Source organism: Pristiophorus japonicus, unplaced genomic scaffold (genome assembly GCF_044704955.1).
Source record: "Pristiophorus japonicus isolate sPriJap1 unplaced genomic scaffold, sPriJap1.hap1 HAP1_SCAFFOLD_81, whole genome shotgun sequence".
Classification (NCBI taxonomy): Eukaryota; Metazoa; Chordata; class Chondrichthyes; family Pristiophoridae; genus Pristiophorus; species Pristiophorus japonicus.
The window spans coordinates 2,177,389-2,249,477 of record NW_027254729.1 but is presented as its reverse complement, the minus strand read 5'-3'; positions in this window follow the sequence as shown (position 1 = coordinate 2,249,477).

The following is a 72,089-nucleotide window of genomic DNA, read 5'->3' as shown; positions in this document are numbered from 1 at the left end:
CACCCCTCACTCTAACACCGATATACCCCACACTCCTCAATGTAACACTGACATACCCCACACCCCTCACTGTAACACTGAAATACTCCACACCCCGCACTGTAACACTGAAATACCCCCACACCCCTCACTGTAACACTGATACACTCCACACACCTCACTGTAACACTGTTATACCCCACACCCCTCTCTGTAACACTGATATACCCACCACCCCTCACTGTAACACTGATATACACCACACCCCTCACTGCAACACTGATATACCCCACACCCCACAATATAACACTGATATACCTCACACGCTTCACTGTAACATTGATATACCTCACACCCCTCACTCTAACACCAATATACCCCATACCCCTCACTGTAACACCAATATAACCCACACCCCTCACTGTAACACTGAAATGCTCCACACCGCGCACTGTAACGCTGACATACCCCACATCCCTCACTGTAACACTGATATACCCCACACCCCTCACTGTAACACTGATATACACCACACCGCTCAAAGTAACACTGATATACCACACATCACTCACTATTACACTGATATACCCCACACCCCTCACTGTAACACTGATATACCCCGCACCACTCACTATAACACACTGATATAGCCCGCATGCCTCCCTGTAACAGTGATATCCCATTCACCCCACAGTGAACCACTCAGCTAAGACCCACACGCTGCACTCTTACACACTGATGTATCGTACACCGCTCACTGTAACACAGATATACCCCACACCCCTCACTGTAACACTGAAATACTCCACACCCCGCACAGTAACACTGAAATACCGCCACACCCCTCACTGTAACACTGATATACTCCACACCCCTCAATGTAACACTGACATAACCCACACCCCGCACTGTAACACTGAAATACCCCCACACCCCTCACTGTAACACTGATACACTCCACACCTCTCACTGTAACACTGTTAAACCCCACTCCCCTCACTGTAACACTGATATACCCACCACCCCTCAATGTAACACTGATATACACCACACCCGTCACTGCAACAAAGATATACCCCACACCCCTCACTGTAACACTGATATATCCCACACACTTCACTGTAACACTTATATACCCCACACCCCTCACTCTAACACCGATATACCCCACACCCCTCACTGTAACACTGAAATACTCCACACCGCGCACTGTAACACTGACATACCCCACATCCCTCACTGTAACACTGATATACCCCACACCCCTCACTGTAACACTGATATACCCCACACCGCTCAAAGTAACACTGATATACCACACATCACTCACTATTACACTGATATACGCCAAACCCCTCACTGTAACACTGATATACCCCACACCCCTCACTGTAACACTGATATCTCCCACACCGCTCAATGTAACACTTATATAACCCACACCCCTCACTCTAAAACCGATATATCCCACACCCCTCACTGTAAGACTAACATACCACATACCCCTCACTATAACACTGATATATCCCACACCCCTCACTATAACACTGATATATCCCACACCCCTCACTGTAACACTGATATACATCACACCCATCATTGTAATCCTGGTATACACCGCACCCCGCACTGTAACACACTGATATAACCCACACCTCTCAATTTAACATTGATATACACCACATCACTCACTGTAACACACTGATATACCCCACATCCCTCACTGTAAGACTGATATACCCCACACCCCTCACTGTAACACTGATATACCCCACATTCCTCACTTTAACACTGATATACCCCACACCCCTCACTGTAACACTGTTATACCCCACAGCCCTCGCTGTAACACTGATATACCCACCACTCCTCACTGTAACACTGATATACCACACACCCCTCACTGTAACGCTGATACACCCCACATCCCTCAATGTAACACTGATATACCCCACACCCCTCACTGTAACACTGATATACCCCATACGCCTCAATGTAACAATGATATACCACACATCACTCACTATAACAGTGATAAACCGCAAACCCCTCACAGTAACACTGATATACCGCGCACCACTCACTGTAACACGCTGATATACACCCCCACGCCTCCCTGTAACACTGATATCCCACTCACTCCACAGTGAACCACTCAGCTAAGTCCCACACGCTACACTCTAACACACTGATGTACCCGACACCGCTCGCTGTAACACTGACATAGCACACACCCCTCACTGTAACACTGATATACCACACACCCCTCACTGTATGACTAATATACCCCACCACCCCTCACTGTAACGCTGATATCCCACTCACCCCGCAGTGTAACACTCAAATAAAACCCACACCCCTCACTGTAAAACTGATATATCCCACACCCCTCACTGTAGCACTGACATACCCCACACCCCTCACTGTAACACTGAAATACTCCATACCTCGCACTGTAACACTGAAATACTCCCACACTCCGCACTGTAACACTGAAATACCCCCACATCCCTCACTGTAACACTGATATACTCCACACCCCTCACTGTAACACTGTTATACCCCACACCCCTCACTGTAACACTGCTATTCCCACCACCGCTCACTGTAACACTGATATACCCCACACATCTCACTGTAGCACTGATACACCCCACATCCCTCACTGTAACACTGATATAGCCCACACCCCTCACTGTAACACTGATATACCCAAACCCCTCAATGTAACACTGATATACCACACATCACTCACAATAAAACTGATATACCCCAAACCCCTCACTGTAACACTGATATACCCCACACCCCTCACTGTAACACTGATATACATCACACCCATCACTGTAATACTGGTATACACCGCATCCCGCACATTAACACACTGATATACCCCACACCTCTCAATGTAAAACTGATATACCCCACATCACTCACTGTAACACACTGATATACCCCACATCCCTAACTGTAAGACTGATATACGCCACACCCCTCACTGTAAAACTGAAACACCCCACATTCCTCACTTTAACACTGATATACCCCACACCCTTCTCTGTAACATTGATATACCTCACACCACTCACTGTAACACTGAAATACTCATCACCCCGCACTTTAACACTGATATACATCACACCCATCACTGTAATACTGGTATAACTCGCACCCCGCACTGTAACACACTGATATACCGCACACCTCTCAATGTAACACTGATATACCCCACATCACTCACTGTAACACACTGATATACCCCACATCCGTCACTGTAAGACTGATATACCCCACAACTCTCAATGAAAAACTGATATACACCACATCACTCACTGTAACACACTGATATACCCCACATTCCTTACTGTAAGGCTGATATACGCCAGACCCCTCACTGTAACATTGATATACCCCACACCCCTCAGTGAAACACCGATATACCCCATAACCCTCACGGGAACACCGATATACCCCACACCCCTCACTATAACACTGCCAAACCCAACACCCCTTACTTTAACACTGATATACCCCACACCCCTCACTGTAACACTGATATGCCCCACACGCCTCACTGTAACACTGATATACCCCACACCCCTCAATGTAACACTGATATACTACACATCACTCACTATAACACTGATATACACCAAACTCCTCACTGGAACACTGATATACCCCGCACCACTCACTGTAACACACTGATATACTCCCGAACGCCTCCCTCCAACACTGATATCCCACTCACCCCACAGTGAACCACACAGCTAAGACCCACACGCTACACTCTAACACACTGATGTACCCTACACCGCTCACTCTAACACTGATATACTCCACACCCTTCACTGTAACACTGATATCTCCCACACCGCTCACTGTAACACTTATATACCCCACACCACTCCCACTAACACCGATATACACCACACCCCTCACTGTAACACTGACATAGCCCATACCCCACACTGTAACACTGATATATCCCACACCCCTCACTATAACACTGATATACCCCACACCCCTCACTGTAATACTGATATACATCACACCCATCACTGTAATACTGGTATACACCGCACCCCGCACTGTAACACAATGATATACCCCACAGCTCTCAATGTAACACTGATATAACCCACATCACTCAATGTAACACACTGATATACCCCACATCCCTCACTGTAAGACTGATATACCCCACACCCCTCACTGTAACACTGATATACCCCACATTCCTCACTTTAACACTGATATACACCACACCTCTCAGTGTAACGCTGATATACCCCACACACCTCACTGTAACAGATGTACCCCACACCCCACACTCTAACAGTGATATACCTCACACCCTTCACTGCAACATTGATATACCCCACACCCCTCACTGTAACACCGATATACGCCATACCCCTAACTGTAGCACTGAAATACTCATCACCCCGCACTGTAACACTGATATACCCCACACCACTCACAGTAACACTGATACACCCCACACCCCTCACTGTAACACTGTTATACCCCACACCCCTCACTGTAACACTGATGTACCTCAAACCCCTCACTGTAACACTGATATACCCCACACCCCTCACTGTAACACTGATATACCCCACACCCCTCACTGTAACACTGATATACCCCACACCCCTCACTGTAACACTGATATACCCCACACCCCTCACTGTAACACTGATATACCCCACATTCCTCACGGTAACACTGATAAACATCATACCCTCACTGTAACACTGATATACCCCACACCCCTCACTCTAACCCTGATATTCCCCACATTCCTCACTTTAACACTGATATATCTCACACCCCTCAATGTAACACTGATATACCCCACACCCCTCACTGTAACACTGATATCCCATTCACCCCACAGTGAACAACTCAGCTAAGACCCACACGCTGCACTCTTACACACTGATGTACCTACACCGCTCACTATAACACTGATATACCCCACACCCCTCACTGTAACACTGATATCTCCCACACCGCTCAATGTAACACTTATATAACCCACACCCCTCACTCTAACACCGATATACCCCACACCCCTCACTGTAAGACTAACATACCACATACCCCTCACTATAACACTGATATATCCCACACCCCTCACTATAACACTGATATATCCCACACCCCTCACTGTAACACTGATATACATCACACCCATCATTGTAATCCTGGTATACACCGCACCCCGCACTGTAACACACTGATATACATCATACCTCTCAATTTAACATTGATATACCCCACATCACTCACTGTAACACACTGATATACCCCACATCCCTCACTGTAAGACTGATATACCCCACACCCCTCACTGTAACACTTATATACCCCACACCCCTCACTCTAACACCGATATATCCCACACCCCTCAATGTCGCACTGACATACCCCACACCCCTCCCTCTAACACTGAAATACTCCATACCCCGCACTGTAACACTGAAATACTCCCACACCCCGCACTGTAACACAGAAATACCCCCACACCCCTCACTGTAATACTGATATACTCCACACACCTCACTGTAACACTGTTATACCCCACACCCTTCACTGTAACACTGCTATTCCCACCACCCCACACTGTAACACTGATATACCCCACACATCTCACTGTAACACTGATACACCCCACATCCCTCACTGTAACACTGATATAGCCCACACCCCTCACTGTAACACTGATATACCCAAACCCCTCAATGTAACACTGATATACCACACATCACTCACAATAACACTGATATACCCTTCACCCCTCACTGTAACACTGATATACCCCACACCCCTCACTGTAACAATGATATACATCACACCCATCACTGTAATACTGGTATACACCGCATCTCGCACATTAACACACTGATATACCCCACACCTCTCAATGTAAAACTGATATACCTCACATCACTCACTGTAACACACTGATATACCCCACATCCCTAACTGTAAGACTGATATACGCCACACCCCTCACTGTAAAACTGATATACCCCACATTCCTCACTTTAACACTGATATACCCCACACCCTTCTCTGTAACATTGATATACCTCACACCCTCACTCTAACACCAATATACCCCATACCCCTCACTGTAACACCAATATAACCCACACCCCTCACTGTAACACTGAAATACCCCACACCCCTCAATGTAACGCTGATATACCACACATCACTCACTATAACACTGATATACCCCAAACCCCTCACTGTAACACTGATATACCCCGCACCACTCACTGTAACACACTGATATACCCCCCACGCCTCCATCTAACACTGATATCCCACTCACCCCACAGTGAACCACTCAGCTAAGACCCACACGCTGCACTCTAACACACTGATATAACCTACCGCACACCCCTCAATGTAACACTGTCATACCCCATACCACTCTGTGTAACAGCGATATACCCCACACCCCTAACTGTAACACCGATATACCCCACGCCACTCACTGTAACACTGATATACCCCACATTCCTCACTTTAAAACTGATACACACCACACCCCTCAGTGTAACGCTGATATACCCCACACACCTCACTGTAACAGATGTACCCCACACCCCACAATCTAACAGTGATATACCACACACCTTTCACTGTAACATTGATATACCCCACACCCCTCACTGTAACACCGATATACCCCATACCCCTAACTGTAACACCGATATACCCCACACCCTTCACTGTAGCACTGAAATACTCATCAACCCGCACTGTAACACTGATATACCCCACACCACTCACTGTAACACTGATACACCCCACACCCCTCACCGTAACACTGTTATACCCCACACCCCTCACTGTAACACTCATATACACCACACCCCTCACTGTAACACTGATATACCCCACATTCCTCACTGTAACACTGATATACGACACACCCCTTACTGTAACACTGATATACACCACATTCCTAACTTTAACATTGATATACCCCACACCCCTCTCTGTAACACTGATATACCCCACACCCCTCACTGTAACACTGATATACCCCACATTCCTCACTGTAACACTGATATACCTCACACCCATCACTGTAACACTGATATACCCCACACACCTCACTGTAACACTGATATACCCCACACCCCTTACTCTAACCCTGATATTCCCCACATTCCTCACTTTAACACAGATATATCTCACACCCCTCAATGTAACACTGATATACCCCACACTCCTCACTGTAACACTGATATACCCCACACCCCTCACTGTAACACTGATATACTCCACATTCCTCACGGTAACACTGATATACATCATAACCCTCACTGTAACACTGATATACCCCACACCTCTCACTGTAAAATTGATATACCCCACAGACCTCACTGTAACACTGATATACCCCTAATTCCTCACTGTAACACTGATATACCACACACCCCTTACTGTAACAGTGTTATACCACACGTACCTCACTTTAACACTGATATATCCCACACCCCTCACTGTAACACTGATATACCCCACACACCTCACTTTTACAATGATATAACCACCAACCCTCACTGTAACACTGATATACTCCACACCCCTCACTGTAGCACTGATACACCCCACATCCCTTACTGTAACACTGATATACCCCACACCCCTCACTGTAACACTGATATACCTCACACCCTTCAATGTAACACTGATATACCACACATCACTCACTATAACACTGATATACCCCAAACCCCTCACTGTAACACTGATATACACCGCACCACTCACTGTAACACACTGATATCACACCCACGCCTCCCTGCAACACTGATATCCCACTCACCCCAAAGTGAACCACTCAGCTAAGACCCACACGCTACACTCTAACACACTGATGCTCCCCACACCGCTCACTGTAACACTGATATACCCCACAGCCCTCACTGTAACACTGACATAGCCCACACCCCTCACTGTAACACTGATATACCACACACCCCTCACTGTAACACTAATATACCCCACCACCCCTCACTGTAACGCTGATATCCCACTCACCCCGCAGTGTAACACTCAGATAAAGCTCACACCCCTCACTGTAAAATTGATATACCCCTCACCCTTCACTGTAACATTGATATACCCCACACCCCTCACTGTAAAACTGATATCTCCCACACCGCTCACTTTAACACTTATATACCCCACACCCCTCACTCTAACACCGATATACCCCACACCCCTCACTGAAACACTGACATACCATACACCCCTCACTGTACAATTGATATACCTCACACACCTCACTGTAACACTGATATACCCCACACCTCTCACTGTAACAAACCCCTCACTGTAACACTGATATACCCCACATACCTCAGGCTAAAGCGCTCATATACCACTCATTGTAACACTGATATACCCCTCCACTGTAGATCTGATATTCCCCACACCGATCACTGTAACACTGATAAACGCCACGTTCCTCACTTTAACACATATAACCCACACACATCACTGTACCACTCAAATACGCCACACCACTCTCTGTAACACTGATATCCCACATTCCTCACTGTAACACTGATGTACCTCACACCTCTCACTGTAACACTGATATACCCCACTTTCCTAACTTTAACAATGATATACGCCACACCCCTCTCTGTAACACTGACATACCCCACACCCCTCACTGTAACACTGATATACCACACATTCCTCACTGTAACACTAATATAACTCACACCCCTCACTGTAACACTGATATACCCCACACCCCTCACTGTAACACTGATATACCCCACTTTCCTCATTTTAACACTGATATACCTCACACCCCTCAATGTAACACTGATACACCCCACACTCCTCACTGTAACACTGATATACGCCACGCCCCTCACTGTAACACTGATATACCCCACATTCCTCACGGTAATACTGATATACCCCACACCCCTCACTGTAACATTGAAATACCCCACATACCTCACTTTAACACTGATATACCCCACTCCCCTCATTTAACACAGATATACCCCACACCCCTCACTGTAACACTGATATACCCCACACCCCTCACTGTAACACTGATATACCCCACACCCCTCACTTTAACACTGATATACCCCAAACCCCTCACTGTAATACTGATATATCCCACACCCCTCACTGTATTACTGATATACCTCACACCCCGCAACTTAACACTGATATACCGCACACCCCTCACTTTAACACTGATATACCAGACACCTCTCACTGAAAGACTGATATACCCGAAATACCTCACAGTAACACTGATATACCCCACATCCCTCACTGTAACACTGATATATCCCGGACCCCTCACTTTAATAATGATATACTCCATACCCCTCATTGTAACACTTATATACCACTCACCCCTCACTGTAACACTGATATACTCCACACCCCTCACTGTAACACTGATATACCCCACACCTCTCACTGTAACACTGATATACGCCACACCCCTCACTGTAACACTGATGCACGCCACACCCCTCACTTTAACACTGATGCAGACCACACCCCTCATTGTAACACTGATATACCACACACCCATCAATGTAACACTGATATACCTCACACCCCTCACTGTAACATTGATATACCCCACACACCTCACAGTAACACTGATATACCACACACCCCTCACTGTAACACTGATACACCTCACACCCCTCACTGTAACATTGATATACACCACACACCTCACAGTAACACTGATATACCTCACACGCTTCACTGTAACACCGATATACCCCACACCCCTCACTGTAACACTGTTATACCCTACACCCCTCACTGTAACACTGATATACACCACACTCCTCATTGTAATTCTGATATACCCAATACCCCTCAATGTAATACTGATATACCTCACACCCCTCACTGCAACACCGATACACCTCCCACCCTCTCATAGTAACACTGATTTTCCCCACACACCTCACAATAACACTGATATAACTCACACCCTTCACTGCAACACTGATATATTCCACACCCTTCACTGCAACACTGATACACCCAACACCCCTCACTGTAACACTAATATACCCTACACCCCTCATTGCAACACTGGTATATCCCACACCCCTCACTGTAATACTGATATACCTCACACCCCTCACTGAAATACGGATATACCCCACACCCCTCTCTGTAAAACTAATATACACCACAGCCATCACTGTAACATAGATATACCCCACACCCCTCACTGTAACACTGATATACCCCACACGCCGCACTGTAACACACTGATATACACCACACCCCTCACTGTACAACTGATATACCTCACACACCTCACTGTAACACTAATATACCCCAGCATTTGTTGGCCATCGCCTAATTACCCTGGTGAAGGTGGTGGTGAACCGCCTTCTTGAACTGCTGCTGTCCTTGTGGTCAATGTACTGTTGGGGAGGGAGTTCCAGAATTTTGACTCCATGACGATGGAGGAACAGCAAAATATTACCATGGAACGATGCTGTGGAGCTCGGAAGAGGACTTTCAAGGGATGATGTTCCGATGCGCCTGCTGCCCTTGTCCTTCTAGATGGTAGAGGCTGCTGGTTTGGGAGTTGCTTTCATCGAAGCTTTGGCGAGTTGCTGCAGTGCATCTTGTGGATGGCACACAATGCTGCCACGGTGCACTAGTGTTGGACGGAGTGAATCTTTAAGTTGGTGGATGCTTTGCCAATCAAGCGGACTGCTTTTTCTTGAATAGTGTCGAGCTTCTTGAGTGTTTTGTAGCTGCACTCATCCTGGCAAATGGAGAGTATACCATTACACTTCTGTCATGTGCCTTGCAGATGGTAGAACATCTGAGTGACGAGGTGTGATACTCGCCAAGAATACCAAGCCTCCTACGTGCACTTGCTGCCACATTATTTATGTAGCTGGCCAAGTTAAGTTTCTCATCAATGGTAACGCCCAGGATTTGATAGTCAGGGAATCGGCGATGTTAATGCTGTTGAATTTCAAGGGAAGGTGGTTCGACTCTCGATTGTTGGAGGTTGAAATTGCCAACCACTTATGTGTTGTGAAAGGCCAATCTGGCAGCAATGATCTTCAAGACTCTTCCATCACTATCAATAGTGGTGCTACTGAGCCACTCTTGATGATGGTCATTGAAGTCCCGCACCCAAATTATATTCTGTACACATGCTATGTTCAGTGCTTCTTCCAAATGGTGTTCAACATGAACAAAAATGATTCGTCAGCTGAGGCAGGGCGGTAATTGGAAATCAGCAGAAGGTTTTCTTGCCATTATTTGATGTGATGTAGCTGATTTTGTATCTATGGACATTGCGTACGTATTTGACAAAGTGACACACCAGAAATCATTAAAATTTGGAAGCCAATGGTATTAAATGGAAAGTGGCGGTATGCATGCAAAATGGGCTCATTATCACCACCAAGGTATGGTGGTGCGTGGATGTTTTTCAGACTGTGAGGTGGTTTACGTGGTGCTCCCCAGATGCCAATTTTGCAACCATTACTTTTCAATTTTTAAAATTACCTCGAATTGGGTGTAGGGAGCGGAATGCTAAACTTTACAGGTAATACAAAACTTGGCGTAGTCGGTAGTGATGTGGCTAGTTATAGGCTTTAGGATGATTGAAACAGGATGTTGAAATCGTCAGATGCATGGCAGATAGAGTTGAACATAGAGAAGTATGAAGTGATACCCTTTGCGAGCACTAATATGGAAAGTCAGTATAGTATAAATGGCACGGCTTTGAAAATTCTAGATGAGCAGAGAAACCTTGGTGTTCATATTCACAAATCCTTAAAGATTGAAGTGAAAGTTGAGAAGTTGCTTAAAATGTACATCGGTTACTTGGGTTTATAAATAGACGAATAGACTATAAAGGCAAACAGATCATGTTTTCAAGTATATATCCAATATCCTTTTGAAAGTTACTATTTGAATATGTTTCCTTACCTTCTCAGGTATTGTGTTCCAGATCAGCACAAGTCGATGCATAAAAGCAATCCTCCTCATATCCTTCCTGGATTTATTGGGGAATTGTTATCTGCTGTACCATCTTGCTGCCGACCGTCCTTCTAGTGGAAGCAGTTTCTCCCTATCTAATCTATCAACACCCTTCATGATAGTGACCGTCTTTTATAATTCACTGCTTAAACTTCTCTGCTGAGAGAGAGCATTCCCAGTTCCACTAAGCTCTCCACATAACTGACGTCCCTGGTAACAATTCAGTGTTTATGTCTGATGAGGATCCCCGGTAATGTGTGTTTTTTTACTCTGTCGCTGGAAGTCGGAACATAACTGCAACATACTCCTGGGAGTGAGTTCTTTGTAGTGGTTCTGTGGAACAGTTTGTATTTACGGATGGGTTCTCAGGAATTGTGCATTAAATCCATTAAGTCTACTGAAATTGTAAATCTTTATTCAGTTTACAATGATTACATCACCATTTACAGGGATGGGGCTCTTGGACACTTGTCGGACAGGCTCCTGGATGTGCACCAACATTGGTGGGGAGCTCTCAGGGATGTTTCAATATTTAGAAGAGATACTTGATCATATCTGACATTGTATCGGGTCAATGGTTGTACATTTCTGGGAACGATTCATCGGCATGACTACACTTTCGTTGTCGTCTCTCGGAGGGTGTCAGCATTTTAAGGGCTGTGGAAAGGATATAAATATATTACCGGGGGTTCATCCACTTAATTTGGTTTCAGTGGCTGAATTTAAAGTGCATACTGAGAATTGGAGAGAAACCTTCTGAAATAACGGAACCAGAGAATTAATCATAAACCTGAACCAAACCTGTTCTCGATCACGCAGTGCTGTCGGGCTGAAGATTTTACATCGTCTGTTCTTCCCTGACCTTTGCGGAGATTCACTTTCTATCTGTTCAATATCTGACTTATGTAAATGTGATATTGCAAAATGTTATTTAAAAAGTGATGAAAGGAATCTGTTTGTTTATCGCTGTAACTAATATCATTCTCCGTACTCCCTAATTATATCAGTGGAGATTTCTCCCACCTTACTTAAGGGCATTCGCTCAATGTGTTAACGCAAATTGTCTCTCGGAGTTTGGTCTGCTGAACAAACCGAAGCAGCGTTCTGCAGATGTAGAACGAATGGATCGGAGTCAGTCAGTTGAATATACGGTATGGAGGATAATTAAACGTACACAGAAAATGTATTTTTCTGCCCTCGCTTTTACTGGTGTTCCTGGTAAGTCTACATTTCCAAATATTAATCTTGTAACCATTTCATTTGTATTGCGGATTCTAACGTTTACATCCCAGTTTCTGTCACTGTTCCTTGTAAATGACCGTATCCCTATTTTATTATGTAAACGATATTTAACTGTAAACATTGTGCTCATTACACAGCAATCGATTATATTCAGTTTATTCCTCTTGTTATGTAAATGAAAGAAGATTGTTTCCTCGACATTGTCACTGGGAGATTTATTTAATGAATAGTTTATAGTCAGCTGTCTGCTCTGAGCCCCGGAAGCAAATTTGAATCGTTATCATCTTGGCGTTAAACAATAACTAATGAGGCCAGTGGAATCATAAGTGAGTGGAGAATGATGAATATAACCAGCCATAGTCCTTGCATTGAATTTAAGGGAAGGTGAATGGACGCGTTCTATTACATAGAAACATAGAAAATAGGTACAGGAGTAGGCCATTTGGCCCTTCTAGCCTGCACCGCCATTCAATGAGTTCATGGCTGAACATGAAACTTCAGTACCCCATTCCTGATTTCTCGCCATTCCCCTTGATCCCCCTAGTAGTAAGGACCTCATCTAACTCCTTTTTGCATATATTTAGTGAATTGGCCTCAACAACTTTCTGTGGTAGAGAATTCCACAGGTTCACCACTCTCTGGGTGAAGAAGTTCCTCCGCATCTCGGTCCTAAATGGCTTACCCCTTATCCTTAGACTGTGACCTCTGGTTCTGGACTTCCCCAACATTGGGAACATTCTTCCTGCATCTAACCTGTCTAACCCCGTCAGAATTTTAAATGTTTCTATGAGGTCCCCTCTCATTCTTCTGAACTCCAGTGAATACAAGCCCAGTTGATCCAGTCTTTCTTGATCGGTCAGTCCCACCATCCCGGGAATCAGTCTGGTGAACCTTCGCTGCACTCCCTCAATAGCAAGAATGTCCTTCCTCAGGTTAGGAGACCAAAACTGTACACAATACTCCAGGTGTTGCCTCACCAATGCCCTGTACAACTGTACCAACACCTCCCTGCACCTGTACTCAAATCCCCTTGCTATGAAGGCCAACATGCCATTTGCTTTCTTAACCGCCTGCTGCACCTGCATGCCAACCTTCAATGACTGATGTTCCATGACACCCAGGTCTCTTTGCACCTCCCCTTTTCCTAATCTGTCACCATTCAGATAATAGTCTGTCTCTCTGTTTTTACCACCAAAGTTGATAACCTCACATTTATCCACATTATACTTCATCTGCCATGCATTTGCCCACTCACCTAACCTAACCAAGTCGCTCTGCAGCCGCACAGCATCCTCCTCGCAGCTCACACTGCCACCCAACTTAGTGTCATTCGCAAATTTGGAGATAATACATTTAATCCCCTCATCTAAATCATTAATGTACAGTGTAAACAGCTGGGGCCCCAGCACAGCCCAGCTGAGCAGTCTGTTCCACGCCCGATTATCATTGTGTGTTCCGGACAGTGGGTGTTAATTGTTAGACAGTGAAAACCATATCACATCAAGTCAGACAGATATTCTTTGCTTTAAGGATATTATTTTTAGATATACTGGGTAAACTGAATGATAGAGATCTGCAATTGTCCAAAAATCATTCCAATTGATTTTACTTCCAATTGATTGTAAATGGAATAATGTTTAGAGTAATTTCCAATATGGTTTAATCGCTTTATATTCCCTCGATCAAATTGTAAGCTACTTAGTTCTCAATCACAAGTGGAAAACAACAGAATAGCAGTGATCGGCTTCCATTCAGATACCGACTCAATTTCAAGGTGGAAGATCACATTGTTAGTTAGACTACCAGCCCATTCATAGTGGCGAGCGTGAATAGCTTTGCGATAGAAGTGGACATTCTCACATTTCAGGCGTTACTAGAGAGAGATGTATCGAGATAAAGGGATGGATAAAGAGACAGATAAACAGACAGAGAGACAGATAGTCAGACAGATATAGTTATATGGACAGATTGACAGAGAGACAGACAGTGAGATAAAGAGGGAGAGGCAGAGATAGATATAGATGGATACATATATATAGAAATATATATATATATATATATTTATGGATAGACAGATATATATTTTTAGAGAGATAGTGACATGGAGAGATAGAGACAGATGGATAGATAGACAAACATTTAGACATACAGACAGACAGATTGTGCACAGCTCAGTAATTTCCTTTTCATTGATTTAAATGATAAAACCGAGTAGCATTTTAGAAACATCAGCCCATGCGACAGCATTCGGTTTACCTCTTCACTGAAAGTTGAAAGGTTGCCCAGTGATCAATGACTGAAATGGGGAGAGTTGAAAACCCTAAGTCAATACGTTGCTGCCTTTACATATCCGGGAGCAAAAGGGAAAAATCCGATATTATTGCCAATACACATTTTTTTAAATGTCTCCCTCTTCCTGCCCCAAAGGAGTTGAGTCATTTTTGAGTTTTCACAATCGAGGTAGCTCATGTGCGACAAGTGATTTCATAATATTCTCCTTTGGTGCATTTTGCTGCTGTTGTTTCACACCCCAGATGTTTCTTGCTCAGATCGGGACGATTCAGCCTTACTCCGTCTCTGCTGTTTGCTGGCGTTTGACCAGTCAAACAGACCACTCTCTCCTCATGGCCAAGTGCCCTCCTCTACTTCTTCTGCTGATCTCTTTAATTTGAAGTATATCCTCTGAGAGTGATTATCGCTCTCCCCTGTTCCGACACATCTCATGGCTGATGTTTATTTTCAACTGTCGAATTTATGCTTTTAATTCATCATGTTCTCTGTCCCTGCTTCTAATCTCAGGTAAAACTTGAACCACATTTGCCAGGCGGAAACGAGGCGAATTCTGGATGGACAAGTTTTAGAGGCCGGCCGGTTTAATCCACATTGAATTCAATGTTGCGTGCAATTGGACGAGGAATAAAGCCAAAGTCAGACTTGAACCCGCCCCTTACCCCTGGCCGGGTAAATTTACATTGTGATTTAAACAGGTCCTTGCATAGTTTCGGTTCCAAGGCCCACTCTGAAATTATCATTCTTAAAGTTTGAGGCGAGGCACTCGCTTTAACAGGTCCTTCTGCCACTGCACTTAACCTGGCAGACCAAACATTTATCACCTCGAACGTTCAAAAACTTTCCAGCAGAATACTTTGCACACTGATCAGCATCAGCCCTCAGGTGATTATCGCAAAATATCACAGCATCTCTGATAAGGACCAGGACACAGGAGATTAGTCGCAACATATCCTCGTATAACTGTTCTTGGCAGGGCCCAGGGGATTGTCCCAATATCTACCAGCACCTATGATCAGGAGCAGGACAAAGGAGATTGCCCCAATATCTACCAGCGTCACTTAACAGAAGCAGGACCCAGTGGATTGCCCCAATATATCCCAGCATCATTGATCAGGAGCAGGACACAGGGGGTTGCCCCGATATATCCCAGCATCACTGATCTGGAGCAGGACACAGGGGGTTGCCCCAATATATCCCAGCATCATTGATCAGGAGCAGGACACAGTGGGTTGCCCCGATATATCCCAGCACCATTGATGCGGAGCAGGAGACAAGGGGTTGTCCCGATATATCCCAGCATCATTGATCAGGAGCAGGACCCAAGGGGTTGCCCCAATATATCCCAGCATCACTGATCAGGAGCAGGACACAGGGGCTTGCCACAATATATCCCAGCATCATTGATCAGGAACAGGACACAGGGGGTTGCCCCAATATATCCCAGCATCATTGATCAGGAGCAGGACACAGGGGGTTGCCCCAATATATCCCAGCATCATTGATCAGGAGCAGGACAAAGGGGGTTGCCCCGATATATCCCAGCATCATTGATCAGGAGCAGGACACAAGGGTTTGCCCCAATATATCCCAGCATCACTGATCAGGAGCAGGACACAGGGTGTTGCCTCAATATATCCCAGCATCATTGATCAGGAGCAGGACACAGGGGGTTGCCCCGATATATCCCAGGATCATTGATCAGAAGCAGGACCCAGTGGATTGCCCCAATATATCCCAGCATCACTGATCAGGAGCAGGACACAGGGGGTTGCCCTGATATATCCCAGCATCATTGATCAGGAGCAGGACACAAGGGGTTGCCCCAATATATCCCAGCATCACTGATCAGGAGCAAGAGACAAGGGTTTGCCCAAATATATACCACTTTCACTGGTGTAGAGCAGTACCCAGGGGGTTACCCCAATATATCCCAGCGTCACTGATCAGGAGCAGGACCCAGGAGATTGCCCCAATATATAGCACTTTCACTGGTGTAGAGCAGTACCCAGGGGGTTATCCCAATATATTCGAGTATCACTGATCAGGAGCAGGTCACAAGGGATTGCCCCAATATATTCCAGCATCACTGATCAGGAGCAGGACCCAGGGGATTGCCCCAATATATACCAGCATCATTGATCAGAAGCAGGACACAGGGGGTTGATGCGATATATACCAACATCACTGATCAGGAGCAGGACCCATTGGATGGCCCCAATTTAAGCCAGCAACGCTGATCAGGACCAGGACCCAGGGGATCGTCTAGTTTGATGACAAACACCCTGCTCCCTTCTTTAGCTATCACCGTGCCCGCGATCCACTTGGGACCATGTCCATAGTTTACCACATACACAGGGTCATTCAGATCAATTTCCCGTGACACAGTGGCGCGACCATCATTTACATTTTGTTGCTGACGCCTGCTCTCTACCTGATCATGCAGGTTGGGGTGGACCAGCGAAAGTCTGCTTTTAAGTGTCCTTTTCATGAGTAGCTCAGCCGGGGGCACCCCTGTGAGCGGGTGGGATCTCGTGCTATAGCTGAGCAGTACTCGGGACAGGCAGGTAAGGAGTGAGCCTTCTGTGACTCGTTTGAGGCTCTGTTTGATTGTTTGTGCTGCACGCTCTGCCTGCCCATTGGAGGCTGGTTTAAACCGGGTCGAGGTGGTATGTTTCATCCCATTGCGGGTCATGAAATCTTTAAATTTGGCACTGGTGAAACAAGGCCCGTTGTCACTGACCAGTATGTCAGGCAGGCCGTGGGTGGCAAACATGGCCGTCAGGCTTTCAATGGTGGCGGTGGCGGTGCTTCCCGACATTACTTCACATTCAATCCATTTTGAAAAAGGATCCACCATCACCAGGAACATTTTACCAAGAAATGGGCCTGCATAGTTGACATGGATCCTCGACCATGGTCTGGAGGGCCAGGACCACAAACGTAGTGGTGCCTCTCTGGGCGCGTTGGTCAACTGAGCACATACACTGCATTGCCATGCACAGGATCGAAGTCAGAGTCGATACCGGGCCAGCACATGTGGTATCTGGCTATCGCTTTCATCATTACTATACCTGGGCGTGTGCTGTGGAGATCCGAGATGAACGTCTACCTGCCCTTTTTTGGGTAGCACTACGCAGTTACCCCACAACAGGCAGTCTGCCTGACTGGATAGCTCGTCCTTTCGCCGCTGGAACGGCTTGATTGGCTCTTGTATTTCAACGGAGATGCTGGCCCAGCTCCCATGCAGTTCATAGTTTTTTCCTAGGGACAGCAGAGGAACTTGGCTGGTCAAGTCCTAATCTGGCGGGCCGTAACAGGTGATTTATCATTTTCAAACGCTTCCATGACCACAAAAAGTCAGCGGGCTGCGGCACCATCAACTATTTTGCAGGCTGCGCCATTTCCACGCCCGTGGTGTGCAATGGTAGCCGACAGAGCATCCGCACCGTTCTCAGTGCCTGGCCTGCGGCGGATGGTCTAGTTATTCGCTGAGAACGTGAGTGCCCACCTTTGTATGCGGGCTGAGGCATTACTATTTATCCCCTTGTTTTCAGCGAACAGGGATATGAGGGGCTTGTGATCGGTTTCCAGCTCAAATTTGAGGCCAAACAGTTACTGATGTATTTTCTTTACCCCGAACGCACAAGCTAATGCCTCTTTCTCAATCATGGTGTAGGCCCTTTCGGCCTTCGACAAGCTCCTGGAAGCATAGGCGACAGGTTGCAACTTCCCCGCAATGTTAGCTTATTGTAATACACACCCGACTCTGTACGACGACGCGTCACATGCTAGCACAAGTCTTTTACATGGGTTATACAATACAAGCAGCTTGTGGGAGCATAAAAGGTTGCTGGCTTTGTCAAACGCAATTACTTGTTTTTTTCCCCATACCCAGTTCTTACCTTTGTGCAATAACACATGTAGGGGCTCTAGATGGTGCTTAACCCCGGTAGGAAGTTACCAAAATAGTTGAGGAGTCCCAGGAACGACCGCAGCTCTGTGACGTTCTGTGGCCTGTGCGCGTTCATGATAGCCTCTGTCTTGGCGTCTGTGGGCCGAATGCCGTCCGCCGCGATATTTCTCCCCAAAATCTCCACTTCTGTAGTCATGTAGACGCATTTCGAGCTCTTCAGCCGCAGGCCTACGCGATCCATTCGCTGAAGGACCTCCTCCAGGTTTTGTATGTGTTCGGCGGTGTCCAGACCGATAACCAATATATCATCCTGAAAGACCACCGTGTGTGGTACCGACATGAGTAGGCTCTCCATGTTTCTCTGGAATATCGCTGCAGCCGACCGAATTCCAAACGGGCATCTGTTGTCGCTGAACAGTCCCTTTTGCGTGTTGATGCAGGTGAGGCCCCTCAAAGACTCCTCCAGCTCCTGCGTCATGTCGGCCAAAGTCAGGTCAAGCTTGGTGAACGCCTTGCCTCCTGCTAGCGCGCCAAATAGGTCGTCTGTCTTAGGTAGTGGGTATTGGTCCTGTAGCGAGAAACGATTAATAGTTACTTTATAATCGCCGCAAACCCTGACCGTGCCATCACTTTTGAGTACTGGAACAATCGGGCTGGCCCACTCGCTGAATTCCACTGGGGAGATGTTGCCCTCGTGTTGCAGCCTGTCCAGCTCGATTTCCACTCTCTCCTCATCATGTGAGGTACCGCTCGCGCATTGTGGTGAATGGGTCGTGCCTCTGGGACCAAGTGGATCCGCACCTTCGCCCCGGAAAAGTTTCCAATGCCTGCCTCAGAAAGGGAAGGAAATTTGTTCAGAACCTGGGGACATAAGGCCTCATCAACATGTGATAGCTTTCGAATGGTATCCCAGTTCTAGCGGATTTTGCCCAGCCAGCTCCTTCCAAGTAGTGTGGGGCCATCGCCCGGGACAATCCAGAGTGGCAGTTCGTGCACTGTGCCCTCGTAGGTGACCTTGACCATGGCGCTGCCCAGGAGAGTGATAAGCTCTTTGGTGTACATTCTCAGTTTCGTGTGGATGGAGCTTCGGGCTGGTCTGAATGCCTTGTTGCACCACAGTCTCTCAAACATCTTTTTACTCACGATGGATTCGCTTGCGCCAGTGTCCAGTTCCATGGTTACGGATAAGCCATTCAATTTTACATTTAGCATTATAGGTGGACATTTCGTCGAAAATGTGTGCACCCCGTGTACTTCAGCATCTGCCTCCTCTCTCTGAGGCTCGAAATTGCTTTGATCCACCATGGATCTATCTTCCTATGCCACATGGTGGTTAGCAGGTTTTGCAGAGCTTGCAGCTCATTCGCAAGCTCGTTGGAGATGCCCCATTGTTCCACAGCTCTTGCAAACATACCCATTGAAGCGGCATGTATAGGCTGAATGGAGGCCTGCACAACACCAACACGGTGTGAAGTGCCTTGCACTCATCCTTTGCTGGGGACTCTGAGTCATCTGGGTCACCTGAGGCCTGCTGGCAGTTGCAGACTCGTGGGTTCTGCCCTGTACATTTCTGCTCACAAACACAGCTCCAGGTAATTTATGAACATTGCCAGCACTTGTGTGCTGAGAGATTTCTTTGGTGTTATCACTGGTGGACATAAATACCTCTGTTATCGCAATGGCCTTACTGAGGGTCGGTGTGTCTACAGCCAAAAGTTTTCGTAGGATGTTCTCGTGGCCAATGCCCAGTACAAAAAAAGTCTCTGAGCATTTGCTCCAGGTAGGCTTCAAAGTCACATTATCCTGCAAGTCGCCTTAGCTCGGCGATGTAGCTCGCCACTTCCTGATCTTCAGATCGCTGGCACGTGTAGTACCGATACCTAGCCATAGCACGCTCTCCCTCGGGTTAAGATGCTCCCGAACCAGTGTACACAGCTCCTCATACGATTTATCCGTGGGTTTCACCGGAGCCAGAAGATTCTTCATGAGGCTGTAGGTCGGTGCCCCACAGACTGTGAGGAGGACCGCTCAACTTTTTCCAGCACTTCCTTCTCCGTCCAGCTCATTGGCTACAAAGTACTGGTCTAGCTGTTCGACATAGGATTCCCAGTCCTCACCCTCTGAGAACTTCTCCAGGATGCCCACAGTTTGCTGCAAGTTTGTGTTGGATTCGTATTCTCGTCGCCAGTTATTGTGGTCCCAACACAGATGATGCTGCATACAGGGAGGTTAAAGTAACAGTGACCTGAGTCTTTCATAAGACACTCCAGAGTGAGAAACTGGCCATAGGGGCCGGCTTAAATACAGTGCTCCCAAGGGGTGCTGGGATTCCTTGGGACTTCAGGGGATGAGCTCCCTGGTGGGGGAACATGGGAGTGCATGCTTTACAGATACACAACACCATACATTGCCTCAACTTTGATTTCTGCCAACATCCCTTGTGTTTAACCTTCGCTGCACCTCCGCCACGACCTCTCACCGTTCCTCCAACACGACCTCTCACCGTTCCACCACCACGATTTCTCGTCACTCCTCCACCACGACCTCTCACCGCTCCTCCACCACGACCTCTCACCGCTCCTCCACCACGACCTCTCACCGTTCCTAAACCACGATATCTCACCGTTCCTCCACCACGACCGTTCACCGTTCCACCACCACGATCTCTCAACGTTCCTCCACCAAGATCTCTCACCGTTTCTCCACACTGACCGTCCCACTCCTCCGCTGTACCTGGGTCCCGCCGATGTTCCAGCCCATGCACCAAACGGCGACCTGGGTTTTGATGACGTGCAGCAGAGCAGGTCTCCAGCCGTCCTGGTTAACCCTTGCCACTGGACCAAGACCTAGCTCTGTCAAGCCCGTGTGGTGGCTGGTGTGCAATGGTCACACCACGTTAAAACAATCCACCCACAGCCATCTTCCACCCTTTGATTGGAGTTCAGGACTGGAACATGGGGTCCTTCATTGAAACACCTCTGAACCCATGTGGAAGTAAGCCTTCCTCGTTCGAGGACCCACCTATGATGATGCTGATGATGATGTGTGGGACCTTACCAAATGCCTGCTGGAAACCATCAGATTAAATCTAGTAAGACCCGTCCCTTGATTCAGTTTTCACTGACCTTGCCTCAGGAAGGCTATATTGCCTTTGGAGGGAGCACTGTGTCGGTTTCGCAGAATGATACCTGGATTCCAAGGTTTAAATTAAGATATGAGATTACACCCACTGGAAATTAGAGGGTCGAGCAGTGATTTGATCAAAATTTTCAAAATAATAAGGGAACAGATAGAGTAGGTAGAGATAAATGATTCCCGCTGGTTGGGGAGTCCCAGATTAGGGGCCAAAATCTAAACATTATAGCCAGACGTTTCAGGAGTGAAATTCGGAAACATTCCTACACACATAGGGTAGGAGAGGTTTGGAACTCCCTTCTGCAAAGGGCAGTTGGTGCGGGGTCAGTTGTTCATTTTACATCGCATTTTGACCAAGATTATTAAGGAATATGGGCCAAAGGTGTGTATATTGAGTTTTGTCACAATTCAGCCATGATCACATTGAATGGCGGAACCGGCTCGATGTGCTGAATGGCCGCCTCCTCTTCCTGTGTAACAGGCTCGAGGGGCTGAATGGCCTCCTCCTGTTCCTGTGTCACAGGCACGAGGAGCTAAATGTCTTCCTCCTGTTCCTGTGTAACAGGCTCGAGGGCCTGAATGGGCCTCCTCCTGTTCCTGTGTAACAGGCTCGAGGGGCTGAATGGGCCTCCTCCTGTTCCTGTGTAACAGACTCGAGGATTTGAATGCGCCTCCTCCTGATCCTGTGTAACAGGCTCGAGGGGCTGAATGGGCCTCCTCCTGTTCCTGTGTAACAGGCTGAAAGGGCTGAATGGGTCTCCTCCTGTTCCTGTGTAACAGGCTCGAGGGGCTGAATGGCCTCATCCTGTTCCTATGTAACAGGCTCGAGGATCTGAATGGGCCTCCTCCTGTTCCTGTGTAACAGGCTCGAGGGGCTGAATGGGCCTCGTCCTGTTCCTGTGTAATAGGCTCGAGGGGTGAATGGCCTCCTCCTGTTCCTGTGTAACAGGCTCGAGGGGCTGAATGGGCCTCCTCCTGTTCCTGTGCAACAGGCTCGAGGGGCTGAATGGGCCTACTCCTGTTCCTGTGTGTAAGGTCTGGGAAACAAAGGGAGGTGATATGAGAAAACATGAACTAAATGGTATTGTGTTAAAAGGAAAGCAGAAGGATTGAGTGATTTACACACAGAAATCTTTGAAGCTGGGTAGATAAGTAGCTAAGTTGTTTAAACAGAATACAGGGCCCTTGGCTTTATATGTAGTGAAATAGAGGACACCAGCGAGGAAGTTGAACTTTACTTTTTCAATCCCTGTTTAGGCCTCAGTTGGAGAACTGTTTACAGTTCGGAGCACCACAATTTAGGAAGGATATCAAGGCATTGGAGAGAACGTAAGAAATATATAAGAAACATTTTCTGTTGTTGTTGAAGATACAAACACAGGCATTCATCGAGAATCAACCTGCAGGTGACCACACATAACTAAAGAGAGCCAGAGAGACTGACAGAATCGGGAAACACCGGCAAATAGACAAGAGATATTGACAAGGACTGAAAGCACTTTGCGATCAGAAAATTGACGGCCCAGCTGTGGTTAATGACACGGCTTTTGAAGATTGATCTCCTTACGAGCCTTGAACTCATTCAATGGCGGTGCAGGCTAGAAGGGCCGAATGGCATACTCCTGCACATATTTTCTATGTTTTCTATGTGTCTACTCAGCGCGATTCAGGCATTGATTGGAATTCTAACTTCTTAACGATAACAATTATGTGATGTATGTAACTATGTAATACTTGCCACCAGAGGACGCGACTGTTGGAGTCCTAATGGTCACCTGCCCACACGTGCAGGTCCAGTATAAAAGGTTGGCTGCCATGTTGTTAAGGCACTCTGGAGTTGTAATAAAGAAGACTAAGGTCACACTACGTTTAGCTCACAGTACTCAACCTCGGGGAATTCTTCTATACACAACAATTGGCGACGAGAAACAGAATACGAACCTTCACACAACCATGGCTGCCGTTAGAATATTCGAGAGATCCGTAGAGGGTGATGATTGGGAAGCCTTCGTCGAGCAGCTCGACCAGTACTTTGTGGCCAACGAGCTGGAAGGAGACACTAACGTGGCCAAGCACAGGGCGGTTCTCTTCACCGTCTGTGGGCCTAAAATATACAGCCTCATCAAGAATCTGCTCACACCGACAAAACTAACGGAGAAGGAATATTCAGAGTTGTGCACACTGGATTGGGACTACCTCAAGCAGAAGGAGAGTATCCTCATGGCCAGATATCGTTTTTACACGCAACATCGCTCCGGGGACCAGGACCTGGCGGTTTATGTCACCGACCTGAGACGCCTCGCGGGACCTTGCGATTTTGGAGCTGCATTGGGGCAAATACTGTTGGACTTTTACATGCTGGGCATCAGCCACGAGGTCATTCTTCGAAAGCTGCTGGCTGCTGAAATCCGAGACCTGAGCAGGGCCATCGCGATCGCCCAGGCATGCATGGCCACGGACGATAAAACCAAACAGATAACTTCTCAACATCGAAGCTCACCGGCAAGTACTGTGCATAAAATGATGTCGCTAGCAGGCCGAACTGCATTTGGCAGGGCCTATACCTCTGCGGCTGCAAGACCTGTGATGACTCAGAGTCCTCCATCGGGGATGAATGTGAATCTATTAGCACCGTATTGGTGCTAATAGATTCACATTCATCGGGCCCATCAATGTCGATTCAAGCATTACGTGTGCAAAGGCTGCACAACGATGGGTACCTCCAGTGAATGTGCAAACGTGCTGTGACATACCACGTGGCAGAGGATGATCGATCCGGCACGGATCATGCAGCACAGGCAACTCAACCCGAGGAACAAGGACTCCCAGGTGCCGGTGCGGATGTTGCATTTTATCAGGGAGGCTTTGACGGTGTGCCTGAAACGTTTCCTCTGCCCACCTGGGGCTCGCTTACCTGTCGGAGTTCTGAGTAGAGCGTTTGCTTAGGGAATCTCGTGTTGGGCATGTGGACAATGTGGCCCGCCCAACGGAGCTGGTCGAGTGTGGTCAGTGCTTCAATGCTGGGGATGTTGGCCTGATCGAGAACACTGATGTTGGTGCGTCTGTCCTTCCAGGGGATTTGCAGGATCTTGCGGAGACAGCCCTGGTGGTATTTCTCCATTGATTTGAGATGTCTGCTGTATATAGTCCATGTCTCGGAGCTATACCACGGGGCAGGTATCACCACCATAAGCTTGGTGCCAAATTTGAGGTCCTGGTCTTTAAACACTCTGCTCCTCAGGTGATCGAAGGCTGTGCTGGCACACTGGAGGTGGTGTTGGACCTCGTCATCGATGTCTGCCCTTGCTGATAGTAGATTCCCGAGGCGTGAAAAATGGTCCACGCTGTCGAAGGCCACACTTACAACCTTCCTAAATATAGCACCCTCATTCTATTCTCTTAAAACAAGTTCCTGAATTATCGGCTAGCTGTGTAGGTTAGAGCTGTGGTTTTATCCTAAGATAGATTCTATCACAGTGTTTCCATAGTGTAGTAGTTATCACATTCGCCTCACACACGAAAGGTCTCCGGTCCGATACCGGGCGGAAAGATCTTGAAAACTTGAAAATGGGCCGAATGGCTGACTCCTGCTCCTAACTATTACGTTCTTATGATCTCTTGACCTTTCACAGGAGAATAAACTCTCCTCTGAACATGCATGTGAAAGCTCCAGAAAATATTTCTGTCCGAGGTGCTTTCGCGTGTGAGGCGAACATGTTAACCGTCACACTGCGGAAACATCTCCACTTTCAGCACAAGATTACCAAAATTAAACCCAATGACATCGTGATAAAAGTTCCTCACATGCTCAGGGCAAAATATCTGATTGATGGTCTACAAAAGAATGAACAAACTTCAGCACCAGGTCAGACGGAAATGTTAACCGAGCAGGTGGACTGCTGATTTGCACTTTAAAGGAGTTGGTGACAACAAAACAAATGGGTTCCGCTTCAAGATAAGAAAAGTCACAAGTGGGATTCGAACCCACACTTTCAGAAAAAACTGCAATTTGAACACAGCACTTTAGAACGTTCGACCATCCTGACTATGCAGTGCTGTGTGTGGCCACCTGCAGGTTGATTTTGAACTTTTGTGTTATGTCACATGAAATAAATGAGGGCAGCAGGCGGATCTCTGCCTGACACCGGGGAAACAGTGAGACAGACATTGGAGCAAGGGTCCGGTTATTGTCAAACAGCAAATGAAATATTAATTCTGGAAGAAAAATATCCAAAAGAACAATGACCCCAACGTGATTTAAACATGCAACTTTCGGATCTGCAGTCAGACACAATCTACCGTTGCACCATGAGACCTACACAGTTCGTTGGAGATGTTCGTCTACATGAACGTTGTGCAATACAAGGGGCTTTAAAATCCCCGCCTATTGCCACCAGGTATCACAAGCAGCGATCACCTAACAGTCGCCGTTTGGTTTGTTCGAAAACGTTTATCTTGCTTTCACGGGATCCATCATTAATTAACCCCTCACCTTCTTTTGCACAATCAAACAAATGCAAACTCAGGGACATTCCATACTTCAATCATTTGTCCTGTGCTTTGCATCTTAACTCGAAAACAATATCGCATTTTACTCAATGTATTTTAGCTTTCTGGTTCAAAGTCTTCATTGCCAATGACACCAGGAATCTGGGGCAACTTTTATCAAATTTAGCAGCACCAGTTATTCCTACCGTGCACACAAAATACAATCAATAGTGAAGATAAAATCCCACCGTGCGTATTTTCAGAATCAATGCAGTCGGATTTCAAATAAAGTGAAAGAATTTTACACTGAAAAGATTTGCAAGTGTTACTTGTATTTGTGTCTTTAATTAAACTTTGTGGGGCGTCTGACTCCCGTTCATGCCACTGCTGAATAAGAAAGGAGGGTTTGACATTGACCAGACTGCACTGCCCCTGATATTTGTGAGCTCATTTTTTATATTCAGTGGATTCTCGCACTTTGATGGGCTGCAGTGTAGCGGATATCACGTTGGCCTCACACGCAAAAGGTCCCCGGTGGATCCGTTTTCTTTCACTCAAACTTATCTATTTATTGAAGTGAAATAAAGAGCAATTAAGGAATAAGGGAGCCCTTTTACCAGGAGAATAAATAGCAAATAAAACAGCAAATGCTGGAAAACTCAGCAGGTCAGGCAGCATTTGCCAGGAGACTAAATTCGGGACCTTTCCCGTGTAACGCAAACGTGATAACCACTACACTACAGAAACCTCTGGTACAATAACTCCAACAGAGGGGAGGTGACCAGTGAGCTCCCTCTGTGCTGATCGGCATTGTGTTTTGGCTCACCTGAAACAACTTCTGTCCCACACTGAAAGTTCTCAATCCTTCTCCTCCGCTACCCTTTACAGAAATGTCAGGGATCACCCAGCCACGTGTTCACTTCCACATCCTCACAGCGGGGCCACAGTGTCTCCTACCGTCTCCCCGCGATCAGCGAACTCACCCAGTTTACAAAATTAAACCCGGACTACGTGCCCGGCAAAGGGCAGTAGAAGCCAGATAGTCTGTAAGTTCGGCCTATCACAGAAAGTATTGGTGTTCATGGTGGTTACAGCAATTATTAATCGTCTCACAGACCTCAATTATTTTTATGCGATGAATTGATCGAGGATTGAAACCACGTTAGTGCGCCGGGTCTTAACCCCTCGACCACCAGGGAACAGTTACGATACATGTCGATATATTTATATATATTTATATATGAACCTGAATATCAACGGCTACCTACCTAGACCTCGTGCTGCCCACGGTAGTGTATCTAACTTTGAGTGCGAAAAATTGTTCCACAGTGACAACCATTTCATCTTTTGTGCCCTTTTAAACACTAGAAACTGAGAAGGGGGAATGAATAGAGAAACCAAAGCCCAGGGATATAGACAAGAGGAAGAGAGAAGGGGAAAGATACTGTTCCCACCCAGAACAAATGCAGAAACCCCTCTGCTGCGGTTGGGATGACCACCCACAGCCTGGATACATTAACGTCCCAACAGCTCATTGACTGTCGGAGTGGGACCGTGCGGTGCTTCAGAAGACAGGTCGAAAAAGCAAAGTCACTGATTCCGTCTCATGTGCTCCTCTGATCAAGAATAGCAACACACTAAAAATGTTTCAATAATGGTTACACCTTATCTCCACATTTATCAAGCAGTTGGCTCGTTGGTCTAGGGGTATGATTCTTGCTTCGGGGTTGTTACTTGAAATTTGCGAGAGATCCCGGACTAGCCCTCAGTTTACCCATGGATTTTGAAATTGCATTGAACTTTTGCAAAGAAGGACTTGCATTTCTACAACACCTTTCAGTAACTCATGACGCCCCAAAGCGCTTTACAGCCGTTGAATTATGTTTGAAGTGTTGTAGTGTGGGGAAAGATGTGCCCAAATCACCCCACATGAATCACAACTCTTTGCGAAGGAGTTTGGTGCAAATAATCAGGTGCCTCAGGGACTTGGACTTTCTATGAATGAGTTCTGCTTGTACCTGCGTTCAAGCTTGTAACAGTAACTGGGCTTCCATCTCATGGGAGCAGCGTGTAGCGGTTAGTGAGTAGGTGACCAGGTTGATGTGCGCCGCTTTCAATCTTTGAAATTTCACCAAACAAAGATCCGGTGAATCCAACTGTCCCTGTAAGCGACGGATTGAAGGGATCGGTGCTCCAAACAGAGCTGGAACACGCGCAGTGCAGGAATAGGGTCCGCAACATTAAATGTCAGAGTTATTAAGCAGACAATAATTCAACATACACTTAACAACAGTACTTACACCCAAACCTTGCGAATGTTAGCCGAAGAACTCTAACACGTTACAGTTCCCAGCTCGGTGTTCAAATTGATCAAACATTAATCGGATTCTAAACTATCTGTTCCAAATGCCACATTTTATATCTTTTCCTTACCCCTGCTTCGTGATAATTGAAACTATTAATAGTATTACCGAACACAACTGCCCAACTTCTGATGGAAGGTCATTAACCTGAAACGTTAACTCTGTTTCCCTCTCCACAGATGCTTCCTGGCCTGCTCAGTGTTTCCAGCATTTACTCTTTTAATTCTCCAAACTTATAATCAGAGTATCTCTTCCCTTGTCATCTAACTACGCTCCTTCCTGATATGTAGCCTTGTCCGACAAACCAGGATCCTTTCGCACGATTCAGGCATTCATTGGAATTATAACTTCTTAACGATAACAATTATGTGAAGTATGTAACTATGTAATACTTGCCACCAGAGGGCGTGACTGTTGGAGTCCTAATGGTCACCTGCCCATACGTGCAGAGCCAGTATAAAATATTGGCTGCCATGTTGTTCAGGCACTCTGGAGTTGTAATAAAGAAGACTAAGATCACACTAAGTTTAGCTCACAGGACTCAACCTCGTGGAGTTCTTCTATACACAACAATTGGCGACGAGTAACAGAATACTAACCTTCACACAACCAAGGCTACTGTTGGAATATTAGAGAGATTCGTAGAGAGTGAAATAAATGAGGGCAGCAGGCGGATCTCTGCCTGACACCGGGGAAACAGGGAGACAGACCTTGGAGCAAAGGGATATGGATTGAGTCAGCAAAACTAGAGGCATCTGATTCAGGAGATTCGTGAGGCGCGGAAATTCGGTAGTTAATGACTTTGAAAGGAACATTTTTGTTTTGTGCCGTTTTGTTCAGGGAAATGTTTGTGAAAGGAATTTTTTGCAGAAAGGGATGCAGCATTTAACCTTCTGCCTCAACACTTGTTTCTGGGTGTCAGGATCACATTTCGTTTCAATGTTATTCTTCCAGAATTAATATTTCATTTGCTGTTTGACAAAAACCAGACCCTTGCTCCTAGGTCTGTCTCACTCTTTCCCCGGTGTCAGGCAGAGATCCGCCTGCTGCCCTCATTTATTTCATGTGACAGGACACAAAAGTTCAAAATCAACCTGTAGGAGGCCACACACAGCACTGAATAGTAATGATGGCCGCGTGGTCTAAGGTGCTGTGCTCAGGGTTCGAATCCAATTTCAGACATTTCTTATATTTAATCATAAGGCAGAACCCATTTGTTTTGTCACCACCAACTCCTTAAAAGTGCGATTCAGAAGTCCACCTGCTCGCTTAACATTTCCGTCTGACTTGGTGCTGAGGTTTGTTCATTCTTTTGTAGAACGACAATCATATATTTTGCCCTGAGCATGTGAGGAACTTTTCTCCCGATCTCATTGGGTTTAATTTTGGTAATCTGGTGCTGAAAGTGGAGATGTTTCCGCAGTGTAACGGTTAACACCTTCTAGTTTTTTGAGTTCTTGCTCATCTTTTTCCTTGAGTGCATATGGTACGGAATGGTGCTTGTAGTAAACCAATCTAGCGTCCTTCTGTACCCTGACACTCGCCTTGAAGCCTTGGATCGGACTGCCCGTTTCGCAGAACACCTTTGGATACTTCTTGATAACCTCATCCGTTGATGAAAATCTCGCTTCCACACAGAAAATCTTACTCCAATCCAGCTTCAGTGAGCTTAATCAATTTCTTCCTGTAAGGCAGACTTGTCTCCTTTCACTGCTATTAGAGGCAAGTTCTGAAATTGATCTTTATATTTCACCGGTACAGTGAAACGACCTACCACAGGAATTTACTCTCCCGAGTAGCCTCGCAGCTCTTTCTTGTGTTTCTCCAGTTGGAAATCACGCAATTTGTCGCGGTACAGTGATTCCGGTATTACACTCACGGATGCACCCGTGTCAATTTACATTGGTATCTTGAATCCCGCAACATCTATTTGGATTTTGATGCTTTCCGAATCGCTGTCCGTTAACCTCGTGCTCCTGATGAGGTGTAACTCTAGGATCTCCTCGTCCTGTTGTTGTTCTTCCATACTATGTAGTCTCTTGGGATTTCTACTCATAGCTTTGAACGCTGGACTCATAGCTTTAAAAACAGGTTTACCCTTCAGTCAGCATGCCTTCGCAAGATGCCCATTCATTCTGTAGAAGAAACACTTTGCCTTCACGTATGGACAACTTTGAGCAATGTGTTGTCCCAGGCACCTACAGCATGACTTCGACGCTCTGGTAGAATTTCCAGTTTATGAGGCTTTGGGCTCCCTTGTTATACCTTCAAATGCTCTGATAATGACTCCACGAGACAATGTGTCGTGCTTGAACTGTAGTGACCTGAGTCCTTTATTGATAACCACAGAGTGAGGATCACACCTGGTGGCCTGCCTTTTATACTAGGCCAGGCACACCTGTGCAGGTAAGCTACAAGTCTCCCACTGCAGTGCCCTCTTGTGGCATACCTTGTCATAGTACAAGCGGTAATCATGTCGAACACATGACAGGTGTCACTGTGGAACCGTTTCTCTCACTCAAAGTTTGACGCACTACCCTGGGCGCCACGAGGTCCAGGTAGGTAGCCATTGGCATTCAGGTTCATATATAAATATATGTAAATATATCGACATGTATCGTAACTCTTCCCTGGTGGTCGAGGGGTTAAGACCCGGCACACTAACTTGGTTCGACATGTATCGTAACTGTTCCCTGGTGGTTGAGGGGTTAAGACCCGGCGCACTAAGCTGGTTTCAATCCTCGATCAATTCATCGCATAAAAATAATTGAGGTCTGTAAGACGATTAATAATTGCTGTAATCACCATGAATACCAATACTTTCTGTGATAGACCAAGCTTACAGACTATCTGGCTTCTCCTGCCCTTTGCCGGGCACGTGTTCGGGGTTTAACTTTGTAAACTGGGTGAGTTCGCTGATCGCGGGGAGACAGTAGGATACTCTGTGGCCCCACTGTGAGGATGTGGAAGTGAACACGGTGGCTGGGTGATCCGTGACATTTCTGTAAAGGGCAGCGGAGGAGAAGGATTGAGAACTATCAGTGTGGGACAGAAGTTGTTTAAGGTGAGCCAACACATTCCCGATCAGCACAGAGGGAGCTCACTGGTCAGCTCCTCGCTGTGGGGGTTACTGTACCAGAGGTTTCTGTAGTGTAGTCGTTATCACGTTTGCTTTACACGCGAAAAGTCCCTGGTTCAATACCAGCCAGAAACATTATGTTTAAACTTGCTGTGGATGAATAATCGGAGGCGAGTTTCGTCTCCCTGCAAATGCTGCCTGACCTGCTGAGATTTCCAGCATTTGCTGTTTTTATTTGCTATTTATTCTCCTGGCAAAAAGGGCTCCCTTATTCCTGAATTGCTCTTTATTTCACTTCAATAAATAGATAAGTTTGAGTGAAAGAAAACGGATCCACCGGGGACCTTTTGCGTGTGAAGCCAACGTTTAATGATAATAATTGTCAGAATTGGAATTCAAGCTGAACACACGTGCAGAGGAGACAGTGACCTGAACACAGCACCTTCGACCACTCGGCCATCCTGACTATTCAGTGCTGTGTGTGGCCACCTGCAGGTTGATTTTGAACTTTTGTGTCCTGTCACATGAAATAAATGAGGACAGCAGGCGTATCTCTGCCTGACACCGGGGAAACAGTGAGACAGACCTTGGAGCAAGGGTTTGGTTATTTTCAAACAGCAAATGAAATATTAAATCTGGAAGAACAATATCCAAAAGAACAGTGACCCCGACGCGATTTGAACATGCAATCTTCTGATCTGGAGTCAGACGCGCTACCGTTGCGCCTCGAGGCCTACACAGCGAGCTGGAGATGTTCGTCTATATGAAGGTTCTGCAATACAAGGGGCTTTAAAATTCCCGCCCATCCCACCAGGTATCACAAGCAGCGCTCACCTGACAGTCATCGACTGCTTTTTTTCTTAACCTTTTGTCTTGCTTTCACGGGAAAGCATCATTAATTAACCCCTCACCTTCTTTTGCACAATCAAACAAATGCTAACTCAGGGACACTCCATAATTCAATCATTTGTCCTGTGTTTTGTCTAATGTATAGAATGACTCGACAGACTTGTTACTGTTAGCTCACTCGGCTGGAAACCTGGTTCAACTTTATTTACTCCCAAAGTGCCCACGTGACATGGTACTCGCTCTTTTTTGCCAGGGCCTACGCACACACGCGTACAGTCCGATGACCTCCGACAGTGGCGCCCCCTGGTGTCTAGTGACCCCAAGCATCAATACATCACATTTTGCATGTGACTGTTAAACCATATCCCATTTTACTCACTGTATTTAAATGGACGGGGATTTTAATGTCCCTTGTATTGCAGAACCTTCATATAGACGAACATCCCTTAACTACTGTGTAAACCTCATGGTTCAACGGTAGTGCGTCTGATTCTAGATCAAAGGGCTGCTTGTTCAAATCAAGTCGGGGTCACTGTTCCTCTAGAATTGTTGTTTCACAATAACCAGACCCTTTCTGCAATGTCTGTCTCACTGTTTAGTAGTGGTAAGGTTGGGGACAGCATCAAACAAGAAATAAGGGATGTGTGCAGTGGTGGTACAGCAGTTATCATGGGTGACTTTAATCTACATATTGATTGGGCTAACCACATGGTAGTAATGTGGTGGAGGAGGATTTCCTGGAGTGTATTTGGGATGGGTTTCTCGACCAATATGTTGAGTAACCAATACTAGACTGGGTGATGTGTAATGAGAAGGGACTAATTCGCAATCTTGTTGTGCGGGGCCCCTTGGGGAAGTGTAACATAATATGGTAGAATTCTTCATTAAGATGGAGAGTGTCACAGGTAATTCAGAAACTAGCGTCCTGAACTTAAGGAAAGGGAACTTTGACGGTCTGAGGTGTGAATTGGCTAGAATACACTGGCCAAGGATACTTAAAGAGTTGACAGTGGCTAGGCAATGGTAAACATTTAAAGATCACACGGGTGAACTTCAGCAATTGTACATCCCTGTCTGGAGTAAAAATAGAACGGAGAACGTACTCAACCGTGGCTAACAAGGGAAATTAAGGATAGTGTTAAATCCCAGGAAGAGGCACATAACTTGGCCAGAAAAAGCAGCAAACCTGAGGACTGGGAGAAATTTAGAATTTAACAGAGGAGGACGAAGGGTTTCATTAGGAGGGGAAGCTTGCTTGGAACATAAAAGCTTCTGTAAATATGTGAAGAGAAAAAGATTAATTAAGACAAACGTAGGTCCCTTGCAGTCATATTCAGGTGAATTTATAATGTGGAACAAAGAAATGGCAGACCAATAGAACAAATACTTCGGTTCTGTCTTCACGAAGGAAGACACGAATAACCTTCCGAATGTACTAGGAGACCGAGGGTCTAGTGAGAAGGAGGAACTGATGGATATCCTTATTAGGCGGGAAATTGTGTTAGGCAAATTGATGGGATTGAAGGCTGATAAATCCCCAGGGCCTGATAGTCTGCGTCCCAGAGTACTTAAGGAAGTGGCCCTAGAAATAGTGGATGCATTGGTGGTCATTTTCCAATATTCTATCGACTCGGGATCAGTTCCTATGGACTGGAGGGTAGTTAAAGTAAAACCACTTTTTTAAAAAGAAGGGAAAGAGAAAACGTATAATTATAGACCATTTAGCCTGACATCAGTAGTGGGGAAAATGTTGGAATCAATTATTAAAGATGAAACAGCAGGGCATTTGGAAAGCAGTGACAGGATCGGTCCAAGTCAGCATGGATTTGTGAAAGGGAAATAATGGTTGACGAATCTTCTGGAATTTTTGAGGATGTAACTAGCAGAGTGGACAAGGGTAGAACCAGTGGATGTGGTGTATTTGGACTTTCAGAAGGCTTTTGACAAGGTCCCACACAAGAGATTGGTGTGCAAAGTAAAAGCACATGGTATTGGGCGTAATGTACTGACGTGGATAGATAACTGGTTGGCAGACAGGCAGCAGAGTGTCTGGATAAACGGGCCCTTTTCAGAATGGCAGGCAGTGACTAGTGGAGTGCCGCAGAGCTCAGTGCTGGGACCCCAGCTCTTTACAATATACATCAATGATTTGGATGAAGGAATTGAGTGTAATATCTCCAAGTTTGCAGATGACACTAAACTGGGTGGCGGAGTGAGCTGTGAGGGGGACGCTAAGAGTCTGCAGGGTGACTTGGACAGGTTAGGTGAGTGGGCAAATGCATGGCAGATGCAGTACAATGTGGATAAATGTGAGGTTATCCATTTTGGGGGCAAAAACACTGGGCCAGAATATTATCTGAATGGCGGCAGATTAAGAAAAGGGGAGGTGCAACGAGACCTGGGTGTCATGGTTTATCAGTCATTGAAGGTTGGCATACAGGTGCAACAGGCCGTGAAGAAGGCAAATGGTATGTTGGCCTTCATAGCTCGGGTATTTGAGTATAGGAGCATGGAGGTCTTACTGCAGTTGTACAAGGTCTTAGTGAGGCCTCACCAGGAATATTGTGTTCCGTTTTGGTCTCCTAATCTGAGGAAGGACGTTCTTGCTGTTGAGGGAGTGCAGCGAAGGTTCACTAGACTGATTCCCGAAATGGCTGGACTGATATATGAGGAGAAAGTGGATCAACTGGGCCTTTATTCACTGGAGTTTAGAAGGATGAGAGGGTATCTCATAGAAACGTATAAGATTCTGACGGGTCTGGACAGGTTAGATGCGGGTAGATTGTTCCCGATGTTGGGGAAGTCCAGAACCATGGGACATAGTCTTAGGATAAGCGGTAGGCCAATTAGGAAGGAGATGAGGAGAAACCTCTTCACTCTGAGAGTTGTTAACCTGTGGAATTCCCTGCAGAGGTGTATGGGGAACTTTGGCTGATATTTGGCCGGACCCCAGCACACAAATATCAGCATTTGATGTTTTGCTGAATGTCTTGGTTCCTGCAACAAGTTGGCCGCACATGCGCCATGAACCGTCCAAGATGGCGGCCAGTGACCCCGCTGACCCGGGCTGTCACCACGGGGCCATCCCAGGGCCTGTGGCCTGTGATTGGGACCTGGGACCTAAAGCAGGTGTTTATGAGGCTCACCAGCCCACTTACGGCTCCAATTCCTGCCCCGCACCGACAACCGACCGTCTCCTGTCCAATATCATCTGCGCTCCACCAATGTAACAAACAGGGTGGATAAAGGGGAACCAGTGGATGTGGTGTATTTGGACTTCCAGAAGGCATTGACAAGGTGCCACATAAAAGGTTACCACACAAGATAAAAAAAACATGGGTTTGGGGGTAATATATTAGCATGGATAGAGGATTGGCTAACTCACAGAAAACAGACAGTCGGGATAAATGGTTCATTCTCGGGTTGGCAATCCGTAACTAGTGGGGTGCCACAGGGATCAGTGCTGGGACCCCAACAATTTACAATCTACATTAACGACTTGGAAGAAAGGACCGAGTGTAATGTAGCCAAATTGTTGGGGTGGAATCTATATTAAAGAATATGACTCAGACACCCATCTGCTCAAGTGGAAAACACACAAGTTTATTATATGTATACAGAGACTCGGCCGAGTTGGAGATCAGTCTAAAAGCTCCGCAGCCTGTTGCCCCCGAACTCGCCGGCTGGGCCCAGCCGTTCCATATTTAATCTCACAACCCACAATCACGTGCGTCATTCTGGTTACAATGGAAGAAGAAAAACCTTTCACAATAAAGTACATGGATCCTGAGGTCAGCGTTTAGGGCATTCGGTTCCTCCTTATCAGAGAAAAAACATGCACACATCTGTTTGCACTGCAACCATACGTTGTCCAACTTCTTCTATCCCCATGACTCAGAATCAGCAGACTTTATTTGACCATTTTAACATCGCCAGAATGCACAAAGCGGGGTTTCTAAAAATTCCGACTACAGTGATGATACAAAGATGGGAGGAAAAGCAATGTGTGAGGAGGACACAAAAAATCTGCAAAAGACATCGGCAGGCTAAGAGAGTGGGCATAAATTTGGCAGATGGAGTAAAATGTAGGAAAGTGTTAGGTCATGCACTTTGGCAGAAAAAAAAATCAAAGAGCAAGTTATTATTTAAATGGAGAAAAATTGCAAAGTGCTACAGTACAGTGGGACCTGGGGGTACTTGTGCACGAAACAAAAGTTTAGTATGTAGGTACAGTAACTGAACAGGAAAGCCAATGGAATCTTGGCCTCTATTGCAAAGGGGATGGAGTATAAAAGCAGGGAAGTCTTGCCACAGTCATACAGGGTATTAGTGAGGCCACACTTAGAATACTGCGTGCAGTTTTGGTTTCCACATTTATGAAAGGATATACTTGCTTGGGAGGCAGTTCAGAGAAGATTCCTAAGTTGATTCCGGAGATGAGGTGTTGACTTATGAGAAACGTTTATGGAGCTTGGGCCTCTACACATTGGAATTCAGAAGAATGAGAGGTGAACTTATCGGAACGTTTAAGGTTTTGAAGCAGCTTGACAAGGTCGATGCAGAGAGGATGTTTCCACTGATAGGGGAGACTAGACCTAGGGAGCAGAATCTTAGAATAAGGGACCTCCCATTTAAAACTGAGATGAGGAAGAATTTCTTCTCCCAGAGCATTGTAAATCTGTGAAATTCACTGCCTCAGAGAGCTGTGGAAGCTGGGTTATAGAATAACTTTAAGAGATTGACAGTTTCTTGTCCGATAATGGATTAAAGGGTTATGGGGAGTGGGCAGGGAGGTGGACCAGAGTCCTATTAAGCCATGATCCTATTAAATGGCGGGGCAGGCTCGATGGGCCGTATGGCCCTACTCGAGCTCATTTTTCTCATGTTCTTATGTCACCCTCCCCTTAAGTGCTGACTCTGGCTGGATTCAGTTCCATTCACTGGTTCCCCTGTCCTACCCTGAAGGTGCTGACACTGGCTGAGTTCAGTTCTACACTCACTGGTTCCCTTCCCCTGAAGGTGCTGACTCTGTCTGGGTTCAGATCCACATTCACTGGTTCCCTTCCCCTGAAGGTGATGACTCTGTCTGGGTTCAGTTCCACACTGACTGGTTCCCTTCCCCTGAAGGTGCTGACTCTGTCTGGGTTCAGATCCACATTCACTGGTTCCCTTCCCCTGAAGGTGCTGACTCTGTCTGGGTTCAGTTCCACATTCACTGGTTCGCTCCCCTGAAGGTGCTGACTCTGTCTGGGTTCAGTTCCACACTCACTGGTTCCCTTCCCCTGAAGGTGCTGACTCTGTCTGGGTTCAGATCCACATTCACTGGTTCCCTTCCCCTGAAGGTGCTGACTCTGTCTGGGTTCAGTTCCACACTTACTGGTTCCCTTCCCCTGAAGGTGCTGACTCTGTCTGGGTTCAGATCCTCATTCACTGGTTCCCTTCCCCTGAAGGTGCTGACTCTGTCTGGGTTCAGTTCCACATTCACTGGTTCGCTCCCCTAAAGGTGCTGACTCTGGCTGGTTTCAGTTCCACTCACTGGTTCCCCTCCCCTGAAGGTGCTGACTCTCTCTGGGTTCAGTTCTACACTCACTGGTTCCCTTCCCCTGAAGGTGCTGACTCTGTCTCGGTTCAGTTCTACACTCATTGGTTCCTCTCCGCTCAAGGTGCTGACTCTGTCTGGGTTCAGTTCCACACTCACTGGTTCCGTTCCCCTGAAGGTGCTGACTCTGGCTGGGTTCAGTTCTACACTCACTGGTTCCCCTCCCCTGAAGGTACTGATCTGTCTGGGTTCAGTTCCACACTCACTGGTTCCCTTCCCCTGAAGGTGCTGACTCTGTCTGGATTCAGATCCACATTCAATGGTTCCCTTCCCCTGAAGGTACTGACTCTGGCTGGGTTCAGTTCCACACTCACTGGTTCACCTCCCATGAAGGTGCTGACTCTGGCTGGATTCAGTTCCAATCACTGGTTCCCCTCTCCTACCCTGAAGGTGCTGACTCTGGCTGGATTCAGTTCCACTCACTGGTTCCCCTCCCCTGAAAGTGCTGACTCTGTCTGGGTTCAGTTCTACACAGACTGGTTCCCCTCCCCTGAAGGTGCTGACTCTGTCTGGGATCAGTTCTACACTCTCTGGTTCCTCTTCCCTCAAGGTACTGACTCTGACTGGGTTCAGTTCCACTCACTGGTTCCCCTCCCCTGAAGGTACTGACTCTGTCTGGGTTCAGTTCTACACTCACTAGTTCCCTTCCCCTGAAGGTGCTGACTCTGTCTGGGTTCAGTTCTACACTCACTGTTTTAACTCCCCTGAAGGTGCTGACTCTGGCTGTGTTCAGTTCTACACTCACTGGTTCCCCTCCCCTGAAGGTACTGACTCTGTCTGTGTTCAGTTCTACACCCACTGGTTCCCTTCCCCTGAAGGTGCTGACCCTGTCTCGGTTCAATTCTACACTCACTGGTTCCCCTCCCTTGAAGGTACTGACTCTGTCTGGGTTCAGTTCTACACTCACTGGTTCCCTTCCTCTGAAGGTGCTGACTCTGTCTCGGTTCAGTTCTACACTCACTGGTTCCTCTCCCCTGAAGGTGCTGACTCTGTCTGGGTTCAGTTCTACACTCACTGGTTCTCTTCCCCTGAAGGTGCTGACTCTGTCTGGGTTCAGTTCTGCACTCACTGGTTTCCTTCCCCTGAAGGTACTGACTGTCTGGGTTCAGTTCTACACTCACTGGATCCCTTCCCCTGAAGGTGCTGACTCTGTCTCGGTTCAGTTCTACACTCACTGGTTCCTCTCCCCTGAAGGTGCTGACTCTGTCTGGGTTCAGTTCTACACTCACTGGTTCCCCTCCCCTGAAGGTACTGACTCTGGCTGGGTTCAGTTCCACAATCACTGGTTCCCCTCCCCTGAAGGTGCTGACTCTGGCTGAGTTCAATTCTAGACACTAACATCATTCACTTTGTTCCTGTATCAAAATGGCCGCGCATGCGCTGTGCTATTCACTGAATCAAGATGGTGGAGCGTTGAACCAGCCTTCCTGTACGAAGATGGCCATCGTTAGCCTGGGCCTGTGACCTGGAGAAATCCCCGAAGCTGCAACCGCCGATATTCCGGTTACTGTTCCGGGCTTGCGGCGTGCACCGGTTGTTTATGAAGCCTCTCCGACTCCCCGCTGGCCCATTAGTCCCCTCCGCCCCGCTAAAAAGGATACTTCTGAGGAGCCCATCCAAATCTTGTCTCCTCCGCCATTACATGCACCGCGCATGCTCCAAACACAGCCAGGGCCCGCGCCTGCGCACCGAGTTCTTGTGGTCTGGGTGTGGCACATTCTCCCCCGCGGAGCATGCTGGATACATAAGACCATGAGGCATAGATGCAGGAGTGGGCCACCGGGCCCCTCCGAGCCTGCTCCCCATTCAATAAGATTTGAGGGAACAGTCTAGAGGGAGCTTTACTCTGTATCTAACCCGTGCTGTACCTGTTCTGCAGTGTTTGATGGGACAGCACACAGGGAGATTCACTCTGTACCGAATCAAAGCAGTACCTAACCTGGGAGTGCTAGGGACAGGCTAGAGGGAGATTTTATCTTAATGTAACCCGTGCTGCATCTGCCTGGGAATGTCCGGTGAGACAGCATCAAACCTGTGTTGCATCTGCCCTGGGAATCTTTAATGGGACAGTGTAGAGGGAGCTTCACTCTTTATCCAACCAATGCAGTATCTACTCTGGAATGCTTGGGGCAGGGTAGAGGGAGATATACACCGTATCTAACCTGTGTTGTGCCTGCTCTTGAAATGTCTGGTGGACAGTATTGATGAAGCTTTACGCGGTATCTAAGCAAGGCAAGTGTATCCTTCCTGAGATGAGGAGACCAAAAGTGTGCACAGTACACCAATTTTGGTCTCACCAAGGCCCTGTACAAATGTGGAGTGAGATTTGAGAGGGTTACCCTTTATCTAAATTAAGCTGTACTTGCCCTAGGAGTGTTTATTTGGAAAGTGTAGAAAGAGCCTTACTTCGTATCTCACCAATGCAGTCCCTTCCCTGGGAGTGTTTGATGGTACAGTGTAGATGGAGCTTTACTTGTATCTGAGTCAGGATAAATCGGTAAATTTTCTATTGGCAAACTAGCTCCAGCATTGTCATAGGCATCAGTGCTCAGTCCTCAATCTATATTAATGACTTGGATGAAGGGACCGAGAGTAATCTAGCAAGGTTTGCTGATGATACAATGATGGGTGGGAAAGAAACATGTGAAGAGTACACAATAATCTGCAAAGGGATATAGACAAGCTAAGTGAGTGGGCTAAAATTTGGCAGATTGAGGGTAATGTGGGAACATGTGAGCTTATCCACTGGGGCAGAAAAAAATAGAAAAACACATTATAATTTAAATGGAGAAACATTGCAAAGTGCTGCAATACAGTCACAACTTGAGGTCCTTGTGCATGAAACACAAAAATTTAGTATGTAGGTACAGCAAGTAATCAGGAAGACAAATGGAATCTTGACCTTCATTGCAAGGTCGATAGAGTATAAATGCAGGGAAGTCCTGCTACAACTGTACAGAATATTGGTGAGGCCACACCTAGAGTACTGCATACAGTTTTGGTCTCTCTATTTAACGAAGGATATACTTGCTTTGGAGGCTGTTCAGAGAAGGTTCACCAGGTTGATTCTAGAGATGAGGGGGTTGACTTATTAAGATAGGTTGGGCTTGTACCCATTGGAGTTCAGAAGAATGAGCGGTGATCTTATCGAAACATATAAGATAATGAGTGGGCTCGACAAGGTGAATGCAGAGAGGATTTTTGCACTTGTAGGGAAAACTAAAACTAGGGGACATAGTCTCAGAATAAGAGACCACCCATTTGAAACTGAAATGAGATGGAATTTCTTCTCTAAGAGTTGTAAATCTATGGAATTTCTGCCCCAGAGAGCTGTGGAGGCTGGGCCATTGAATATATTAAAGACGTAGATGGAAAAAGTTTTGAGGGATAAAGGAATAAAGTGTTATGGGAAGCGGGCAGGGACCTGGAGTTGAGCCCAAGATCAGATCAGCCATGCTTTTATTAAATGGCAGAGTGGGCTCGAGGTACCAAGTGGCCTGCTCCTGCTCTTATTTCTTATAATCTACCCTGTGCTGTACCTGCCCTGGGGTTGTCTGTTGGGACAGTGTACAGAGAGCTTTACTCTGTATCTAATCCGTGCTGTACCTGCCCTGGGATTGTATGTTGGGACAATGCAGAGGGAGAGATTACTCTGTATTTATCCCGTGCTGTACTTGCCCTGGGAATGTTTGATGGGACTGTGTAGATGGAGCATTATTCTGGATCTAACCAATTCTGTATCTACCCTGGAATGCTTTGGACAGTGTACAGGGATAAATATTCCATACCTAACCAGTGTTGTACCTGCCCTTGGAATATCTGATGGGACAGTGATGAGGGAGCTTTACTCTGTACCTAACGCATGCTGTACCTGCCCTGGGAATGTCCGGTGGAACAGTATGGAGGGAGATTTACTCAATAATTAAACGATGTTGCACCTGTTCTGGGAGTGTTTGATGCGGCAGATAGAGAGAGTTTTACTCTTTATCTATCCCATGCTGTAGTTGCCTTGGGAGTGTTTGATGTGACAATGTAAAGGAAGATTTATTCTGTACCTGCCCTGGAGTGTTTTATGGGTCAGTGTAGAGGGAGCTTTATTCTATATCTAACCAATGAAGTATCTACTCTAGAATGCTTGTGACAGGGTAGAGGGAGATATACTCCATATCTAGCCTGTGTTGTCCCTGCCCAAGAAATGTCTGGTGGGACAATGTTGAGGGAGCTTTACTCTATATCTAAGCAAGGCAAGTATATCCTTCCTTAGAAAAGGTGACCAAAGCTGTGCACAGTACGCCAGATGTGGTCTCACCAAGGCCCTGTACAATTAAAGAGTGAGGTTTGAGAGGGTTACCCTTTATCTAAATTATGCTGTACTTGCCCTAGGTGTTTTTATTTGGAAAGTGTAGAGGGAGCTTTACTCTGTATCTAATCAAAGCAGTACCTGCCCTGGGAATGTCCAGTGGGAAAGTGTATAGCGATCCTCACTGTGTATCTAACCTGTGCTGTACCTGCCCTGGGAGTGCTTGATGGGACAGTGTAGAGGAAACTTTACTCTGTATCTAACCTGTGCAGTCCCTGCCATGGGAATGTCTTTGGGAAAGTGTATAGCGATCCTCACTGTGTATCTAACCTGTGCTGTACCTGCCCTCGGAGTGTTCATGGGACAGTGTAGAGGGAGCTTCACTCTTTTTCTAGCCCGTGCTGTACTTGCCTTGGGAATGTTTGATGAGGCAGTGGAGATGGAGCTTTACTTTGTATCTGAGTCGGGATAAATGGATCATTTTTCTATTGGCAAACAGTGGCTAGTCGGGTGCCACAAGGATCAGTGCTGGGTCCTCAACTATTTACAATCTATATTAATGTCGTGGATGAAGGGACCAAGTGTAATGCAGCCAAGGTTGCTGATGATACAAAGATGGGTGGGAAGGCAAATAGTGAGGACACAAAAAATTTGCAAAGGGATATAGACAGGCTACGTGAGTGGGCAAAATGTTGGCAGATGATGTACAATGTGGGAAAATGTGAGGTTATCTTCCTTGGCAGATAAGACAGAAAAGCAAATTATAATAGAAATGGAGAAAAATTGCAAAATGCTACAATGCAGTGGGACCTAGAGGTCCTTGTGCATGAAACACAAAAAGTTAGTATGCAGCTATGGCAATAATCAGGAAGGCAAATGGAATGTTGGCCTTTATTGCAAGGGGGATAGAGTATAAAAGCAGATAAGTACTTCAACAACTGTACACGGTTTCGGTGAGGCCACACCAAGAGTACTACTTCCAGTTTTGGTCTCTGTATTTAAGGAAGGATAGACTTGCATTGGAGGCTGTTCAGAGAAGTTTCACTAGATTGATTCTGGAGATGAGGCGGTTGACTTATGAAGATAGGTTGGGCATATATGATAATGAGTGGGCTCGACAAGGTGGATACAGAGAGGATATTTCTATTCATAGGGGAAAACAAAACCAGGGGACAGAGTCTCCAAATAAGAGACCGCCCATTTCTTCTCTGAGGGTTGTAAATCTTTGGAATTCTCTGCCCCAGAGAGCTGTGGAGGCTGGGTCATTGAATACATTTAAGGCAGATATAGACAGATTTTTGATCGATAAGGGAATAAATGGTTATGGAGAGCAGGGAGGGAAGTGAAGCTTAGTCCATGATCATATCAGCCAGGATTCTATTAAATGGCGGAGCAGGCTCGAGGGGCCAAGTGGCCTAATCCAGCCCTTGGAATGTCAGGTGAGACAATGTTAAGGGAGCTTTACTCTGTATCTAAGCAAGGCAAGTATATCCTTCCTTAGAAAAGGAGACCAAAACTGTGCACAGTACTCCAGGTGTGGTCTCATCAAGGCCCTGTACAATTGTAGAGTGAAGTTAGAGAGATAATTATATTGTATCGTAATTGTGCTGTACCTGTCCTAGGAGTGTTTATTTGGAGAGTGTAGAGGGAGCTTTACTTGGTATCTAACCAATGCAAAACCTGCCCTGGGAGTGGTTGATGGGGCAGTGTTGAGGGAGCTTTACACTGTATCTAACCCATGCTGTACCTGTTCTGTGAGTGTTTGATGGAACAGTGTAGTGGGAGAAGTTACTCTGCATTTAACCCATGCTGGAGCTGCCCTGTGACTTTTCATGGAACTGTTCAGAGAAAGTTTTATGCTGGACTTAACCTGTACTGTACCTGCCCTGGGAGAGTTTGATGGGACAGTGTAGAGGGAGCTTTACTCTGTATCTAACCCGTGTGCAACTGCCCTGTGAGTGTTTGGGATACTGTGATCTGAGATTTACTCTGTATCAACCATGGTTGTGTATGGGACATGATGGAATGGGATTTACTTTGTATCAAACCCTTGCAATGCCGGTAGTCCTGACATCAGTAGTCAGGAAAATGCTAAAATCTATTATTAAGTACGTAGTAACAGGGCATTTCGGAATTAATAACAGGATTGGGCAGACTTAACAAGGATTTACGAAAGGGACATTGTCCTTGAAAATCTGTTAACATTTTTTGTGGTAGCTAGCAGGACAGAAAAGGGGGAAGCCACTGGATGTGGTATATTTAGATTTACAGAAGGAATTCAATGGGGTGCCACAAAAGAGATTATTAAACAAAATTATGGCTCATAGGATTGGGTGTGAAATACTTCCAAGGATTAAGGATTAGAAAACAGAGAGGAGGAATATACAGGTCATTTTCGGGTTGGCAGCCTGTAACTGGTGGGGTCCGAGCATCATTTGGGAGCACCGAAGCAACGCTCAAATGCGGTGCCATCACTCGAGTTTGAATAAAGGAGCTAAGGTCACACTTACTCATGTCTACAGTACTCAGTTACATTGCCAGTTTTTATGTTCATAATAAAGCAATGAGATAACAAACAATCACGCGAAAATGCAGAGAACTGTTGGTATCCTGGAGAAATTCTCAGAAGGGGACGATTGGGAGGCCTGTGTGGAGCGACTCGACCATTATTTCGTGGCCAACGAGCTGGAAGTGGATGAGAATGGTGCCAAACGAAGGGCGATCCTCCTCACCGTCTGTGGGTCAACAACCTATGGCCTCATGAAGAATCTTCTAGCTCCGGTGAAACCAACAACCACATTGTATGAAGAACTGTGTATGCTGGTCCAGGAGCACCTTAATCTGAAGGAAAGCGTTCTGATGGCAAAGTATCGATTTTACACATATCAACGGTCTGAAGGCCAGGAAGTGGTGAGCTACGTCTAAGACGCCTTGTAGAACATTGCGAATTCGATGGATTCCTTGAACAAATGCGAAGAGACTTCTTTGACGATTGGCATTGGCCATGAGGTTACCCTTCGCAAACTATTGACTGTTGAAACACCGAACCTGAGCAAAGCCATCACGATAGCCCAGGCATTATGTTCACCTCCGATAACATGAAACAAATTTTGCAACATAGAGGTTTTGGCAAGTACAGTACACAAAGTAACGGCGTTTTCAGACAGGAATGCATGTGGCAGAAGGTACACGCCTGCAGCTGCACGACCTCAGATGACCCAGAGTCTACCATCAAATGTTAATGCGAGGCAGTTAACATCTTGTTGGCGCTGCGGAGGTGATCATCGAGCCCATCAATGCTGTGGAACAATGGGACACCTCCAGCGAATGTGCAGACGAGCTGCGAACCCTGCTAACCACCACGTTGCAGATGAGGATCGATCCATGGTGGATCAGGCTGAACTAGAGACTCGAACCGAGGAGGCAGAAGTGTACGGGGTACACACCTTCACCAGGAAATGTCCAGCGATCATGCTAAAAGTCGAACTGGATGGATTTCCAGTATCCATGGCACTGGACATGGGTGTGAGGCAGTCTATCATGAGCAAAAAGGTCTTCGACACGCTGTGGTCAACAAGGCACACAGGCCCAAACTTAGCTCCATTCATACCAAGCTAAGAACTTACACTAAAGAGCTGATCCCTGTAATTGGCAGCGCAGCAGTAAAAGTCTCCTATGATGGAGCAGTGCACGAACTCCCACTATGGATTGTAGCAGGAGATGGGCCCACACTGTTCGGTAGAAGCTGGATGTGAAATATCCACTGGAACTGGGATGACATCCGAGCGCTCTCGTCCGTCGACTATGCCTCATGTGGCCAGGTTCTGAGCAAGTTCCCATTGTTGTTTGAGGCAGGCATCGGAAGTTTCTCAGGGGCGAAGGTGCAGATCCACTTGGTTCCCGATATATGACCCATCCACCACAAGGCACGAGCGGTGCCATATATGATGCGAGAGAAAGTGGAAATTGGGCTGGACAGGCTGCAGCGAGAAGGCATCATCGCCAAGGTGGAGGTCAACGTGTGGGCCAGTCCGATTGTTCCAGTTCTCAAAGACAATATCATGGTCAGAATTTGTGGGTGCTATAAAGTAATGATTAACTGTTTATCGCTACAAGATCAGTACTCGCTAACCAAGGCAAATTACCTATTTGCGGCCCTGGCTGGAGGATGACGTTCAACAAGTTGGACCTGACCACGGCCTACATGACGCAGGAGCTGGCGGAATGTTCGAAAGGCCTCACCTGCATCAACACACACAAAGGTCTGTTCATGTACAATAGAGGTCCGTTTGGGATTCGATCGGCCAGGACAATTTTTGAAAGGAACAAGGAGAGCCTGATAAAGTTGGTTCCGTGCACCGTGGTTTTCCAGGATGACATACTGGTCACAGGTCGGGACACCATCGAACACTTGAAGAACCTGGAAGAGATTCTAAGTCAGCGTGGGGCTCAGGTTGAAATGCTCGAAGTTTGTTTTGCTGGCACCAGAGGTCGAATTCTTGAGAAGAAATATCACGGCAGATGGCATCAGACAAACCGACGCCATGCCGGAGGCCTTCAAGAACGTGCCGAGACCACAGAACGTGACAGAGCTGCGGTCGCTCCTGGGACTCCTCAACGATTTAATAATTTCCTACCTGGGTTAAGCACCTTTCTAGAACCCATACATGGGCTGCTAAACAAGGGAGATGACTGGGTTCGGGAGAAATCACATGAGGCTGCTTTTGAGAAAGCCAGAAATCTGTTATATTCCAACAAACTGCTTGTTCTGTATAACCCATGTAAACATTTAGTGCAAGCTTGCAATGCGTCTTCCTATGGGGTCGACTGTGTGTTACAAGTATATTAATCGGGAACATTGCAACCGGTCGCCTATGCATCTAGGAGTTGTCCAAGTCCGAAAGGGCCGACAGCATGATTGAAAAAGAAGCTCTGGCATGCATTTACGGGGTGACAAAAATGGCCCAATATCTGTTTGGTCTCAAGTTTGATTTAGAAACCAACCATAAGCCACTCATATCGCTATTCTCAGAGAACAAAGGGATTAATACCAAACCCTCTGCCCACATCCAAAGTAGGGCACTTACGCTGTCTGCATATAACTATGTAATCCACCACAGACCAGGCACACAGAACTGCGCTGATGCTCTAAGTCGGCTACCATTGCCCACCAACAGGGTGGTCCTATACTGCCCCTTATAAAAACTTGTGTCCTCCATGGGAGCCCTTCCAGCGTCCCAGCGGAGATGAGTGAAGAGATCATGCCGTTCCAGTGGCGCAAAGATGAAATGTCCATAAAATGTCTTTTATGGGGCAATTACGTGGTTTTGCCGAAGGAATGCAGGGAAACGTTCATACGCGAGCTACACAGTACCCATCCAGGCATAATGATGAAAGCTATAGCCAGATCCCATGTGTGGTGGCCCGGCATCCACACAGATTTGGAGTCATGAATGCGCCAATGAAATACTTGCTCTCAAACTGAGTAATGCACCCAGGAGGCACCGCTAAGTTTGTGGTCATGGCCCTCCAAACCGTGGTCTAAGATTCACGTTGCATTTGCGGGCCCGTTTCTAGGCAAAATGTTTTTGGTTGTTGTGGTTGCTTATTGAAAATGGATTGAGTGTGTAATAATGTCTGTAAGTACGTCCACTGCCACCATTGAAAACCTACGTGCCATGTTTGCCATGAATGGCCTGCCTGACGTCCTTTTCAGCGACAATGGGCCGTGCTTCACCAGTGCTGAATTCAAGGAATTCATGACCCACAATGGGATGAAGCACGTCAAATCTGCCCCGTTCAAGCCCACATCCAAAGGTAAGGCAGAACGGGCAGTCCAATCCATCAAGCAAAGCTTGAAACATGTGTCCGAAGGCTCCCTGCAGACCCGCCTGTCACGAGTCCTGCTCAGCTACTGCACCAGATCCCACTCACTCACCAGGGTTCCCCATCCGAGCTGCTCATGAAAAGGGTGCTCAAAACAAGGCTCTCCCTTGTCCATCCTGATCTCCATGATCATGTTGAGGACATGCGGCATCGACAAAGCATGTACCATAATCGCACAAACTTGTTATGCGATATTGGAGTCAATGGCCCTGTCTTTGTACTCAGCTGTGGACATGGTCCCCAATGCCTTGCTGGCACTGTCATAGCCAAAGAAGGGAGTATGGTGTCTCAGGTCAAACTTGCCAATGGACTAACTTGCAGAAAGCATTTGGACCAAACCAAACTGTGATTCACAGACAGTCATGAACAACCCGAAGACGATACCACCAACTTCGACCCTCCAACACACACACATAAGTGGCAACCAACATCACGTTTGACCACGAAGCTGAAATCACGATCCCCAGCAGCCAAGCAAGGCCAGCTGCCCAGCGAAGAACAAACCAACTCACCCATACCTGCATTTGTACCGAGACGATCGACAAGGGAGCGAAAAGCCCCAGATCGTCTCACCCTGTAAATAAGTGCACAATTGACTTTGGGAGGGAGTGATGTTATGTATGCAACCCTATGCAACCTGTATCATACCACTACCAGAGGGAATACCTGTTGGAGTCCCAATGGATCCCAACATCCCTTGGGAGCACTGTATATAAGCAAGCCTCCCATGCTCTACCAACACTCTGGAGTTTGAATAAAGGAGCTAAGGTCACACTAACTCATTGTCTACAGTACTCAGTTATATTGCTTTATTATGAACATAACAATACTGGCCTTTATTAGAAGAGGATTTGAGTATAAGAGTAAAGATGTCTTACTGCAATTATACAGGGCCCTGGTGAAACCGCACCTGGAGTTTTATGCACAGTTTTGGTCTCCTTCCCTAAGGAAAGATAAACTTGCTATAGAGGGAGTGCAAAGAAGGCTTACCAGACTGATTCCTGGGATCAGAGGGAATGTCCTATGAGATATGGAGTAGACTAGGCCTATATTCTCTAGCATTTAGAAGAATGAGAGATGAGAGGCGATGCCCACATTCCATGAAGGAATTTTTAAAAAGAGATGACTGAGGTGTTTAAATTTGGTCAAGGACACCAGCCAAATTATTAGACAGTCCCTGTTCTTCAGGACCTGTGTCCAGGGGAGAAGCTGATGGGATATCCGATCATCTTTGGGTTAAATGTTGTTCTCATCGAGCTGAGCACCTCGTACCCAGCATCAAACACTCTCCAGTCGGGCACAGTACGGGTTAGATACAGAGTGAACCCATCGGTCGCTCCCCGACACAGATACTGATGGACAGTAAGTGTCCGCAACACTGACATTTCTCTCTCAATAAGGTATAAATTGATCCTGTACCTCTCCTCATTAATCCTGGGCATCACACGGGCCGAATCCTGCTCCTGTTTCCCTTCCTGTAACAGCACTGAGCTAAACCCAGCCCATAATGAGCAGAGCTCAGGGAAGGTGGTTGCTATGCACTGCAGTGATGTCATAAAGCAGGGCCATTCAGCCCAGCGGGTCCTCTCCTTGTCCCTTTACAGGTGGAGAGCTGGGACATCCTGTCTCAACACACATCCCCCTGTTCATACTGAGAATCCCCGGGGAAGGCCAAAGGCCCACAGTGGAACACAACCAAGGGGGGAAAGAGGAGGAAAGAAGGAGAGGTAAATCAAGGAGTCGGGACTGAGGGCCACCAAGCTTCAGTTTTGGAGCCTGTAGACTTCAGGAGGGGAAGAGTGAGTGCTGTAGTTTCAGGATCCAGGGAGAGAACAAGGAACAGATGTGGAAACTGGTGTGGATTCCAGCACAGTGAGGATGTAGCGGGATGGAGATTGTGTCGAGCCGTGTATTAGGGGTGTAGGAGGGACAAGCGAGGAAAGGTCAGAGGAGCAATTACTGAAGCAATGTCCATCAATCGTGAGAGATGGAGAAGGTGGGGTTCAGAGTGGGCCCTGGACAGGTCGGTAAATTGTTTGTTTGTTGTGACCAGCTTTCCTACTGTCACAAATAGCCTCCTGTAGCCCAGTGACACAAACAGCCCATTAAACACCACCAATGTCCTTTGGTCTTGTGAGGTCTCCCTTTCTGAAACATCGGTTGTTGTTAAAGCTTCTCATTCTGACTCGCTCACTGTCCGTTTCATTCCATAGGCTTCATCTTTCCTGGTATTGGTAACACGCCCGGGATCACTAAACACAAAACCCAGTCTGTTAATCGCTTTCAGCTATTGAACATAGCATATGCCCCACAGCATCTCTTCCACGTTCAATGTATGAATAGAGCATCACAACTGCAAAGCTGGTTTCAGTTTATATCCAGGCAGCAAATATATTTGAAGAAAGCCTGTCGGCCGATGAGGCATTGGTCAGGTGCCAGTGGGCTGCTGGTTTGCCCGGCACTTTGCCTGTAATGGAAAATAACTGAACATTTCTCCCTTTGCTGTAATTAAATGTGTATTTTAATAAGCCTGACGTCCTTGCTCATGTCTGCTGCAATTGTGTAGAAAGGGACTGTGTGAAGTGATGGTGTTTGTATGGAGATGTGAAGCAAGGAAACGCTATCTGTGTATGGCAGTGACACAGCCTTGTGGTCACAGGAAGAACAATGCAGCGATATCCTTCTGGTTATTGTTTGAGCAGGGTCAGTTAATGAATTCTCAAGCTAAGAGGTGGCACGGATTGGGAGCAGCGCCAGTAAATACAATCTGATAACTTTTGTTGAATGTGGCCCACGCCAAGTGCCAGGATATTGGATAATGCTCACCATAGAAAATGAGTTTGACACCCTGAGGTAGACAATGTCAACCGGATTCCCCCATCCACCAACCTAACAACTTATTTACAAACTCAAGCTAGTTTGTAAGACATGACCATGTTTACCAGAATCTGTGTTCAGTATCTCTAATGGCCCCTTCCCTTTCCCCATGATCAAAAACAGCATCTCTCAGGATCCCTTCAAGCACCTTCCCGATGATCGAGGTCATGTTGATGGGCCTTTCGTTCCTGAGCTCAGACTTGTGCCCAATTTGGAAAATGGGAACTATGCGTGCTGGCTTAAAATCTCAGAACAATCCCTGACTCTACTAAGCTGTTGGGAAATATGGGCAAGGGGCTGGCAGAGCACCCGTCCCAACTTTTTCAACACCCTTGGGTGGATATCATCCGCACCTTACATACGTCAAGATTAACCCGCATGGCGACTTTGCTGACAGTGATGAGAGACCAGAGAGACAAAAGTGGAATTTGCCCCTCTCAGTGTGACCCTGAAGGACTGTGTCCAGGCTGAAGTTCTCCCCCAATACGATCCCCTCCCCCCTCCCCGCAGATTGTCCTCTCTGAGCTCCAGCCAGCTGATGCTAAAAACTCAGATGGGAAAGACAAAAATCGACAGCAATGTGTTGAAAGCAACACTCATTTATTTGATTATCCCAAATATTAACCTCCAGTCCAGTTAGAGGAGTTATTATCAGCGGAAACAAACCCAACTGCCAGAATGAACACGATTTAGTCCTGGATGTAATTAACAGCAGCAATGACAGCAGATTCCAACCACTATAGTCACTTGTGAACTCGCTGGTGTGTCAACAGGTGGGATGACCGAATGAATCCCTTCCCACACACAGAGCAGAGGAACAGTCTCTCCCCAGTGTGAACACGCTCGTGTCTCAGCAGGCTGGATAACTGAGGGAATCCCATCCCACACACAGAGCAGAGGAACGGTCTCTCCCCAGTGTGAACTCGCAGGTGTGTCAGCAGGTTGGATAACCGAGTAAATCCCTTCCCACATTCAGAGCAGAGGAACAGTCTCTCCCCAGTTTGAACTCGCTGGTGTGCCAGCAGGTTGGATAACTGAATAAATCCCTTTCCGCACTCAGAGCAGAGGAAAAGTATCTCCCCACTGTGAACTCGCTGGTGTGCCAGCAGGTTGGATAACTGAGCGAATACCATCCCACAAACGGAGCAGGTGAACGGCCTCTCCCCAGTGTGAATTCGCCGATGTGTTTCCAGCTGTGACGGGTAGTTGAAACGTTTCCCACAGTCCCCACAATTACACAGTTTCTCCCCAGTGTGACTGCACTTGTGTCCCTCCAGGTTGGATGATCGGCTGAAGCCTTGTCCACACACAGAGCACGTGTGCAGTTTCTCCCCGCTGTGAACGGTGCTTTTTGCTTCCATGTTCAAAGGCCGATGATATTCCGTTCCCGATGAATCGTTTGACTCTTTCAGGTCTTACTGTGATGTCTGGTTTAAGCCTCCGGTTGACAAATCCTCCCCGTTTAATACCCTGTAAAGTGAATTTCAAATAGGAAAAAGGGTGGGTGAGAGGGAACCCACAAAAATATAAAAACAGGTTGTGAAATTGAACTTAGTGAACCGGGTCATTTGTGGGGCCGGCACTAGAAACTGTGACCATGAAAGTTGCCAGTTTGCGGTAAAATCCAAATGATTCATTAATGTCTTTTAGGAAAGGGAACCCACCTCCATTGACAGTCCCACATGGGGAATTGTTGGTCCCACTGGGCCCAGAAGTACTGGGGGTGAAACCCAGCAGCTTCTCCTCCACCTCCACTCCAGCTCAAACTGATGCAACAAACAGACCCACACAGGAGGCCAGGTATCCAAAGCGTCTTTGTTACATTTGTAGCACAGGTGAGCGGCGATCTTCTCTAAATTGCCCCAGGTGTGGAGACTTGAGAGTCTAGATTGTGCTTTGTACCAGAATCCAGGTCACCGATTGGAGCATGGGCAGGACCATCGGAATGTCCCAGGTACAGCAAGCAGCAGAGAAGCGGTGAGGTTGGGGTGGAGTTGCGGTGAGAGTTTTGGGCAGAGGGATTGGGGCCAAGGAGAGGCGAGAGTTCAGGGTGGAGAAATTGGGTCCCACGAGAGGTGAGATTTCGTGGCCCGGTGGATGCGAGGGTTCAGGGGCAGCACGGGTCAGCCCACACTGTGATATGTGGACAGTAGGAGTATGTGCGTCAGGTCTGTGCAGCAGAGCTTGGTCTCCAGTTGTCTTAGTTAACCCTTTCCACTGGACCAAGACCAAGCTCTCCCCAGCCCGTGTGGTGGTCGGTGTGCAGCAGCCAACCACGTTAAAAGAATCCACGCACAGGCACCTTCTATCCTTCAATATTGAGTTCTGTACCTGGAATATCAGCTCCCATATTGAAACACCTGTGAACTCATCCCTTTTTGGTGTGGAAGCGGGTCATCCTTGATACAAGGGACTACCTAATTCTATACTATAAAGGAGGCCAGGGAGCGACTTCCGCATCCAGCATCCACCCTGACACAGAGCGGCTGGGAATTTCTGAGCCCGCTGTATAAATGGAAGTTTTGTTTTTCTGGTTTGGGGGAGGATCTACCCTCAGGGTTTGCTGGTGCCGGGCCCGGCGGCTCTGACTAGGGGACTGAGAGCCGCATTCGGTGTTGCCCAGGGCCAAAGAGCCACACTCGGTGTTGCCCGGGGCCCGAGAGCCGCACTCGGTGTTGCCCGCGGCCGGAGAGCCGCACTCGGTGTTGCCCGGGGCCCGAGAGCCGCACTCGGTGTTGCCCGGGGACTGAGAGCCGCACTCGGTGTTGCCCGTGGCCCGAGAGCTGCACTCGGTGTTGCCCGGGGCCCGAGAGCCGCACTCGGTGTTGCCCGGGGCCCGAGAGCCGTACTCGGTTTTGCCCGGGGCCCGAGAGCCGCACTCGGTGTTGCCCGGGACCCGAGAGCCGCACTCGGTGTTGCCCGGGGCCCGAGAGCCGCACTCGGTGTTGCCCGGGGCCTGAGAGCCGCACTCGGTGTTGCCCGGGGCCTGAGAGCCGCAATCGGTGTTGCCCGGGTCCTGAGAGACGCACTCGGTGTTGCCCGGGTCCTGAGAGACGCAATCGGTGTTGCCCGGGGCCTGAGAGCCGCACTCGGTGTTGCCCGGGGCCTGAGAGCCGCACTCGGTGTTGCCCGGGGCCTGAGAGCCGCACTCGGTGTTGCCCGGGGCCTGAGAGCCGCACTCGGTGTTGCCCGGGTCCTGAGAGACGCACTCGGTGTTGCCCGGGGCCTGAGAAACATGGAAACATAGAAAATAGGTGCAGGTGTAGGCCAATCGGCCCTTCGAGTCTACACCACCATTCAATATCATGGTTGATCATTCACCTCAGCACCCCTTTCCTGCGTTCTCTTTAGCCGTAAGGGCCATATCTAACTCTCTCTTGACTATATCCAATGAACTGGCATCAACAACTCCCTGCGGTAGGGAATTCCACAGTTTAACAAGTCACTGAGTGAAGAAGTTTCTCCTCATCTCAGTCCGAAATGGGTTACCCCTTATCCTTAGACCATGTACCCTGGTTATGGATTTCCCCAACATTGGGAACATTCTTCCTGCATCTAACCTATCCAGCCCTGTCAGAATTTTATATGTGTCTATGAGATCCCCTCTCATCCTTCTAAACTCCAGTGAATACAGGCCCAGTCGATCCAGTGTTTCCTCATATATCAGTCCAGCCATCCCGGGAATCAGTCTGGTGAACCTTCGCTGCACTCCCTCAATAGCAAGAACGTCCTTCCTCAGATTAGGAGACCAAAAATGAACACAATATTTCAGGTGAGGCCTCACTAAGGCCTTGTACAACTGCAGTAAGACCTCCCTGCTCCTATACACAAATCTCCTAGCTATGAAGGCCAACATACCATTTGCCTTCTTCACCTCCTGCTGCACCTGCATGCCAACTTTCAATGACTGATGTACAATGATAGCCAGGTCTCGTTGCACCTCGCATTTTCCTAATCTGCCTCCATTCAGATAATATTCTGTCTTCGTGTTTTTGCCACCAAAGTGGTAACCTCACGTTTATCCACATTTTGCTGCATCTGCCATGCATTTCCCCACTCACCTAACCTGTCCGTGTTACCCTGCATCCTCTTAGCGTCCCCCTTACAGCTCACACCGCCACCCAGTTTCGTGTCATCTGCAAACTTGGAGATTTTACACACAATTCCTTCAACTAAATCATTGATGTATATTGTAAAGAGCTGGGGACCCAGCGCTGAGTCATGCGCACTCCACTAGTCACCGCCTGCCATTCTGAAAAGAACCCGTTTATCCCCAGTATCTGCTTCCTGTCTGCCAACCAATTCTCTATCCACCTCAGTATATTACCACCAATACATGCGCTTTGATTTTGCTCATCAATCTCTTGTGTGGGACCTTGTCAAACGCCTTTTGAAAGTCCAAATACACCACATCCACTGGTTCTCGCTCTACCAGTTACATTCTCAAAAAACTTTGGAAGATTTTTTAAGCATGATTTCCCTTTCATAAATCCATGCTGACTTGGACCGATCCTGTCACTGTTTCCAAATGCGCTGTTATTTCATTTTTAATAATTGATTCCAACATTTTCCCCAGTGCTGATGTCAGGCTAACGGGTCTATAATTATCCCTTTTCACTCTCCCTCCTTTCTTAAAAAGTGGTGTTACTATAGCTATCCTCCAGTCCATAGGAACTGATCCAGATTCACTAGACTGTTGGAAAATGATCATAAATGCATCCACTATTTCTATCGCTACTTCTTTATGTACTCGGGAATGCAGACTATCAGGCCCCTGAGATTTATCGGCCATCAATCCCATCAATTTCCCTAACACCATTTCCCACCTAATAAGGATTTCCTTCAATTTCCTCCTTCTCACTCGACCCTCGGTCCCCTAGTATTTCCAGACGTTTATTTGTGTCTTCCTTCGTGAAGACAGAACCAAAGTATTTATTCAACAGGTCTGCCATTTATTTGTTCCCCATTATAAATGCCCCTGAATATGACTGAAGGGACCTTCACTAATCCTTTTCACTTCACATATCTATAGACGCTTTTGCAGTCCGTTTTTATGATCCCAGCAAGCTTCCTCTCATACTATAATTTCCCCCCTCCTAATTAAACCCTTTGTCCTCCTCTGCTGAATTAGAAAATTCTCCCAGACCTCAGGTTTGCTGCTTTTTCTGGCCAATTTAAATGCCTCTTCCCGTGAATTAACACTGTGCTTAATTTCCCTTGTTAGCCACGGTTGAGCCACCTTCCACGTTTTATTTTTACTCCAGTGAATTAACTTTTTTATCCAGAATATCTTTTTGCTTAAGTTAGCCAATCATCTATGCATGCTAATATATTGGCCCCAGCCCCATGAACTTTCATCTTGTGCATGCACCTTGTTAAATGCCTTCTGGTCGTCCAAATGCGCCACTTCCGCTGATTCCCCTTTTTCCACCCGATACGTTTCGTCCTAAAATAATTCCAGCAAATTAGTCAAACATGAATTCCCCTTCCGAAATCCATGTTGGCCGTGCAAGACTGAGTTATGCTTTTCCACATGTCCTGCTATTGCTTCTTTAATAATGGATTCCAACATTTTCCCAATCACAGATGTTATGCAAACTGGTCTATGCGTCCCTGCTTATTTTTCTGCCTCCTTTTTTAAATAGAGGCATTAGGGTTTCCAGTTTTCCAATCTGCTGGGATTTCCCCAGAATCCAAGAAATGTTGTTACATTACAACCAAGGCATCCACTATCCCTGCCCCTAATTCTCTTAAGACCCGAGGATGCAAGCCATCAAGTCCAGTTTATTTTTTCGCATTTAGTTCCATTATCTTACAAAGTACCACCTCCTTAGTGATTGTGATTGTGTTAAGTTACCCCTCCCGCCCACCCTATAACCCCGTGACTATCCACTGTTGGGATATATTTAGTGTCCTCTACCGTAAAGACTGACAACAAATATTTGTGGAAATTTTCTGACATCTCCATGTTATTCATCACTAATTCCCCGATTTTGTCCTCTAATCGACCAATGTTTACTTTAGCCACTCTTTTCTTTTTTATATACAAATAGAGAATCTTGCTATCTGTTTTTTTGTATTTCCTGATAGTTTACCTTCATAGTCTATCTTGCCTTTCTTTGTTTACCTGCCTTTGTTTCAACCATGTCTAAGTTAACGCTATAATACCGTTCTCCAAATTGTCTATCTGTGCTCACAGCTCATCTGCCTTATTCCATTTAGTACATCCATTGACGTATATACCAGTTAGTTTTGTCTATTTTCCAGCCCTTGTTTCCGCTGTCTTCTAAATTCACTTTCTACTTTTCTTCAGGCCAATTCAATATTTGCTTCTCAACACACTGATTCTATTTTCAGCTTCTCATCCCCCAGGGTTGTGTAGAAGCTAGTAGCTGTCTGTGCCCAAATCAAAACGTTCTGCATCTGTGCAGTAGCTGTCTGGATTGTGTAGTTGCAAACTGGACCAATTTTGCTACTGTTTGTGTCTGCCGAGTAGCTGTATGCTTTATGTAGTAGCTGTCTGGGGCCAAATAGGATCTGTCTGGGTCAGTGTACGAGCCCTATGTTTCTGTGTAGTAGCTTTCTGGTGTGTGTAGTTGATATCTGCCCCGATTTGCACCTGTCTGCGTCTATGGAATAGCTGCCTTGGTCAGTGTGGTTGCGGCCTGGTCCCAAATAAGACCAGGAGGTTCGGTGTAGTCGTTGTCTGGGTCAGTTACTTGCTGTCTATTTTGTGTAAGACCTGTCTGTGTCGATGTGTTATTTGGCTGAACCGATGTAGTTGTTGTGTGGATCTGTGCACCAGCTGTCTTGTCCCGAGCAGGAGCAATCTGGATTTAGTAGTTGTTGTTTAATTCTGTATCGTAGCAATATGGGTTGTTTATTAGTTGCCTGGGTCTGTGTAGCTGTCCGGATCTGTGTGCTGGTTGTCTGCGTTTGTTTACGGGTTTCCTGTTTGTGTGTCAGCTCTCTGGGACCCAATAGTAGCGGTCGATTTTCTGTCGTGTCTGTCTGAGACAGTATAGGACCTGTCTTTGTATGTGCAGTCGTTTCTGGTTCTATGCAGTAGCTGTCTGCGCCTCTTGAGTATCTGCCTAAGTCTGTTTAGTTGTTGTCTCTGTCGATGTAATAGGTCTGTTTGTTTTGTAGTAGCTGTCTGGCTCTGTGTAGTAATTTTCTGTGTTGATTTAGAACATGTTTGGTTTGTCTAGCAGCTATCTGGACCCCAGTTGGAGCGGAGTGGTCTGTGTAATTGTTATCTGCATCTGGGCAGTAGTTCTCTGGGTCTGTGTCCTAGTTGTATTGGTTGTGTAGCAGCTGTTTGTGTCCGAGTAGGACCTGTCTGGGATTGTTTAGTAGCTGTCTCGATCTATTTAGTAAATGACTGTTTTATGTAGGAACTCTATCCCGTGTAGTAGATGTCGGGGCCCGATTAGGACTCGTGTCTCTCTGTGATGTAGCTGTTTGGTCTGTATAGCAGTAGTCTGTGTTGTGTCGGAGCTGCCTGTGTCTGTGTAGTTGGTGTCTGGATGGTGCAGTTGATGTCTGCGCCCGAGTAGGACCTGTCTGGGTCTGTGTAGGAGCTATCTGTTTCTGTGTGGTAGCTCGCTGCCTTGTTTAACAACTGTCTGTTCCGGAATATGACCTGTCTAGGTATGTGTAGTAGCTGTCTGCCGCCCAGCATGACCTGTCTACGTCTGTGTAGCAGCAGACTGTATTTGTGCAGCAGTTTGTATTGGTTTGTTTAATAGCTTCCTGTATATGTAGTATCTGTCTGGGCCCCAGTAAGACCTGACTGGGTCTGTGTAGTTACTGCCCAGGTCTGTGTAGTAGCTGTCTGGGCCCAAGTACTATATATCTTGTTCTGTGTAATAGCTATTTGGCTCTGTGTATTAGTTGTATGATTCTGTGTAGCAGCTATTGAATCCCGAGAAAGAGCTATTCTTTTGCGCTTCACGAGTGGTCTGGGTCTGTGTAATCGTTACCTGGGACTGTGTCGCTGCTGTCTCGGTTGTGTAGAAGATAGCTCTGTCTGTGATGGAACTGTTTGGGTTGTGTAGTATTATCTGGGTCTTTGTAAGGGTTTTCTAGGTTATGTAAAGTTCTCTGTGTCAGCATAGTAGCTGTTGGCATTGTGCAGTAATGTCTGGACATGAGTAGGTTCAGTCAGACTCTGTGCAGTATCTGTCTCGGTCTGTCTAGTAGCTTTATGGGTTGTGTTTTGGCCCACATAGGACCTGTCTGGGCCTATGTAGTAGCTGAATGGGCCGGAGTTGGATCTGTCTGGGCAAGATTAGGCCCACTCTGGACCAGCAGAATAGCAGGAGAGTAACCGATTCTACAGGTATATAAAAAGGAAAAGAGTGGCTCAGGTAAATGTAGGTCCCTTAGGGGATCAGACTAGGGAATTAATAATGGGAAACAGGGAAATGGTGGAGACTTTGAAGAAATATTTCGTATCGTTCTTCACTGTAGAATAATTTAAAGACATCCGAATAATGGATAATCAAGGTGCTGTAGGGAGGGAGGGGATTAAAGGTATCCCTATCACTGAAGAAACGTTTTCGTTAAAATAATGGAACTAATGATGAGCAATTCTCTTGTACCTGATCGGTTGCATCCTTAGGTCTTAAAAGAAGTGTCTGCAGTCGTGGTAGATGCATTGGTTGTAATCTTCCAACATTTCATTGATCCTGATGAGGTTCCAGCGGAGTGGAAATCCGCAAAATTGACGCCTTTACTTAAAAAAAGGAGGTAGAGAGAAAGCAAGAAACTGTAGACCAGTTAGCGATACATCTATAGTCAATGATCTACATTAATTAATTCGATGAGGGGTCCGATTGTAACGTAGTCAAGTTTGCTGATGATATAAAAATGGGTGGAAAAGCAAATTGTGAGGAGGACACAGAAATCCTGGAAAATGATGTAGATTTATTATCTTATCACTCAAAGATAAGAGCCTGTGTATGTGGGCCTAGTTGAGTTTAGTTGCTCGTTAGTTCTTTGTAGGAAGTCCTCTTTCAGCAGAGGTCAGTTAGAGGTCTGCAGGGATGGTCCTGGGTCTGTGTGGGTGGTCCCTGGGTCAGTAAAGGTGGTCCCTGGGTCTGTGTGGATGGTCCTGTTTCTGTGTGCATGGACCTAGGTCTGTGTGGCTGTTCCCTGGATCATTGTGGGTGGTCCCTGCATCAGTAAAGATGGTAACTGGGTCTATGTGGATGATCCTGGGTCTGTGTGCATGGACCTAGTTCTGTGTGGGTGGTCCCTTGGTCAGTAAAATGGTCCCTGGGTCTATGTGGCTGGTCCTGGGTTTGCGTGCATGGACCTAAATCTGCCTGGGTGGTCCCTGGGTCAGGAAAGATGGTCCCTGCATCTGTGTGGGTGGACCTGTTTAAGTATAAGTGGTCCTGTGTCAGTACAGTTGTTCCGTTGCTCTGTGTTTGTGGTCCTTCTTCTTTTTGGATGGTCCTGGTTCAGTATCGAGGCTCCCTGGGTCATTTTGGTGGTCCCTGTGTCACCATTGGTGTACCCTGGGTCTGGGTGAATGGTCCTTTGTCAGTATAAGTGTACCCTGGTTCTGTGTGTGTGGTCCGTGTTCTGTGTGGGTGGTCCTGGGTCAGTTTAGGGGCAACATGGATCTGTGTAGGTGGTCCCTGATTCAGTATAGTTGTTCCCTGTGTCTATCTGGATGTTCCCTGAGTCAGACTGTGTTGTCCTGATTCAGTATAGGGGCTCACCGGGTCTATGTGGGTGGGCCTGTGTCAGTCTAGGTGTTGCCTTCTTCTGTGTGTTTGGGCTTGGGTTTATGTGGATGTTCGCTGAGTCTGTCTGGGTGTTCCTGCGTCTGTTTGTGTTGTCCCGGATCTGTCTAATTTTTCACTGGACCTGTATATGTGGTCCTTGGGCATGTCTAGCTTGTCCTGGGTCAGTATAGGTGCGTGCACATTCAGTCAGTATAGGTTGGCACTGTGTCAGTATTGGTGTTCCCTGTGTCCGTGTGTCTGGTCCTGGGTCTGTGTGTATGTTCTCTCGGTCAGTATATGTTCTTCCTGGTCTGTGTGAATGGTCCTGGATCTGTGTGGATGCTTGTGAGTCTGTGTGGATTGTCCCGGATATGTGGGTGATACCTGGTTCATTATAGGAGCTCCCTGGGTCTGTGTGGATGGTCCATGTGACGTTGTGGGTGTTCCTGTGTCTGTGTCGATGGTCCTGAATCAGTGTGGGTGGTCCATGTGTCTGTATGGGTGGTCCTGGGCCTGTGTGGATGGTCCTGAGTCTGTGTGCGTGGTCCATGTGTCTGTGTGAATGGTCCTGGATCTGTGTGGGTGTTCCTTGTGTCAGTATCGGTGCTCCCTGGTCTGTGTGAATGGTCCTGGATCTGTGTGGTGGTTCTGGGTCTGTGTGGGTGGTCATGTGTGTGAGTTTCAGCTTGCTCGTTCAAGAGTGGTGCTGTCTGGCTCTGTATAGGACCAGCTAGATCTGTGTAGGATCTTCCGGTGTTTGTGTTGTAGCTGTCTGCGTCTCCAAAATGAGCTGTATGGCTGTTGGTCGGTGCAGCCTAGGTCTGGGTAGAATTTGTGCCCGTTTGTGTGGGAGTTCCCTCTAACACTGTAGGGATTGTCTGGGTTTGTGCACGTGAAGTCTGGATCTCTTGCTGTCTTCCCGTCAGTCTCATCGTTTTTTCTCTGCCTGTCATGCTAATCTTTCTCCCAAGTCCAACTGCTTCGCTATCTCCCCATTCTGCCTGCTCCGTATGTCTCTCTCTCTGTCTCCCCTGTCTCCCTCCTGAATCTCTGCCCCCGTCTGTCTCTCTCCCTCTCTCTGTCTCCCCTCCCTCCCTCATGTATCTCTGTCTCCGTCTTTCTGTCTCTCTCTCTCACTCTCTCTCTCTCTCTGTCTCCCCTCTCTCCCTCCTGTATATCTGTCCCCGTCTGTCTGTCTCTCTCTCTCTGTCTCCCCTCTCTCCCTCCTGTATCTCTGTCCCCGTCTGTCTGTCTCTCTCTCACTGTCTCCCCTCTCTCCCTCTGTATCTCTGTCCCCGTCTGTCTCTCTCCCTCTCTCTGTCTCCACTCTCTCCCTCCTGGATATCTGTCCCCGTCTGTCTCTCTCTCTCTCTCTGTCTCCCCTCTCTCCCTCCTGTATCTCTGCCCCGTCTGTCTCAATCCATCTCTCTGTGTTCCCTGTCTCCGTTCTGTATCTCTGCCCCCGTCTGTCCCACCCTCTCTCCCTCTCTCTCTCTCTCTCTCTCTGTCTCCCCTCTCTCCCTCCCATCTCGATCTCTCTCTCTCCCTCTCTATCTCTCTCTCTCCATCAACCCCTGTCTGAACCACGTCTGTTCTCTTTCTGCCACGCCCGTTCTGACTCTCTCTCTCTCTCTCTCTGTCTGCCTTCAATGTGTCTCCCCTGTCTGCCCCATCACTCTCTTTGTCCCCCACCATCTGTCTTGCCTCAGTGACTCCGTCCGTCCCTCTTCCTGTCGCTTTTTCTGAAACCTCCCTCTCTCCCATGTTCTAATGTATGCACATAAAAACATAAGAAATAAGAGCGAGAATAGGTCAAATGTCGCAGTGGCCTCCTCCTGGATATATTTCTCATGTTCACATATGGCCCCTCGAGTCTGCTCCGCCATTCAATAAGCTCATGGCTGATCAGATCTTGGCCTCAGCTCCACTTCCATGCCCGCTCCGCTTAACCCTTGACTCTATCTCTCGCTCTCTTTGTCCCCATGTCTGCCTCCCCGTCAGGCCACTCGGTTTGTTTATGCTGCATCAGTCTCCCTGTATTAAACTCCCTGTCCGCCTGTCTAACTGCTTCTCTCTCTGTTTCCCTTGTCTCTCTTTCGCCAGGTCTATTTCTAGCTCTGTCCCTTCCCGTCCGCCATGCTCCCCCATTCAACTGTTTTGCTTCGGTCTGTTTCCCGAGTCTGTGTCTTTCTCTCTCTGTCTCTCCAGCATATGGATCACTACATTTATATCTAGAACTCGCTCTCTAGAAAACCCCGTCTAATTTTTTAACTGTTTCAAAAAACTGTAGGCAATGCTCCGAATTTAGTCTCACCAACGCCCTGTGCGTTTGAAGAAGGACATCCCTACATTCATACTTCATCCACCTTGCAATAAAGGCTTACATCCCATTGGCCTTTCTAATTACTTGCTGTACCTGCATGCTAATTATCTGTGTTTCATGTACAGAACGCAGATTCCCCTTTACCGCAAAATATTGTATTCTCGCCCTAATCAAATAAAAGTTTATTTTTTTATTTTTTCTACCGAAGTGGATAACTTCACATTTTCCCACATTATACTCCATCCCCCTAATTATTGCCCACTCAATTAGTCTATCGATATTCATTTGCAGATTATTTACATCTTCCTCACGACTTGTTTTCCCACATATCTTTGTATCGTCAACAAATTTGGTTAAATTACACTAGGTCCTTTCATCCAAGACATTAAAATAGATTGTAAATAGTAGGCCCCAGTAATGATCCTTGGGGAACCCCGCTAGTTACAGTTTGCTAACCAGAAAATTACCTATTTATCCCGAATCTGTTTTATGTTAGTTCGCCGTTCCTCTTTCCATGTTCATATATTACCTCCGAACCCGTGACCGTTATCGTGTGCAGTAAACTTTTATAATGTGGCAACTTATCGAATGTCCTTTGCAAAGCCATCTCCATGACATCTACTGGTTCCACTTTATCCACCCTGCTCGGTGCATCCTCAATGATCTGCAAAAGATTTGTCACACATGATTTCTCTTATATAAAACCATGCTGATTTTTCTTGACTCTATTATAATTTCCTTATTGTCCTGCTACAACTTCCTTTATAACGAACTCTAGCACTTTCCCAACGGCAAATGTTATGCTAACTTGTCGAGAGTTTTCCCTTTACTATCTGACCCCTTTCTTAAATAGTGTAGCTACTTTTGCGGTTTTCGAATCTGCTGGGACCTCTCCAGAATGTCGGGAATTTTAGTAAATTACAACCAAATCATCCACTATCTCTGTATCAAATTAATTTCACACTCATGGATACAGGCTATCAAATGCAAAGGAGTGTTACCCCTTTTGTCCCATTAGTTTGCCGAGTACCTTGTGTCTAATGACGGTGATTGTTTTAAGACCCCCACCCCCTCTCATTAGCCCCTTGATTATAAATTATTGGGATGCCTTCTACCATGAAGACTCTTGTAATGTTTGGTCAGATAATCTGCCAATTACTTGTTTCCCATTATTATTTCCACATTCTCATAGTCTAAGGGATAAACCTTTACATTAGCTACTCTCTTCATTTTTATATACCTATATGGATTCTTATTGTCTATTTTTGTATTTCTTCCTAGTTTAACCTCACAATTTTTCTTCCCGCTCGTTGTTATTTTTAATCGTCCTTTCCTGATTTCTAAACATATCCCAATCCTTTGGTCTTTTACTGTTCTTCGCAACATCGTATGCCTTTGTTTAAAATGGGGTCTCATGATTTGCTTCCTCAGCTAGCCAGAGATAGTTCATCCTTCACGTAGAGTGTTTCCTTCTCATAGCAAATCTGGGAAAGGAATTCACAAATCTACAAGAATAAAGAATTGTCATTAATATATTTGTTAAGCCATTTCAATAAAACCTTTACGTAAAATAAGTTACACTGAAAGGTATGTTAAATCAATTGATAATGTCTAATAAAAAAATAACTTTTCGGCCTGTTGTTAAAAACACCTGGCCATCTGTAGGTGACACACACATTTGGCAATCTGTAGGTGACAGATGGCCATCTGAAAGTGATACAAACATGGTCATCTATAGGTGACATACATAAGGACATCTGTAGGTGACACACACATGGATATCTATCGGTGAAACACACATGACCTCCCCGGTTTGAAAAGTCACTTTAGGACATCCTGAGCTAGAGAATAGCACTAAATAAATCCACATTATTACAATTATTTCAGCATTACAAATTGACTCTCTCAAACCACGATAATTACTGAAGAAATGGACCCACATTCAAGTCATCTTTATTGTTCCAGTGAAAAGTATCAGTAACGAATGAAAAACGCAGTTGGCAAAACTACTTGTGTTGCATAAATAACTTGGGCAAAAAAAATAATAATTACAGGTTACACAGAGAAAAATGCAGAGCCGGGGCGAGAAACTGCTTATCCGCAATGGGACCCATGGAACACAGAGCGAGATCAGGGGGTTAACATTGTTATCTGCATGCGGAATCTAGTCCAATATAAATTTTAAAACAGAACTGAAGGTCGTTCTGCTAGGTAGGGTGCAATTTATTATCACGCATTGTTTTAAGATGGAACAACAGCAAATTCCTCTGAAGGATTTACAAATCGATGCAAGAAAAGGAATGTCCATGAAATTTCACAGGAGGAGAGTGAGTGACTGACACCTGTACAGTGATCACTACCCACTCCCACAGGGGTCACAGTACAGTCTCACAGGGATCACAGTTCAGTCCGACTGTGATCACCGTCCTGTCCCAAAGGGATCACAGTCCAGTCGCGCAGCGATCACAGTCCAGTCCCACTGGGATCACCGTCCTGTCCCACAGGGGTCACATTTCTTTCCCACAGGGATCACACTTCAGTCCCACAGGGCTCACAGTCCAGTCCCACAGGGATCACCGTCCTGTCCCACAGAGGTCACATTTCTTTCCCACAGGGATCACACTTCAGTCCCACAGGGCTCACAGTCCAGTCCTACTGGGATTGCAGTGCTGTCCCACAGGGATCACAGTTCAGTCCCACAGGGATCACCGTCCTGTCCCACAGAGGTCACATTACTTTCTCCCTACGATCACAACCAGTAAAACAGAGACCACAGCCCATTCCCACAGGGCTCGCAGTCCAATCCCACAAGGATCACAGTCCTTACCTACAGAGATCACTATCCTGTCCCACACGGGTAACTGTCCTGTCCCACAGGGATCACTGTGCAGTCCCACAGGGCTCACAGTCCTGTCCCACAGGGGTCACAATCCAGACCCACAGGGCTCACAGTCCCGTCCCACAGGCGTTGCATTCCAGCCGCGCAGAGATAACAGTCCAGACCCTCAGGGGTCACAGTGGAGTGCCAAATGGATCGCAATCCGATCCCACATGGCTCACATTCCAGTCGAACAGGAGTCAGAGACCAATCGCTCAGGGAGCACAGTCCAGTGCCACAGCGATCACATTCCAGTCCCACTGGGATCACAGTCCTGTCCCACGGAGATTACAGTCCAGTCCCACAGGGCTCACAGTTCAGTCCTACAGAGGACACAGTGCAGTCCCACAAGGATTGCGGGCCAGTCCCACAGGGATCGCAGTCCAGTCCCTAAGAGGTCACAGTCCAGTCCCACAGGGGTTACAGTCCAGTCCCACAGGGGTTACAGTCCAGTCGGACAGTAGTCACAGACTAGTCCCACAGGGCTCACAGACAGTCCTACATAGGACGCAGTGCAGTCCCACAGGGATTACAGTCCAGTCCCACAGGGCTCACAGTACAATCCCACATGCGTTGCACTCAAGTACCACAGGGATCACAGTCCCCTCCATCAGGAATTACAGTCGAGTGCCATAGGGATCACAGTCTAGATCCACAGGAATCACAGTCCAGTCCCACAGGGATCACAATCCAATCCCACAGGGCTCACAATCCAGTCCCTCAGGACTCACAGACCAGTCCCTCAGGGATTACTGTGCAGTTCCACAGGGATCATACACCTCTCCTAAAGAGATCACACTCCAGTTCCATAGCGCTCACAGTCCAGTCCCACACGAGTCACAGTCCAGTCCCACAGGGATCAGAGCCCAGTCGCACAGAGGACACAGGGCAGTCCCACAGGGATTGCAGGCCAGTCCCAGAGGGGTCACAGTCCAGTCCCACAGGGGTTACAGTCCAGTTCCACAGGGCTCACAATGCAATCCCAAAGGCGTTGCATTCCAGTCCCACAGGGATCACAGTCCAGTCCCACAGGAATCTCAGTCGAGTGCCACAGGGATCACAGTCTTGATCCGCAGGAATATCAGTCCAGTCCCACAGGGATCACAATCCTGTCCCACAGGGGTCACAGTACAGTCTCACAGGGATCACAGTTCAGTCCGACAGTGATCACCGTCCTGTCCCAAAGGGATCACAGTCCAGTCGCACAGCGATCACAGTCCAGTCCCACTGGGATCACCGTCCGGTCCCACAGGGGTCACATTTCTTTCCCACAGGGATCACACTTCAGTCCCACAGGGCTCACAGTCCAGTCCTACTGGGATTGCAGTGCTGTCCCACAGGGATCACAGTTCAGTCCCACAGGGATCACCGTCCTGTCCCACAGAGGTCACATTTCATTCTCCCTACGATCACAACCAGTAAAACAGAGACCACAGCCCAGTCCCACAGTGCTCGCAGTCCAGTCCCACAAGGATCACAGTCCTGACCGACAGAGATTACTATCCTGTCCCACACGGGTAACTGTCCTGTCCCACACGGATCACTGTGCAGTCCCACAGGGCTCACAGTCCTGTCCCACAGGGATCACAATCCAGACCCACAGGGCTCACAGTCCCGTCCCACAGGGGTCACAATCCAGACCCACAGGGCTCACAGTCCCGTCCCACAGGCGTTGCATTCCAGTCCCACAGAGATAAGAGTCCAGTCCGTCAGGGGTCACAGTGGAGTGCCAAATGGATCGCCATCCGATCCCACAGGGCTCACATTCCTGTCGAACAGGAGTCAGAGACCAAAACCTCAGGGAGCACAGTCCAGTGCCACAGCGACGGCAGTCCAGTCCCACTGCGATCACAGTCCTGTCCCACGGAGATTACAGTCCAGTCCCACCGGGCTCACAGTCCAGTCCAACAGGGATCACACTTCAGTCCCACAGGGCTCACAGTCCAGTCCCACAAAGTTTAAAGTCCAGTCCCACAGGGCTCACAGTCCAGTCCCACAGGGATCGCAGTTCAGTCCCATATGGATCACCGTCCTGTCCCATAGGGGTTGCAGTCCAGTCCCACAGGGATCAAAGTCCAGTCTCACAGTGCTCACAGTTCTGTCCGACAGCGATCACAGTCCAGTCCCACTGGGATCACAGTCCTGTCCCACAGAGATTACAGTCCAGTCCCACAGGGCTCACAGTCCAGTCCTACAGAGGACACAGTGCAGTGCCACAAGGATTGCAGGCCAGTCCCACAGGGATCGCAGTCCAGTCCCACAGAGGTCACAGTCAAGTCCCACAGGGGTTACCGTCCAGTCCCAAAGGGGTTACAGTCCAGTCGGACAGTAGTCACAGACTAGTCCCACAGGGCTCACAGTCCAGTCCTACAGAGGACACAGTGCAGTGCCACAAGGATTGCAGGCCAGTCCCACAGGGATCGCAGTCCAGTCCCACAGAGGTCACAGTCCAGTCCCACAGGCGTTACAGTCCAGTCCCTTAGGGCGCACAGTCCTGACCCACAGGGATCACAGTTCAGTCCCATAGGGATCATAGTTCAGTCCCACAGATATCACCGTCCTATCCCACAGGGATCACAGTCCAGTCGCACAGCGATCACAGTCCAGTCACACTGGGATCACAGGCATAATTCCACAGGAATTGCAGTCCAGTCCCACAGAGATAACAGTCAGTCCCTCAGGGATCACAGTGGAGTGCCAAAGGGATCGCAATCCGATCCCACATGGCTCACATTCCAGTCGAACAGGAGTCAGAGACCAATCCCTCAGGGAGCACAGTCCAGTGCCACAGCGATCACAGTCCAGTCCCACTGGGTTCACAGTCCTGTCCCACGGAGATTACAGTCCAGTCCCACAGGGCTCACAGTCCAGTCCTACAGAGGACACAGTGCAGTCCCACAAGGATTGCGAACCAGTCCCACAGGAATCGCAGTCCAGTCCCACAGAGGTCACAGTCCAGTCCCACAGGGGTTACAGTCCAGTCCCACAGTGGTTACAGTCCAGTCGGACAGTAGTCACAGACTAGTCCCACAGGGCTCACAGACAGTCCTACAGAGGACGCAGTGCAGTCCCACAGGGATGACAGTCCCGTCCCACAGGGCTCACAGTACAATCCCACATGCGTTGCACTCAAGTACCACAGTGATCACAGTCCCCTCCATCAGAAATTACAGTCGAGTGCCATAGGGATCACAGTCTAGATCCACAAGAATCACAGTCCAGTCCCACAGGGATTACAATCCAATCCCACAGGGCTCAAAACCCAGTCCCTCAGGACTCACAGACCAGTCCCTCAGGGATTACTGTGCAGTTCCACAGGGATCACACTCCTGTCCGAAAGAGATCACACTCCAGTTCCATAGGGCTCACAGTCCAGTCCCACACGAGTCACAGTCCAGTCCCACAGGGATCAGAGCCCAGTCGCACAGAGGACACAGTGCAGTCCCACAGGGATTGCAGGCCAGTCCCAGGGGGGTCACAGTGCAGTCCCATAGGGGTTACAGTCCAGTCCCACAGGGCTCACAGTGCAATCCCACAGGCGTTGCATTCCAGTCCCACAGGGATCACAGTCCAGTCCCACAGGAATCTCAGTCGAGTGCCAAAGGGATCACAGTCGAGATCCGCAGGAATATCAGTCCAGTCCCACAGGGATCACAATCCTGTCCCACAGGGGTCACAGTACAGTCTCACAGGGATCACAGTTCAGTCCGACAGTGATCACCGTCCTGTCCCAAAGGGATCACAGTCCAGTCGCACAGCGATCACAGTCCAGTCCCACTGGGCTCACCGTCCTGTTCCACAGGGGACACATTTCTTTCCCACAGGGATCACACTTCAGTCCCACAGGGCTCACAGTCCAGTCCCACAAAGTTTAAAGTCCAGTCCCACAGGGCTCACAGTCCAGTCCCACAGGTATCACAGTTCAATCCCACAGGGATCACCGTCCTGTCCCATAGGGGTTACAGTCCAGTCCCACAGGGATCAAAGTCCAGTCTCACAGTGCTCACAGTTCTGTGCGACAGCGACCACAGTCCAGTCCCACTAGGATCACAGTTTGTCCCACAGGGATTACACTCCAGTCCCACAGGGCTCACAGTCCAGTCCTCCAGAGGACACAGTGCAGTGCCACAAGGATTGCAGGCCAGTCCCACAGGGATCGCAGTCCAGTCCCACAGACGTCACAGTCCAGTCCCACAGGGGTTACAGTCCAGTCCCACAGGGGTTACAGTCCAGTCGGACAGTAGTCACAGACTAGTCCACAGGGCTCACAGTCCAGTCCTACAGAGGACACAGTGCAGTCCCACAGGGATTACAGTCCAGTCCCACAGGGCTCACAGTACAATCCCACATGCGTTGCACTCAAGTACCACAGGGATCACAATCCCCTCCATCAGGAATTACAGTCGAGTGCCATAGGGATCACAGTCTGGATCCACAGGAATCACAGTCCAGTCCCACAGGGATCACAATCCAATCCCACAGGGCTCACAATCCAGTCCCTCAGGACTCACAGACCAGTCCCTCAGGGATTGCTGTGCAGTTCCACAGGGATCACACTCCTGTCCTAAAGAAATCACACTCCAGTTCCATAGGGCTCACAGTCCAGTCCCACACGAGTCACAGTCCAGTCCCACAGGGATCAGAGCCCAGTCGCACAGACGACACAGTATAGTCCCACAGGGATTGCAGGCCAGTCCCAGAGGGGTCAAAGATCAGTCCCACAAGGGTTACAGTTCAGTCCCACAGGGCTCATAGTGCAATCCCACAGGCATTGCATTCCAGTCCCACAGGGATCACAGTCCAGTCCCACAGGAATCTCAGTCGATTGCCACAGGGATCACAGTCTAGATCCGCAGGAATATCAGTCCAGTCCCACAGGGATCACAATCCTGTCCCACCGGGGTCACAGTACAGTCTCACAGGGATCACAGTTCAGTCCGAGAGTGATCACCGTCCTGTCCCAAAGGGATCACAGTCCAGTCGCACAGCGATCACAGTCCAGTCCCACTGGGATCACCGTCCTGTCCCACAGGGGTCACTTTTCTTTCCCACAGGGATCACACTTAGTCCCACAGGGCTCACAGTCCAG